The sequence below is a fragment of the Elephas maximus genome, chromosome 10 (assembly GCF_024166365.1).
Source record: "Elephas maximus indicus isolate mEleMax1 chromosome 10, mEleMax1 primary haplotype, whole genome shotgun sequence".
In the NCBI taxonomy this organism is placed as follows: domain Eukaryota; kingdom Metazoa; phylum Chordata; class Mammalia; order Proboscidea; family Elephantidae; genus Elephas; species Elephas maximus.
The window spans coordinates 25,471,135-25,543,223 of record NC_064828.1 but is presented as its reverse complement, the minus strand read 5'-3'; the positions used below and the strand labels follow the sequence as shown (position 1 = coordinate 25,543,223).

General features: G+C 36.6%; 3 protein-coding genes and 1 pseudogene across 3 annotated transcripts in view; all 4 read left to right on the top strand.

Moving 5' to 3' along the window:
* Window positions 1-33,382: 33,382 nt before the first annotated feature.
* LOC126084446 (olfactory receptor 4K5-like) lies at window positions 33,383-34,354 on the top strand. The gene has a single exon (XM_049899034.1). The coding sequence runs from the start codon at window positions 33,383-33,385 to the stop codon at window positions 34,352-34,354; it is 972 nt and encodes a 323-aa protein (XP_049754991.1).
* A 9,884-nt stretch (window positions 34,355-44,238) lies between these two features.
* Window positions 44,239-45,173, top strand: LOC126084128 (olfactory receptor 4K1-like; annotated as a pseudogene).
* Window positions 45,174-53,491: 8,318 nt separating this feature from the next.
* On the top strand, window positions 53,492-60,535 carry LOC126084019 (olfactory receptor 4K1-like). Its single transcript, XM_049898161.1, has 2 exons — window positions 53,492-53,518; window positions 59,615-60,535. Exons 1-2 carry the CDS (start codon window positions 53,492-53,494, stop codon window positions 60,533-60,535), a joined length of 948 nt encoding a protein of 315 aa, XP_049754118.1.
* Window positions 60,536-68,817: 8,282 nt separating this feature from the next.
* LOC126084445 (olfactory receptor 4K1-like) overlaps window positions 68,818-72,089 on the top strand; it is a 3,635-nt gene continuing 363 nt past the window's right edge. Inside the window, exons 1-2 of the mRNA XM_049899033.1 lie at window positions 68,818-68,887; window positions 71,488-72,089. The exon at window positions 71,488-72,089 is cut by the window's right edge and continues 363 nt beyond it. Of these exons, the coding sequence (XP_049754990.1) occupies window positions 68,818-68,887; window positions 71,488-72,089 (672 nt within the window). The remainder of the gene's footprint in view (window positions 68,888-71,487) is intronic.

The following is a 72,089-nucleotide window of genomic DNA, read 5'->3' as shown; positions in this document are numbered from 1 at the left end:
TGTAAATTTTTTGTATGAGAAACTGACCTGATTTGTAAACTTTCATTTAAAGCTCAATAAAAATTAAAAAAAGAAAAAAAAGCCTACTGGTTTCACTCATTTGGGAGCAAGGTAGAATGAAAAAAACTAAAGACGGGAAAGATTACACCAAAGGACTAAATAGACCACAACTACCGTGGCCTCCACCAGTCTGAGTCCAGTATAACTAGACACATGCTCTGCTAAACCACTGACTGCTCTAACAGGATCACAATAGATGATCCCAGAAAGAGCTGGAGAAAAATGTAAAACAAAATTCTAACTCAGAAAAAGAAAAAAAAAAAAGACCAGACTTACTGGCCTCATACAGACTGGAGAAACCCTGAGAGTATGGCCCCGGACACCCTTTTAGCTCACTAAAAAAGTCACTCCTGAGGTTTACCCTTCAGCTAAAGATTAGATAGGCCCATAAAACAAAACGAGACTCAAGGTGCGCACCAGCCCAGGGACAATGACTAGAAGGCAGGAAGGGATAGGAAAGATGGTAATAGGGAAGTCAAGAAGAGAGAGTGTTGACATGTCATGGCATTGTTAACCAATGTCACAAAACAATATGTGTACTGTTTAATTAGAAGCTAGTTTGTTCTGTTAAACTTCATCTAAAGAAAAAATATATCTATGTATTAAATATAATGTCCTGGTATCTAAAAGAGTAGAAGTTTTGGGAGGAGAATGGTGATGGGAAGTGATTTCAGGTAATCAAAACGATGCAAGATCGTAAGGGAGAAATTCTGTCCCTGAAAGAGTGTGAAGTAGAATTGATCCCTTCCATCTGAGACCCTCAGAGCCTATTCCTTCAGTGAAGGTATAGTTTAAAAGAGTGTTCTGAGCAGCACAAGGAAAAGGGTAAAAATGTGTTCTAACTGGCCTGGCCTGTTGTTGTTGTTGTTAGGTGCCGTCAAGTCGGTTCCGACTCATAGCGACCCTATGCACAACAGAACCAAACACTGCCCGGTCCTGCGCCATCCTTACAATCGTTGTTATGTTTGAGCTCATTGTTGTAGCCACTATGTCAATCCACCTGGTTGAGGGTCATCCTCTTTTCCACTGACCCTGTACTCTGCAAAGTATGAACTCCTTCTCCAGGGAGTGATTGCTTCTGACAACACATCCAAAGTATGTAAGTCGCAGTCTCACCATCCTTGCCTCTAAGGAACATTCTGGCCACACTTCTTCCAAGACGGATTTGTTCATTCTTTTGGCAGGCCATAGTATATTCAATATTCTTCGTCAACACCACAATTCAAAGGCGTCAACTCTTCTTTGGTCTTCCTTATTCATTGTCCAGCTTTCACATGCATATAATGTGATTGAAAATACAATGGCTTGGGTCAGGCGCACCTTAGTCTTCAGGGTGACATCTTTGCTCTTCAAAACTTTGAAGAGGTCCTTTGCAGCAGATTTGCCCAAAGCAATGCATCTTTTGATTTCTTGACTGCTGCTTCCATGGCTGTTGATTGTGGATCCAAATAAAATGAAATCCTTGACAACTTTAATCTTTTCTCCGTTTATCATGATGTTGCTCATTGGTCCAGTTGTGAGGATTTTTATTTTCTTTATGTTAAGGTGTAATCCATACTGAAAGCTGTGGTCTTTGATCTTAATTAGTAAGTGCTTCAAGTCCTCTTCACTTTCAGCAAGCAAGGTTGTGTCATCTGCATAACGCAGGTTGTTAATGAGTCTTCCTCCAATCCTGACGTCCCATTCTTCTTCATATAGTCCAGCTTCTCGTATTATTTGCTCACCATACGGATTCAATAGGTATGGTGAAAGAATACAACCCTGATGCACACCTTTCCTGACTTTAAACCAATCGGTATCCCCTTGTTCTGTCCTAACAACTGCCTCTTGATCTATGTAAAGGTTCTTCATGAGCACAATTAAGTGTTCTGGAATTCCCACTCTTCGCAGTGTTATCCATAGTTTGTTACGATCCACACAGTCGAATGCCTTTGCATAGTCAATAAAACACAGGTAAATATCCTTCTGGTATTCTCTGCTTTCAGCCAGGATCCATCTGACATCAGCAATGATATCCCTGGTTCCACGTCCTCTTCTGAAACCAGCCTGAATTTCTGGCAGGTTCCTGTGATATAATGCTGCAGCCGTTTTTGAATGATCTTCAGCAAAATTTTGCTTGCATGTGGTATTAATGATATTGTTCTATAATTTCCACATTTGGTTGGATCACCTTTCTTGGGAATAGGCATAAATATGGATCTCTTCCAGTCAGTTGGCCAGGAAGCTGTCTTCCATATTTCTTGGCATGGAAGAGTGAGCACCTCCAGCACTGCATCTGCTTGTTGAAACATCTCGATCAATATTCCATCAATTCCTGGAGCCTTGTTTTTCACCAATGCCCTCAGAGCAGCTTGGACTTCTTCCTTCAGTACCATTGGTTCCTGATGGTATACCACCTCTTGAAATAGTTGAATATTTACTAATTCTTTTTGGTATAATGACTCTGTGTATTCCTCCCATCTTCTTTTGATGCTTCCTGCGTCGTTTAATATTTTCGCCATGGAATCCTTTGCTATTGCAAATCGAGGCTTGAATTTTTTCTTCATTTCTTTCAGCTTGATAAACCCTGAGCTTGTTCTTCCCTTTTGGTTTTCCATCTCCAGCTCTTTGCACATTTCATTATATTACTTTACTTTGTCTTCTCAAGCTGCCTTTTGAAATCTTCTGCTCAGTTCTTTTACTCCATCAATTCTTCCTTTTGCTTTAGCTGCTCAACGCTCAAGAGCAAGTTTCAGAGTCTCCTCTGACATCCATGTGGGTGTTTTCTTTCTTTCCTGTCTTTTCAGTGATCTCTCGCTTTCTTCACGGATGATGTCCTTGATGTCATTCCACAACTCGTCTGGTCTTCGGTCATTAGTGTTCAATGAGTCAAATCTGTTCTTGAGATGGTCTCTAAACTCAGGTGGGATACACTCAAGGTTGTGTTTTGGCTCTCATGGACTTGGTATGATTTTCTTCAGTTTCGTCTTGAACTTGCATATGAGCAATTGATGGTCTGTTCCACAGTTGGCCCCTGGCCTTGTTCTGACTGATGGTATTGAGCTTTTCCATCATCTCTTTCCACAGATGTAGTCAATTTGATTTCTGTGTGTTCCATCTGGCGAGGTCCATGTGTGTAGTTGCCGTTTACGTTGGTGAAAGAAGCTATTTACAATAAAGAAGTCGTTGGTCTTGCAAAATTCTATCATTCGGTCCCCGACATTGTTTCTATCACCAAGGCCATAGTTTCCAACTACTGATCCTTCTTCTTTGTTTCCAACTTTCACATTCCAATTGCCAGTAATTATGGGCCTTGCCTATGGATAGAAAAATTGTTTACTCTTGGAAACGATAACCATGAAATTATCCACACATGAATTCAGAGTTTGAATTTATACTCTCTGCATAGTCAGAAGAGCTTTAATCTGAAAAATCAATATAAAATATAGTTCATTCCAGAAGTCAATGAAATTCTTGGGGCATTTGGAAAAATAAAGGCAAATACCTCTTTGTTGGCTACACCCTTAACACTAGTCACACAGGATTTTGACACAAAAAGACCTGCTAAATTAGAGTTCACAGTCAAGCTCACAAGACACATGGGGAGGATATCTTCTATGAACAAGAGTTAGAAGACAGAATAAACAGTAGACTAACCATGCATTCTCAACTTAAGTAAGTAAGAAACCTATTGGAAAAGTACATGAAGTTAACATGTTTAAAATGGTTAAATATTCAAAGTGAATAAGAAAGAGACAATATTACTATAAAAAAAAGTGATTTATGCTCTTGGGAAGGTTATTTTTCTTTTGTATTTCCTATGAAACAAACATAATAATACTCTAAGAGTTGGAGAGAAGAAGACAGACAGGCTAGTGACATAAGGAATAACTTGGCGGTAAGTTCCCTGGGTTTTTCTTTTGATCATGTATACTGGACTTGGAGGTGAAGAAGCCAGGAATTCAGAAATGTCAATAAGAGTAAGAGAAAGAAAGAAGTGTGTGGTAGGGGAGAAGGGAAAGGAAAGGAAGGGAAGGGAAGGGAAGGGAAGGGAAGGGAAGGGAAGGGAAGGGAAGGGAAGGGAAGGGAAGGGAAGGGAAGGGAAGGGAAGGGAAGGGAAGGGAAGGGAAGGGAAGGGAAGGGAAGGGAAGGGAAGGGAAGGGAAGGGAAGGGAAGGGAACGGAAGGGAAGGGAAGGGAAGGGAAGGGAAGGGAAGGGAAGGGAAGGGAAGGGAAGGGAAGGGAAGGGAAGGGAAGGGAGGGGAAGGGAAGGGAAGGGAAGGGAAAGGAAAAAAGGGAAAGGAAGGCAAAGTAATGAGAGGAAAGGAAAGGGAAAGAGAAGAAAGGAAAGAAGAAAGAAAGGAAAGAAAAAAGGAAGGAAGACTGTATCCAAAAGACCAGGAAAGAGGTAGCCTACCAATACAGAAAACTTTTAGATGGTAGCCACTCTAGCCAAAAACAAGAAAAAAAAAAAAAAAAAACTTTGGCACAGTCGTACTCATGCAGCAAAGGCCAGGTAGGAATCCTAGACTTCTACTTCCCCTTCATACCAAGCCCAGCTTCCCCTCCAACTGCCTGTGTTGGAGGTCAAAGAAGTTCAACCAAGGAGACAGTACTTCACTCCCAATTGGTCAGTCAAAGCCATAGAGCAGTAACAAGACATTCCTAGTACTCCCAGTCTAAGAGGTATCAGTGGAGATCCAGTAGAGAGTCAGAACTCCCACCACCATCAAACAGTACCAAGGAGCCTCCCCTCTTTGGGATTCGGTGAAGACAGAGTGGGAAACCTCGCTTCTACCTCCACTTTGTAGTAACAAGGCAATATCAACCCCTCATTCACCTGCCAGAGTGGTGTAAGAAAAAGCCACCTAAACCAGGGTTTAAATGAATTCTATTTCTATAATACTCAAAATGTCTAGGTTCCAAAAAAAAAAAATCACTAGTCTTATGAATCACTAGGAAATCTCACCACTAATGAAGGACAGTAGATGCCACACCAAGGTGATAAAGATGTTAGAAGTTTCTGACAAATATTATAAAGCAGTCATCATAAAATGCTTCAATAAGCAATTATGAGCACTCTTGAAACAAATGAAAAAATAAAACTATTCAGCAAAGAATAGAAAGTCTCAGCAAAAAAAAAATATAGGAGAGAGATGTAAAGCAAAATAAAATGGAAATTTTAGCAATAACCAAAAAAAAAAAAAAAAAAAAATCAATGGATGACCTTAACAGCAGAGTGGAGGAACTGGAGTAAAGAAGAATAGTGAGCAGAACATAGAACAATAGAGTTTACATATTCTGAGAGAAAATAGACCAAAAAGAAATGAATAGAACACCCTACCCTCAAGGAGGTGGCACATAACTCTTCATTCCTTAATTGTGAGCTGCCCATTCTGACTTTCTTCCAAAGAGTGAAGTATGGAAATGAGGACAAAAAAACTAACTTTACAATGGAGAAAACTGACAAACAGTATCTCAGCCAGATAATGGAGGTCAACATCAACAGTGATAAGTTATGCTGATAACATATACCCTTCATACGATGTGATGAAAATGATACCTTTTCCTATGTTCTTCATCCAAAAATTCATATTCTAGGTAAAATTATGAGAAAAACTTAAAAAAAATTGTTTCTTAAAATAAGCAGACCTCAGAGAACTGTGGCACAATAACAAAAGATGTAATATTTTGGTCTTCAGCAATCCAGAAGGAGAAAAGAACGAATGTGGAGTTGAAACCACTTGAAATAATGGCTGACAACTTCCCAAATTTAGCAAAAGCCATACATGTACAGATTCAAGAATCTGAGCAACTCACAAACAGGATAAATAAATAAAAAAAAATTCATACCAAGACACATGATGGCCAAAATTTTGATAACCAAAGACAAAAAACATAAAAATAGTAAAAGAGAAACAACACTTTAAGTACAAGGAAAAACACAATTCAAATGACAGTGGCTTTGATATCAGAAGCCATGGTGGCCAGAAGAAAGTGCCATAACATATTTCAAGTGCTGAAAGAAAAAGACTGTCAGCTCAGAATCCTATACCCAATTAACAATATCATTCATGAATGAAGAAGAAATAATGACATGAATAGATGAAGAAAAATTAAGATAATTTGTCACCAGCCTACCAGTCCTAAAAGAATGGATAAAGGAATGAACAGAAAGGATCCAATAAAAGAAGTCTGGATCTTGGAACATCTGGATGGAAGGAAGAACATGGAAATCAAAAATATAGGCACATACAGTAGATTTTCTCTCATCTCCTGAGTTGTCCAGATCATGTTTAATGGTTGCAGAAAAATTATAACGCTATCTGATGTGATTTGAAATGTATGTAGAGGAAATATTTAAGACAATTATATTATTGATAGTGGAGGGTAAAGGGACATAAAGGGGCATAAGCTTTGTATGCTTCAACTGAACTGGAAAAATGACAACACAAGTGAACTGAAACAAATTATGTAGATATAATGTAACATCTAGAACAACCACTGCAAATGCTGTCCAAATAAATACATTCAAAATGCTACAGTTAAATCAAAAGAACATTTTAATAAATATCCAAGTAACTTACAGAAAGGCAAGAAAAAGGAAACAGATATACACCAGAGGAACAAACAGAAAACAAAAAATAAAATGGCAGATGTAAGCTGGGGCATATCAATAATTTCATTAACCACAAAGGGTTGAAATACACCCTGTGAAAGACAGAGATTGGTAGCAGATTTAAAATTGACCCAACTATGTTGTTGCAGTTTTTAGGTGCCAACTAGTTGATTCCAGCTATTAGTGGCCCTATGTACAACAGAATGAAATATGGCCCGCTCCTCTCCCATCCTCACAATCATTGCTATGCTTGAGGCCATTGTGGTAGCCATTGTGTCAATCCATCGTGTTGAAGGTCTTCCTTTTTTCACTGACCCTCTACTTTACCAAGCATGATGTCCTTCTCCAGGAACTTACCCCACCTGATAACATGTCCAAAGTATGTGAGACAGTCTCACCATCCTTGCTTCTAAGGAGCATTCCAGCTGCACTTCTTCCAAGACAGGTTTGTTCATTCTTTTGTCAGTTCATGTAATATTCAATATTCTTCACCAACACCACAATTCAAAGGCATCAATTCTTCTGTCTTCTTTATTCATTGTCCAGCTTTCACATGCATATGAGGCAATTGAAAACACCATGGCTTGAGTCACAGACGCTTCTGACATCTTTGCTTTTTAACCCTTTAAAGAGGTCTTTTGCAGCATATTTCCCAATGCAATACTTTGTTTAATTTCTTGACTGCTGCTTTGCTGGGTGTTTTTTGTGAATCCAAGTAAAATGAAGTCCTTGACAATGTCAGTCTTTTCTCCATTTATTATGATGTTGTTTTGGTCCAGCTGTGAGGATTTTTATTTTGTTTATGTTGTGGTGTAATTCATACTAAAAGCTGTGTTCTTAGATCTTCATCAGTAAGTGCTTCAAGTCCCCTGCACTTTCGGCAAGCAAAATTTTGTCATCTGTATAACACAGGTTGTTAATGAGTCTTCCTCCAATTCTGATTCCATGTTCTTCATATAGTGCAGTTTCTCACATTATATGCTCAGCATATAGATCAAATAAGTATGGTGAAAGGATACAACCCTGACACACACCTTTCCTGATTTTCAACCATGCAGTATCCCCTTGTTCTGTTCAAATAACTGTCTCTTGATCTACATTCAGGTTCCTCATGAGAAAAATGACGTGTTCTGGAATTCCCATTCTTTGCAATGTTATCCATAGTTTGCTACATTTCACAAAGTCAAATGCCTTTGCATAGTCAATAAAACACAGATGTACATCTTCTGGTATTCTCTGCTTTCAGCCAGGATCCATCAACATCAGCAATGATATCCTGTGTTCCACTTCCTCTTCTGAATGTAGCTTGAATTTCTGGCAGTTCTCTGTTGATGTACTGCTGCAACCACTTCTGAATGATCTTCAGCAAAATTTTACTTGCATGTGATATTCATGATATTGATCGATAATTTCCACTTTCTGTTGGATCACCTCTCTTTGGAATAGGCAAAATATGGATCTCTTCCTGTTGGTTGATCAGGTAGCTGCCTTCCAAATTTCTTGGCTTAAATGAATGAGTACTTCCAGGGCAGTGTCTGTTTGTTGAAACATCCTAATTGGTATTCTGTCAATTCCTGGAGTCTTGTATTTCTCCAATGCCTTCAGTGTAGCTTGGACCTCTTCCTTTAGTACTATCAGTTCTTGATAATACGTTACCTCAGGAAATGTTTGAAAGTCGACCAATTCTTTTTGGTGTAATGACTCTTTGTATTCCTTCCATCTTCTTTTAATGCTTCCTGCATCATTTAATATATTCCCCATAGAATCCTTTGATATTAACCCTGTGTGTTTAAGATCCTTCAAAATATGACCCAGTAAAACTCTCTGACATGTGCTATGCTCTAGCCGAGCTACAGCAGTGATTCTTGGGTCACTTCCGCTTTTCTTCACTCACACCTTTGTTTATTTTGGCCTACATACAGTGTGTAACCTTTCTTCACTCACTATCCCTGCATTTCAAACATTTTGCCTCATTAAGGCCCTTTACATATAGTACATTTTTGTCTTTTTCCTTCTTCTTTGTATTTATCTCCTTCTCTTGCCTTCTCCTTCTTCATACTTGTTCCTTTCCAGAAAAATATAATCTCTCTCAATGCTGAATACCTATGTAATTTTGTTTGACCTTGCCTTGTAATATGGATACTTTTCTCTTGTATTATTTTTATTGTTTATTTTCTTTAATTGGACACTCTAAATTGCAAACAACTTGTAGATAGGTGCTTTGTCTTACTCATTCTTGAATTGTTCTTCTGTGGTTTTAGATTTAGTGGATACTCAATTCTTAAAATTATTGAACTAAAATTAGAGGGATGCAGAAAAATGGGACACTCTGGTCATTTGTAGTTGTGCTATATTTACAGCATTTGCTATATTTCAACATTTTGCTTTATCTATTATTACAGCAGTAGTCCCTGGTTGGTGCAAATTTTTTACCTAATGTCACTCAGCTGCTGACTGAAAGGTTGGAGGTTCAAGTCCACCCAGCTGGGCCTCAGAAGAAAGGCTGGTGATCTACTTCTGAAAAAATTGGTCATTGAAAACCATATGAAGCACGGTTCTACTCTGGCACACAAGGTTTCCATGATTCGGAGTCAATTTGATGACAAATTGAACTGGATTATTACAGCAAAAAGAATGTGTCTTGAAACAATACTTATTTCACAGAGCCCACAGCTACTTTATGAGGACATAATGATAACTCTAAGAAATGCTCAGAAATCTAGCCTGTGAATAGATATTCTGAAGAAATTAATGCCATACTAGCAACAAGAGGCTGAAGAAAGGTTGGTGGCATGATTCTTAGGAGTGCGAGTCCCTAGGTAGAACTAATATAGAACCAATGCTTGCTGGACTACAATATAAAAAACTTGTTAGTAATGGTCCCAGTGGGACATAATTACCCTTCACTGACAAAATACCTTTTCACCTCCACATCCTCTTAAATAAAGTGTGTAAAGTACAAGGGTGGCAGATTGCAAGCTATATGAGATCACGTTTCTAATGTTATGATAAAAAAAATTTTTTTTTTTTGATAGCTCAGGTTATTCCACTGGAACAGCTGAAATAAAAAGTTGACAAATTCCAACTGTCTTAGTAAAGTCTATATGGCGACCCAGCAGTGACTCATGTAAGTTTTAATACTTGTGTTGCTTCAAAAAGCTCTTTGTAGACAATTTATTTTAATATGGTTTCCTATTTCTTTTAATTCTGTCAGCAATATTGAATTTGTCTCAACATATTTGAACTTGCCTTCACTGTCCTGAGATGAGCTAACTCTTTAAATTGCACTCAACCTCATGTCTGCAAAAGTGCCTCTTCCTCTTCTGCAGACTCAGCCACTGTGATCTCTGAGTTTACTCTCCAGTTATATGACACGTAATGCGGTTCTTCTGTCAATGGCCAGTGTGTTCACTGAAATTGCTCCTTTACATGGGTATGCATACATTTCTTTGGTTGGTGCATTGATATCTGTGCTTGTAGTTAGGGAAACATGGAATTTATGAGCGCTTAGAATACAATTTATATAATGAAAATTCCAGCTTTGTCACTATTTTGTTCTTTGATTAGGTTAATAGTTTAACTTCACTGAGATTCTGTAATATATATATATACACACACACACACACACACACATATATAATCTACGATGCTCATAATAACCCTTCAAGTATAGTTTCATTCTCATATTCTTATATATAAGAATTTTTGTATGGCATATATATACGCTTACATATATTATCTATAAGTATAATTTTGTACATATGTATGTATACTTCTGTATATATTTATTTCTGGTATATTTCTATATACTTCTGTATACATGTATGTATATTGATATATGTATCTCAAGAGTCTTATAAAAGGCTTTGTAGAATTCCTAGCATATAATGAGTATATAAGAAATGCTGGCTATTAATATCTCATCCAAAACTCTAGAAATAAATATAACAATCCAATTATAATCTGTATTTTATATTTATATAATACATATTTAGTAGCTTCTAGATTTTTATAGATATTGTTTTGGGTGCCATTCTTGGAGCTCTGGTGGCTCATTGGTTAAGCACTCAGCTGCTACCTAAAAGGTAACCAGTTCCAATCCACCAGCCACTGCTTGGAAACCCTACGAGGCAGTTCTATTTTGTCCTATAGGGTCACAATAGTTCAGAATTGACTCAATGGCAATGAGTTTCCATTTGGTGCCATTCTTAGTTTATAGTTAATTACAGAGATTATTTCAGGCTCCATAATTTCAAAGGTCTCGTGTTATTTGTGCACGGGCTTCAGTGCCTCAGCTAGTTGGTGAAGTATCCACAATTCAGTACTCAGAAAGAACCAAGGCATACAAATTCAACTTAGCACTTTTACCTATATCTAGACAAGTTTGAGAGTCTGTCTTCTCTTTTGCACATGCCTTTCTGCTTGCCTCTTGTGAAGATTTATTTTCCCTTTAAGGGTTTATTTATTTTTTGATCCTTTTTCTTCTTTAATGATTTTTGGCCAGAAGGACACACCCGTATGATTTTCCATAGATTCCTATTAAGTTTAAGAGATACAGAGTCTATGGAGTTATTCAAAATTAAATAGTCAATGATAGAGATTTGGATTAAGATTTGATTTCTGGTTCCTAGTTCGGTACCCTCAGCATGTGTGTCTACCTTATGACCTACACTACTGAGTGATCCAGAAATTCTGTTTATGTTAAAATATTCTCTTGTTTCTTGTTGTTTATGGAATTCCATCCAAATTCATGCCATGAAATTGATTTCTTTTTGTATTCAAAGCTATGCATTTAAAATTGATTCATAAGCAAATAGCTCTAAGTAATATTGCCTTCTGATTTTTAATATTTTTTTCTATTTTTACCTAATGTCAGCTATAAAAATAGGAAGAATACTCTGATGAATGTTAAGAAAAATGATTCAAATGGAGAGTTTAGAGGACTTAACCGAAGCTAGTAAATTAGTATAATTATGATGGAGAAACATAGTCAATCTGAAGGTGTCTTTCCTTCCCTCCTCCCTCCCTCTGTCCCTCTGTCCCTTCCTTCCTGCCTTCCTTCTTTTCTTTTTAAAAATCAGTTGTCCATTAGCATTGTCATGATTCAAGATGATAGAGTATGAGTTGGCTTTTTTGAAATTTTTCATGTTTTGAGGTTTGAAAAATCCAGGTAATTACCTGTGACTCACTCTGTGGATTGGCTTCTTTTGTCTGTAAACAAGGAAGAAGCCCTAGTGGCACAGTTGGTAAGCCCTCGGTTGTTAGCCAAAAGTTCATTGGTTTGAATACAACAGCAGCTCCACAGGAGAAAGACGTAGCGGTCTGCTTTCTCAAAGCTAATTTTTTAATGGGGGCAGCTCTACTCTGTCCTACAGGGTTGCTCTGTATCAGAATGGACTCAATGCAGATGAGTTTTTGTCAACAAAGACAATGTTAATGTAATAATTTGTATTTCATCAATCATTATTCTGCCTACTAAAACTCTGTTGTATCTATTCATGCATACATGTAATCATTCATATTATTATTTACCAATCTGTTCATTAATTTGGCAACTATTTTTTGAGCTTTTTTAAGCAGATTTTTTGTGAGGCACAGGCTTAACTGTGGTGAGAATAAAAGCTTGGTTCCTTTGCTTGAAGATTTTAGTATAAAAATTTAATCACCTTAGAGGTTATAATTTCAGCTTCCTTATTTTAAAATAAATAGCAACTAAATGAGTAATAAAACAAGTTTTTATACATTTGTGCTTTGAGTTAATTGGTTTTTGGTCTTCTGTTGGGTAACAAACAAGAATATCTTAAACTTCCCTCTGATTGATGAAACCTCTGGTATTACATCTTTCTCTGGTAACACCCTGTAGTAAGGTTTGGTTTATTTTAGGAGATTAAAGTTATAGATAATGTATGACCAATTACAAGGACACACAAGAGAGATTAGCTTATTTATAAGGCCCCTTAGCCTGGTACTAGGTGAAAGTACCATCTAAATGAAATAGTTGGAAATTTTGTGCAGTGATTTCAGAGGCATGCTGAAAACATTGTTCTTTACCCTCCTTCAACACTTTGCAGGTACTTGTAATTTCTAAGAGGGAATTTTATCTCCTTGAGCATAAGTCTTTGATTGCCATAGCAGTAGCATCCTTTATAACCAACCTCACCCAACAGTGGCATTTCCATCTGGCCAGTAAATGTGGCATTTCAAGATGTGACCTCTCAAACGAAGATCAAAGACCACAGCCTTCAGTATGGTTTACACCTCAACACAAAGAAAACAAAAATCCTCACAACTGGACCAATGTGCAACATCATGATAAATGGAGAAAAGATTGAAGTTGTCAAGGATTTCATTTTCCTTGTATCCACAATCAACAGCCATGGAAGCAGCAGTCAAGAAATCAAAAGACTCATTGCATTGGGTAAATCTGCTGCAAAGGACCTCTTTAAAGTGTTGAAAAGCAAAGATGTCACCTTGAAGACTAAGATGCGCCTGACCCAAGCGATGGTATTTTCAATCACATCAGATGCATGTGAAAGCTGGACAATGAATAAGGAAGACCGAAGAAGAATTGATGCCTTTTAATTGAGGTGTTGGTGAAGAATTTTGAACATACCATGGAGTGCAAAAAGAATGAACAAATCTGTCTTAGAAGAAGTGCAACCAGAATGCTCCTTAGAAGCAAGGATGGCGATACTGCCTCTCACATACTTTGGACATATTGTCAGGAGGGATCAGTACCTGGAGAAGGACATCATGCTTGGCAAAGTACATGGTCAGTGGAAAAGAGGATGACCATCAACGAGGTGGATTGACATAGTGGATGCAACAATGAGCTCAAGCGTAACAATTGTAAGGATGGTGCAGGACCAGGCAGTGGTTTGTTGTGTTGTGCATAAGGTTGCTATGAGTCAATGGTACCTAACAACCACCACAACAGTGATATACCTTAAACAAACAGTTATCTGTGCCCATAAAGCTTTGCCAAAAATATGGTTATTATATAATAATAATAGGGAAAATTGAAAATATCTGTATAATAAAATATCAAACATACATTTTTTAAAAAGCTGACATAAAAGCACTCTATTAACATGGAAAAATATTTATGATAATTGTTGAGTTGTAGGTTATAAAATAATATATTCCATGTTAGAGTGATATGTATATACTTTAATTAGAAGACAGATAACAAACATTTATATAGGTATATAAATGTATATTTTATGTGCATGTGTTTTAATTAAAGATAATTATTAATTTTATCATATTATATTTTTCTAAATTAAAAAACTAAAAATAGAAACATATCAATTCAAAAGGCCCTTACTGTTTTGTTTTTCTTTTTAAATCTAATGAAAAAGATGTTGTTGTGTGCCTCGAGTCAATTCCGAATCATAGCCACCCTGTAGGACAGAGTAAAACTACCCCACAGGGTTTCTGTAATCTTACAGAAGCAGATCACCAGGTCTTTCCACCTTTGGAAGAGCTGGTGGGTTTGAACTGCCAATGTTTCTGCTAGCAGCTGAGTGCTTAACCGCTGCGCCAACAGAGCTCCTTAATTAAAAAGGTAGTACATGCTCATTGCAGAAAAACAAATATATCAGGAAATACAGAAATTGTGGAGAATAAAATGATTCTCACCCAGGGAATCATTAACTGCTGTTAACACTGGCCTAGGCCTGTGAAAGGTTCCCAATGTATATATGCGCTATTCCAACAGTAAAAAGAGATCTCTATGGAGGTTATTTTGGAAACCCTGGTGGTGTAGTGGTTAAGTGCTATGGCAGCTATCAAAAGGTCAACAGTTTGAATCCACCAGGTGCTCCTTGGAAATTCTATGGAGGCGGTTCTACTCTCTCCTATAGGGTTTTGCTATGAGTCTGAACTGATCTGATGGCAATGGGTTTGTTTTTTTTTTGGTTACAGAGGAGACTTTAGCAAATAAGTTTCAGAACCCTGTAGTAGTTCTCTTTCATTCCATGTAAAGAAACAGAGTTTTGAGCAGTTAAGAACATTTACTTTGTCTGACTTCAGGTTTCACTAGCTGTTTGGAGAAAGGGGCCTGATGACCTTGGAATCCTAAAATGAAACAGATAAAAGCAGAGCAATTAACTGACTTTTGGTGAACAAAGGAGAGACAGAAGGAACTAAAGACGAACTTTACCGTCTTAACAATTTTGACGAATGTGGGCAAGCACGTTTGTTGATGGCATCTGTTGAGTCAGTTCCCACTCACGGTGATCCCGTGTGTGCAGAGTAGCGCTGATCCATGGGATTTTCAAGGTGGTGACCCTTGGTAGCAGATTGCTAGGTCTGTCTTCTGAGAAGCCTCTGGGTGGTTCAAACTGCCAACCTTTAAAGTAGTAATCAAGTGCTTAACTGTTTGTACCACCCAGGGAACCTAGGGAAAGCATCTTACTGCTCTGCAATGACTTCTTGTCTTCTCATCTAGAAACAGAGTGCTGCATACGATGACCTAGCTCTTTCCCATTCAGGCTTTTTTGAAATTCCTCTCCAGAAAATGAGTCACTTTCATTTCTTGGTCAATAGAATGCAAAGTAGGGTGCACATACATATCCCAGCAGGTGAGCTTCTTGAATGTGAGAAAAATATTAGTAGTTCTCTTGATATTTATGAAGAATTCTTTTTAAAATTTTAATTATGTGTTGTATATAATATTTTAGTGTATATGTATGCAACTTACAGGTAAGTGAATACACCTGGTCATAGGTTTGTGTTGTTAGAGAAGTACAGTGAAAAAAAAATTTGGAGACCACATTTCTTGACGTTAGGTCCCTATGTTCCTGCATCTAGGTATTCTTTTTTCTTGCATCCTGTTTAGCTTCTTCTAATTATCTTAGTAAATTAATTTTAATAGTGAAGAAAAAGTTGAAATTTTACCAAAACAGAGCTATTTTTATTTCTCAGATTAAGAAAAAAAAGGAGGCTCTTAAGAAAGAGTTTTTCAAGGGTTTTCTCCAAACTACACAGAGATAATAAGTTTGTAAAAAAAAAAAAAAAAAAAAACTTCTCTCTTAACTAATATGACACTAAAACTGCATTTGGATCTACAAATATTATTGAACACAATCTATGACCAATGTATTCTGAAAAACAGACAAAAAGGACAAAATATGAACCCTTTCCTTCAGAATCATAAAATGTGTTTATGTTAATTATAAGCAAGACAGGTTGATCATATCAGCAAATATGACTTATTCTGTACATAAATTCAGAGTCACTGAGGGAATAAGAGCCATCATGACTGTACAAATAGTCTAAATTTAGAAAGTCTAATCAAAAGATGAAAATATGATATTAATTATGATATTAACTCAAATATTAACATACTTGAACGTAAATAGATGCCACAAAAGCACATCAAATATCTTGTTCTTTTAAGTAAGATGAGAAAACGCTTTGCTATTTTGTCTGCCATGTTAATTTGCACATAGAAACATTTTATCATTGATGGAAAAAAGGCATAATACCATGTATTTATGGGCCTGGAACTATTCTAAATATTTCACCTTTTGTAACTGTTAATTCTTACAATTCTACGATGTATATATCATTATACCCCCAATTTACAGAAGCAAAAACCGAGGCACAGAAAGCTTAATGAACTTGCCCAAGGTCACACATCTAGGAAATATAAGAGATAGAATTTGAAACCTTTCAGTTTGACTCTAGAGCTTCATTGACTTATTTATTAGGAATTTTAACATGGTAGAGGTGAGGCGTAAAAATTGTATTTTTAAAGTATAGCTGTCATGCTGGGATGCAGAGATGAAAGCCAAGCACACACAGTCACTACAAAAGAAATGGTTGTAGATAGTGTGTATTTGCATGCTAATGAGTATCTAAAGGAGCCCTGGTGGTACAATGGTTCAGCTCTCAGCTGCTAACTAAAAGGTTGGCGATTCATACCCACCAGTGGTTCCATGGCAGAAAAGACCTGGTGATCTAATCCCATAAAGATTATGACCTAGGAAATGTTATGAGGGCAGCTCTACTCTGTCCTACAGTGTCCTTTGAGTCTGTATCTACCTAATGGCACAAAACAACATGAGAATCCATAGCACATAAGTATATAGAGTGAGATTTGATTCCAGGCTTGGATTTTCTGGTTTACTCCCACAATCCTATAATGTTATTTCCATTTCACTTTACAGGAAATTTTCTGCTATGATCTCAGAAACTTGAAATCATGGACCAAGGAAATAACTCAAGAGGGACTGAATTTGTGTTGCAGAGTCTTTCAGGTCCTCAAGAACTACAACTTTTCTATTTTGCATTTTTCACACTTTTCTATTCATTCATTGTGCTGGGAAACCTCCTCATTGTGCTCACAGTCCTCTCTGAACCTGCTCTACACACACCCATGTACTTCCTGCTCAGCAACCTCTCCTTCATCGATGTGTGTTTATCCACCTTTGCCACTCCCAAAATGATTGTTGACTTCCCCAAGGAGCACAAGACCATCTACTTTGAGGGCTGCATAGCTCAGATATTCTTTCAGCATGTCTGTGCTGGTGGTGAAATGATGCTCCTTGTGGCCATGGCATATGACAGATATGTAGCCATATGTTGACCCCTGCACTATACAGCCATCATGGGTGTAAGCAAGTGTGCAGGCCTTGTCCCGGGCTCCTGGGTCACTGGAGTCCTGCACTCAGTAAGCCAGTTGGTCTTCATAGTAAATCTTCCATTCTGTGGTCCAAATAAAGTCAACAACTTTTTCTGTGACATTCCCTTGGTTATCAAACTTGCCTGCACTGATACCTATATCCTTGAGAAACTTATGCTTTCAGACAGTGGTCTAATGGCTATGAGCTCTTTTGTGCTCTTGCTTATCTCCTACACTGTCATTCTGGTCACTGTGCGACGTCGATCCTCAGCAGGCATGGCCAAGGCCCGGGCCACCCTGACTGCCCATGTCACTGTGGTGACCCTCTTCTTTGGGCCCTACCTCTTCATCTATGCCTGGTCTTACACCAACTCCGCAGTGGATAAGGTTCTCGCAATATTCTATACTGTTCTCACCCCGATCTTAAACCCCTTGATCTATACTTTAAGAAATAAGGAGATAATATCAGCAATGCAGAAGCTGAGGAGACAACAAGTTAGTTCCTAACAGTTTCTTGGCTTTCCCTCATGATACTGACAACCATACTAAAGACACACACTTATATCCTTTGCTATTAAAACTATATTTGAACTATGAAGTGAAACAGATGGAGATAATTTCTTGTCTCTAGGAATGGTGTTTACTGGAATAGTGAATAGCTTTGGTGAACTCATTAACCAAATTCAGACACCAAAATATTCATGTACTTAACCATGTAAATGCAGCATTTTTCACCATGTTACAAATACCAAAATCTGGGCCCACAGTAAGTGTTTCATTGTCTCAGCATAGTGAATTGAAGTTCAGAATTGTCACTCAATGTTAGTGGTTCAGTGACCACACTCAAAAATGAATATCTCTGTCTGTGTAATAGAGTTTTTTTCCAACAACACTGCTAAATATATTCCTTTGCTCTATGTATTTGTTTACCAATCTCCAGGTCCTGCAGTCTAATCTACACCACCTGTCTTAGTTATCTACTGCTGCTATAACAGAAATACTACAAGCAGATGGCTTTAACAAACAGAAATTTATTCTCTCACAGTTGAGGAGGCTAGAAGTCTAAATTCAGAGTGCTGGCTCCAGGGTAAGGTAAGTTTTGGCTCTGAGGGTAGGTACTTGCAAAAATCTGCCCCTGGGACTAGGAGTTTCTCAGCACTGGCCCCAGGACCAAAGAACTCACTGCATTCCTGGTGCTTCTTTCTTGGTGGTATGAGTTTCTCCTTGTCTCTGCTCCCTTGACTTATTTTATGTCTCAAAAGAGATTGACTCAAGATACAATCTAATCCTGTAGATGTGTCCTGCCTCATTAACATAACTGCCAATAATCCTGTCTCATTAACATCATAGAGGTTAGGATTTACAACATATAGGATAATTACAACAGATCAAAAAATGGAGGACAACCACATAACACTGGGAATCATGGCCTAACCAAGTTGACACACATTTTTAGATGACACAATTCTATCTATAACATCACCCAATAAAACATAAGTGAGAATGCATATTTTTCAAAGCTCTCAAAATGTCTAAGGTCATTGTTTTGACTTTTTATAAGAAGAAGTCTGTATTTTTCACTGTCCTTTTTGAATTATCATTATGCCTGAAATATTATAGGACATATTTTCTTTATTTTTGTAGCATTTGTTTTAAAAACAAAACAAATCACTTTAGAAAACAGGAAAATGGGACCCCCATCTTTTACCTATTAAATAATTATTATTTGATTTAGACTAAACTTATGCTTAATGATAAAAAATTTTTCTTTTCCTATAAAAAGAGTATTTATTTCAAGTTCATATTTCTTCTATTCAACTTTATAAGTATGAAAATTTACAAAATACATAAGTAATTTAACATATTTAAATAACATTTTTAAAAGTTTCAGAATCGTATTTAGTTTAAAATATTTTTTACCAGTCATCATTTTAACTGACACCACATTCTAATTTGAGGCAATCATCCTGATCTTCTGATGCTTAGTGTTTGAAAGAGATAGCCAAACCCAAAAGTGAAGTTATGCTTTTAAAATTGTGTGGGATAAATGGTAGTGTAGAATAGGATTTAATAACAAATATGCTCTAAACAATGTTTATCTCACTTTGCTCCGTTACAACTACACTATTCTCCAAGGCCCTGTCTATTCTTTTCAGAAACAATTAAAAAAAAAAAAAAGGACTGTATCATATGATGATTATGATAACAATGACAATAATTTAAAATTTATTTTTAATAATCACTATATAGTTTACAAATTGCGTCTTTATATATTATCTTTCTTGATCCTCACAAGGTATCTGTAGGTTGTTATTGTTGAGCTCCATCTGTCAAGTCTTACATGTAGCAACCCTACATACAACAGAACAAAATCCGACCTGGTCCACTACCATCCCTATAATTCTTGTTGTGCTTGATCCCACAGTTACTGCCACTGTGTCAATCCATGACCTTGAGGGCCTTCCTCTTTATCACTGGTCCTGTACTTTACTAAGCATAATGTCTTCTCCAGGGACTGATCCCTCCTGATAACATGTCTAAAGTATGTGAGAGGAAATCTTGCCATCTTCACTTCTAAGGACTATCCTGGCTGTACTTCTCCCAAGAAAGATTTGTTCATTCTTCTGGCAGTCCCTGGTATAGTCATGGAATATTGACTATATTCTTTGCTAACACCATAATTCAAGGCATAAATTCTTCTTCGGTCTTTTTCGCTCATTGTCCACGTTTCGTATGAATAGGAGGCGATTGCAAACACCATGACTTTGTTCAGGTGCACCTTAGTCCTCAAAGTGACATCTTTGCTTTTTAATACTTTAAAGAAGTCTTCTGCAGCAGATTTGTCCAATACGATGTGATGTTTGATTTCTTGACTGCTGCTTCCGTGGGCGTGGATTGCAGATCCAAGTAAAAGGTTAGAAGAAGATTTACTTTATTACTGACAATATTATATAATCAGAGATTCTTCTAGTAAAATATCTATGAATTCTGGAAGCATTCTTTAATGCAAACAGATCACCTCATGGCAGCTGAAAGAGTAGAAGCTTTGGGAGAGGAAGGGTGATAGGAAATGATTTCAGGCAATCAGAATGATACAAGGCCATTAGGAAGAAATTTGTTCGTGCAAGAGTGTGAAGTAGAGTTAGATCCCTTGGACATGAGACCCTCAGAGTCTATTCATTCAGTGAAAGTATTGTTTAGAATCATGTTCTGATCAGTACAAGGAAAAGACCAAAAATATGTTCTAATTGGCCTGGTCTATGGATGATAGACCATGACAATTAGAATGTATTTTTGTTCTTTTCCTTGTGCTTGTTTACTCTTGGAAGTTATAATCATGGAATTGTCCATATATGAAATGAATTCAGTTTTTGAATTTATACTCTGCATGGTCAGAAGAACTTTAATCTGAAAAAAATCAACATAAAATAGTTCGCTCCAGGGGTCAATGAAATTCTTGGGGCATTTGGAAAAATAAGGACAAAAAACTCTCTGGTGGGCCACACTCTTAACACTGGCCACACGAGATTTTGGCATGAGAAGTCCTGTTAAATTTGAGTTCACGATTAAAGTCACAGAACACATGGGGCGGCTATCTACAATGAACGGGTGTTAGCAAACAGAATAAACAGTTGACTAACCTACGCTTCCCCATCTGAGTAAGTAATAATTCTGTAGTATAAAGGATTGAAGTGAAAATGTTTAAAATGGTTAAGTATACAAAGTGAATAAAAAAGAGATTACTATCAAAAAAAAAAAGCATATGATTTATACTTCTGGGAAGATTATTTTTTCTTCTTCTGTATTCATTCCCTTAATTACCACTGAAGACATGGGCATTTACTATAAAACAAACATAATAATACTCTAAAATTGGAGAAAAAGAATACAGACTGGCTAGGGACTCACACAAAGAACTAGAAAATCTCACCATGAATGAAAAAGGATAATAGACCTATTTCAGGTGACAGAGAAGTTGGAATTGTCTGGGAAGTATTTTAAATCAGTCATCATAAAAATGTTGTAATGAGCAACTATGAGCACACTTGAAACAGATGGAAAAAAAATCCTCAGCAAAGAATATAAAGTGTGAGCAAAGAAATAGGAGATATAAAGAAAAACAAAATGGAAATTTTAGCAATAACCAAGAAAAAAAAATCAATGGTTGGGCTTAACAGTAGAGTTGAGAAACTGGAGTAAGGAGAAAAGTGAACTGAACATAGACCAACAGAAATTACATAATATGAGAGAAAATAGGCTAAAATAAATGAACAAGGAGGTAGAGCATAACTCCTCACTCCTTAAATGTGAACTCCCCATAGTGACTTTCTTCCAAAGAGTAAAGTATGGAAAGGAGGAAAAAAGACTAGCCTCACAATGGAGAAAACTGACAAACACTATCTCAGCCAGATAATCAAAGTCAACATCAAGAGTGATAAATTATGCCAATAATATGTACCCTTTGTATGATGTGAAGAGAATGACATCTTTTTATGGCAGTCTTCCTCCAAAAATCCATAACATGGATCTAATCATGAAAAAACTTTAGACAAATGTCAATGAGGGAAATATAACAAAATACCTAACCAGCATGACTCAAAAATGGTAAAATTATCAAAAGCAAAGAAAGCCTGAGAACTGTCACAGCCAAAAGAAGACTAAAGAAACATGGTTGCTAAATGCAACATGGTATTCTGGATGGGTCCCTGGAATAGAAAAAGTATACTACCTAAAAAAGGAAAGGGATTTGAAACAAGTACAGATATTATTAAAAAATAATGCATCAATATTGGTTTATTAGTTGTGAAAAGCGTACCATACTAAAGTAAAATTTTAATAATAGAGAAAGCTAGTGGGTATGGGAACTTCTTACTATATTCAAATTTATTTTTCTGTCAGCCTAAAACTATTCTAAAATTAAAAAAAAATGTATATTTCAAAAAATGGACAGAACTGTGGGACTATAACAAAAGATCTACCGTCTCTGTCATCAAAGTTCCAGAAGGAGAAAAGAACAAAGGTGGAATTGAAACCTTCTGAAATAATGGCTGAAAACACCCACAAGTTTAGCAAATGCCGTACGTCTACAGATTCTAGAAGCCAAGCAAATCCAAAATGGGATAAACCCAAAGAAATCCGTACCAAGACACATGATGGTCAAACTTCTGATAACTAAAGACAAAGAAAAATATTGAAAATAGTAAAAGAGAAACGACTTACCTACAGGAAAACAAAAACAAAAAAGCAATTCTAATGACAGTGGTTTTATTGTCAGAGGCCAGGTTGGCCAGACAGAAGTGCTTCAGCTTATTTCAAGTGGTGAAAGAAAAGAACCGTCAACTCAGAATTCTATACTGAACTAAAATATATTTCATGAATGAAGAAGAAATAATGACATTATCGGATGAAAAAAAAAACTAAATATAATTTGTTACCTGCAGACTGATCCTAAAAGAATAAGCAAAAGGAAACAATGAAAGAAGGGATCTTGGAACATTTGGAAGAAGAACATGGAAAGGAAAATATAGGCACTATACAATAGCCTTTCTCTTATCGCTTGAGTTGTCTAGATCATGTTTAGTAACTGAAGAAAAAAGGTAACATTGTCTAATATGATTTGAAATGTATGTAGAGGATGCATTTAAGGCTATTGTATTATTAATGGTAGAGGGTAAAGGCACAGAAGTGAGGTAAACTTTGAACGCTTCACTTAACAGTGGAAAAATGACAAGTAGACTATAATAAATTATGTAGAAATAATGTAACATCTAGAGTAACCACTACAAGTGCTGTTCAAAGAAATACATTCAAACCCTATAGTTAAATCAAACAAGCATTTTAGTAAATATCCAAATAACCTACAGGAAGACAAGAAAAAGGAAACAAAACAATGTCAGAAGGAACAAACAGAAAATGAAAAATAAAATGACAGATGTAAGCCCCAACATATCAACAATTTCCTAAAGTATATATGGTCAAAATCCACCAAGTAAAAGACAGACGTTGCTAGAGTGAATTAAAAAAAAAAAAAAAGTGACCCAACTATATGTTGTCAAAAAAAAAAAAAAATCTCATTTGAATATGAGAGTGTGTAAGAGTGTAGAAAGCTTGAAAGAAAAAGAATGGAAAACTATATCACACAAATATTAATTGAAAGAAAGCAAAAGTGGCTTTCAGATACCAGATAAAGTAGACATTAAAATAAATAAAGATTACCAGAGACAGAGAGAGACATTGTATAATGGTAAAAGATTCAATCCACAAAGGCTTCTAACTGAAAGGTTGGAGGTTCCAGTCCAACCAGTGGTGCCTCAAAAGAAAGAGCTGATAATCAACTTCTGAAAATTCAGCCACTGACAATCCTGTGGAGTACAGTTCTACTCCGACACACATGAGGTCACAACTAGTCATAATCTACTTGCATGCAAACTTTTTTTTTTTTTGGTGAGCATGCATAAGAACAGGAGTTTCCAAGCACAGCTGGTAGAAGTGTGCAGCAGTCTGGTTCTAATGAGAAGCTACAAACCACACCGATTAAAAATAGAAAGTTAAATATGCAATCATTAACTACGATAGTGTAATTATAAGATATATGGAAACTCTAATGTTATACTGACGGAGGCTTGGTGGCTCAGTGGTTAAGCACTTGGCTGCTAATTAAACAGCTGGCCATTCAAACCCACCAGCTACTCTTCAGGAGAAAGCCGAGGCAGCCTGCACCCATAAATATTATAGCCTTGGAAACCTGTACGTTTCCATTCTGTCCTACAGAACTGCTGTGAGTTAGAATCGACTTTAAGGCAATGGGTTAATGTTATCCTAGGATGGAGAGTACCCAAGGAAACACAAACTTGGAGAGGTTCAAGCCTCATTGGAGGTGTGGCTCATTCCAACAGGTAGTAGTTTGCTGATTTGCTAGGGTTAGAGGTGTGGCTTATTCTACCAGGTAGTAAAAAGGTGTGTTGATTTGGCTAGGTTGGAGCTGGCCTAGGGCTCCTGGGCAAACAATAAGCCACCATCTGGAGTACAGGTGGTGTAGGGGTGGGGGATTAGGATGGTGATCAACAACCAGTGATGCGGGAGAGCAGATGGAGCCTGGGTGTGGCAGTGACAGGAACTCTTCAGAATGGGAACTTTGATTTCTGTGTCCGGAGGACCGCAGAAAGGTTATTACCAGGTGTTGGCTGCAATTTGCAGAGACAACATTCTGGACTCACAGCTAGGGCAGAGCCCATTAGATGTCTTCGAACCCACACTGCTGACTTCAGAACATTGAGAAATGCAGTAAGAATGTCTCTTCCCCTGCCATGTGCCTCTAATGCCTTTTTCTGAGAAAGCTTAAGATTGTGCTCACTTTGAAGGAGAAATACTTAAAGGAATCCCATTATTCATCATAGAGTATATATTCAAGGATGCAGTTGGATCTAAGAGGCAATACATTGATAACTGAAACAAAGTGCAATCTTGTAAAACCATGTTGCGGGCAATCCTGGAAATATTTAGTAGTGTTGAAGATTAATATACTTTACAACCTAAGAATTTGTCTCCTAAGAATATGCTCTGGAAAACCTGAAGCACACAATCCTTAGGACACATTCACACACACGGTCATTACGCTGTTGTTCGTAACCGCAAGGATGAAAAACCACCTAAATGGCCATTCATCAAAAAATGGACAAATGAACAAAGCATTTGAGAAAAATCCACAGTAATAAAATGAATGAACTAAAATTCTGTGTTGTCATTGTTGTTGTTAGGTGCTTTTGAGTCGGTTCTGACTCATAGCATTCTGCACAACAGAACAAAACACTGCCCGGTCCTGCGCCATCCTTACAATTGTTCTTATGCTTGACCCCATTGTTGCAGCCACTGTGTCAATCCACCTCCTTGAGGGTCTTCCTCTTATCCATTGACCCTGTACTTTGCCAAGCATGATGTCCTTCTCCAGGGACTGATCCCTCAACAACATGTCCAAAGTATGTAAGACACAGTCTCGCTATTCTTGCTTCTAAGGAGCATTCTCATTGTACTTCTTCGAAGAAAGATTTATTCATTATTCTGGCAGTCCACAGTATATTCTTTGCCAACACCACAATTCAAAGGCAACAATTCTTCTTTGGTCTTCCTTATTCATTGTCCAGCTTTCACATGCACAGGACGCGATTGAAAATACCATGGCTTGGGTAAGGCACACCTTAGTCTTCAGAGTGACATCTTTGCTCTTCAACACTTTGAAGAGGTCCTTTGCAGCAGATTTACCCAATGCGATGCGTCTTGATTTCTTGACAGCTGCTTCCATGGCTGTTGATTGTGGATCCAAGTAAAATGAAATCCTTGACAACTTCAATCTTTTCTCCGTTTATCATGATGTTGCTTTTTGCTCCAGTTGTAAGGGTTTTTGTTTTCTTTATGTTGAGGTGCAATCCATACTGAAAGCTGTGGTCTTTGATCTTCATTAGTAAGAGCTTCAAGTCCTCTTCACTTTCAGCAAGCAAGGTTGTGTCAGCTGCATAATGCAGGTTGTTTATAACTCTTCTTCCAGTCCTGATGCCCCGTTCTTCATACAGTCCAGCTTCTCAGATTATTTGTTCAGCATACAGATTGAATAGGTATGGTGAAAGGATACAACCCTGACGCACACCTTTCCTGACTTTAAACCAATCAGTATCCCCTTGTTCTGTCCGAACAACTGCTCTTGATATATGTAAAGGTTCCTCATGAGCATAATTAAGTGTTCCAGAATTCCTATTCTTTGCAATGTTATCCATAATTTGTTATGATCCACAGTGTCAAAAGCCTTTGCATAGTCAATAGAACAAAGGTAAACGTCCTTCTGGTATTCTCTGCTTTCAGCCAGGATCCATCTGACATCGCAATGATATCCCTGGTTCCACGTCCTCTTCTGAAACCAGCCTGAATTTCTGGCAGTTCCCTGTCGACATACTGCTGTAACTGTTTTTGAATGATCTTCAGCAAAATTTTGCTTGCCTGTGATATTAATGATATTGTTCTGTAATTTCCACATTTGGTTGGATCACCTTTCTTGGGAATAGGCACAAATATGGATCTCTTCCACTCTGTGGGCCAGGGAGCTGTCTTCCATATTTCTTGGCATACACATGAGCATGAGCAGCTCCAGCACTGCATCCATTTGTTGAAACATCTCAAATGATATTCTGTCAATTCCTGGAGCTTTGTTTTTCACCAATGCCTTCAGAGCAGCTTGGACTTTTTCCTTCAGCAGCATGGGTTCCTGATCGTATGCTGCCTCTTGAAATGGTTAAACATTGACTAATTCTTTTTGGTATAATGACTCTGTGTATTCCTTCCATCTTCTTTTGATGCTTCCTGCGTCATTTAATATTTTCCCCATAGAATCCTTCACTATTACAACTCGAGGCTTGAATTTTTTCTTCAGCTTTTTCAGCTTGAGAAACGCTGAGTATGTTCTTCCCTTTTGGTTTTCCATTTCCAGCTCTTTGCACATGTCATTATGATACTTTGTCTTCTTGAGCCGCCCTTTGAAATCTTCTGTTCAGTTCTTGTACTTCATCAATTCTTCCTTTTGCTTTAGCTGCTTGACGTTCGAGAGCAAGTTTCAGAGTCTCCTCTGACATCCTTCTTGGCCTTTTCTTTCTTTCCTGTCTTTTCAGTGACCTCTTGCTTTCTTCAAGTATGATGTCCTTGATGTCATTCCACAACTCGTGTGGTCTTCAGTCACCAGTGTTCAATGCATCAAACCTATTCTTCAGATGATCTCTAAATTCAGGTGGGATATACTCAAGGTCATATTTTGGTTCTCATGGACTTGCTCTGATTTTCTTCAGTTTCAGCTTGAACTTGCATATGAGCAATTGATGGTTTGTTCCACAGTCGGCCCCTGGTCTTGTTCTGACTGATGATATTGAGCTTTTCCATAGTCTCTTTGCACATGTGTAGTCAATTTGATTTCTATCAAATTTTGAAAAGTATTCAAAACAAATTATTGTGTGGGAATAGAAAGTTGTGAAATAATGCATAGAAGTTGATACTACTTCTTTGAATGTACACAGATATGAAACTCAAGACTAAACATATTTTTGTGGATATGTGGATATATTTTTATGTTGTAAGACTCTAAAAGTCACAGGAATGTTAAATACCAATTTTAGGTTATGGGTTAATTCTGGAAAAATGATTTATGGTGGTGCATAAGATGGAAATAGAGGAAACATGGTGAGGTATTAAGATTTGTCAAATTTAAACCTTAATACAAGAATATTCATTTCATAGTTCTTTTTACTTTTTGTGTGCTTGACATATTAAAAATCATTTTACATAAGAACAAACTGAGCCTCAGAAAAATTAAAGTGATCTCTCCAATAATCTGTTCTTACTTATTGACAGACTTGGAAATAAGAGCTTATGTCCTTTCAGTTTTAAGAAATTACCTTTCCCCCATATCACAACATGCTCATGTGTCAAGGAAACAGTACGCACTTCCATTCCCATATCAAAACATTTCTCATTTGGGCAAAAGACTGTACTTTTCCACACATTTCCTCTAGAGTAGCAGGTTTAGTTGTACAGAATTCACAGAAGATACATGACTCCACATATTGTCCAAGGGCTAAATGACCCATCATTTTTTTTCCTATAGTCGTGCAGTCTTCATTTTAATTGTTGACAATGTGATATATTACTTTCTTTTTCCAATGAGAATATCTGGTGGAAGGTATTAATAATCCCCATTGGAAGATAAACCTTGGCTATCAATTGCTAACTCTCAAGAGCTGCAAGCAGTCACTTAAATGAAATCATGGTATGCTTTCAATTTGACTACAGAAGAAGGCAGCTATAAATACCACTACTCTGAAGAGATTAATTCCACAACAGGTAAAGTGAAGATTTCAGTTTCCTTCTTTAATATGCATCATATCAGGTAGGATATACCTGGCTGAGATAGATCTTAAAAATAGACTGTGTACTGTTACTTATTCTATTCAGTTGTTACATTGTGCCTTAGAGAAGATCCACAAATGATAGGAAGAAAAGAAATCTATGGGAGGTAAAAGAAAGGAAGTCAAGAGAAGGCTATCCGTATGTTTTAGCATGCTTGAGAGAACTACAAGAAATTATATAAGAATGTGAAGTGTTCTTGAGGAAATCATGACAAATTCTGCTTAGACAAATCCATTATGAAACTCTTACCTATCACCTCAGAAGCTTTTGTGTTGTAGCACCTTTGCATTGATGATTTATTTGAATAACTCTGCACTTCAAAATGTTTCAAAAACAATTTAACCATATAAAAGTAGAGTACAAATTTCTTCTTCTTTAAATATCACATTCATAGTTTCATCACTTTTTAAATGCTTGGTACCAAAATATTTGTCAGAAAGAAAGAAATACTCTATTTTCTCTTTGCTTCAATCTAAAGGGATTATTTCATTCCCTTTGAATTTGCTGGTTTGATTAATTTGCACTGGTTTTAATGACTCATGCGTGAGCTTGTATTACTCTGAGATCAATGAGATGAAATATTTTTGTCCCATGTGGAGATGGACTTTCTGTGGATGACTTTATGGTTTGTGGAGTTCAAGGTCTTTCACTGAGCAAGTCTCTGTGTATAAGAATATTGGAAGGTAGAAATGTTGAATGAATGATGAATCTGAGGTGAAATATATTTCAGTTAATACTAACACACCTCTATTAAGAATATACACCATTTACCAAAATATATACCAAATCCTGTGAATGATACGTACAGAAGCATGAGAGTTCAAGGAGATCTCAGTGTTGTAGGGGAATGATATCTACACAAAAATTCTTACCTTGGGACAGAATGTATGTGTAAGAAAAGTGTTACAGAAACATTACAAAAAAAGAGACATTTTAACTTGAACCTGGGAAGGATTTTTAGAGGAAATGGCCTTTGAGTTGGAATACCTCGTCTGTGAAGAACATGAGAAAAGCAATGGGAAATGTTTACAAGCTTAATAAATACCGAGTAGTCTGGTTTTATCTAGAGAGTAGGATATGACACAGGTGAAGCCAAATCATATATGCTTGGCTGTCATGCTAAGGACTTCTAATTTTTAATCTTTTGTTTTAAAGAGAGATGTTATAAGTGGAAGAATGAGATACAGGAAAAAGGAAGGGTTGAGATGACTTTGAGATTTACAATCTGGAAGAATGACTAAAAAAAGTTTAAAAGAAAAAAGGCTGACTTAAGGAGAAAAATTGTGAGCTGAGGTCTGAGATGCCTATGTGGTTTTCATATCTGTAAAACTGTCAGAAACATGTTTGGAAAACTAGTGTATGGTGAGGAATGGTGCTGAAAAGTTAGAGGTCATTATACAGTAGCAATTATTGATGCCAGAGAAGTGAATGAAAGGGCCAAGGAAGAAAGAAGAAGAGAGATAAATAAGGGTATAACATAAGAGAAAAGGGGAGAAAAATCACAGACAAGGGGCAGATGTAAACCTAGAAGCTGCGACCTTAGTGGAAATCTACTTGTAAGGGGCAATACCATGGATGATGTCATACCATTTCCTTTCCTTTTGAGTTCATTCCTACTCATAGAGACCCTATAAGGACAGACTAGAACAGCCCCATCGGCTGGTAGATTCAAACTGTTGACCTTTTGGTTAACAGCCTTAGCTTTCCTTAGCTCTTAACCACAGCACCACTGTGGCTCCAATGCAACCTAAAGATGGCTTAACTCAGTGGTTCACAAATGGGGGTGATTTTGCCTCTCAGTGGACATTTGGCAATGTCTAGAGACATTTTTGATTGTCACAGTTGGATGTTCAGCCAGAGATGCTGTAGAACATCCTGCAATGCACAGGAAAGCTCCTCACAACGAAGAATTATCCCATCAAAAATGTCAACATTGCAGCGATTGAGAAACCCTGGATTACCTGAAGGACCATATTCTCTTAATAGGGGGCAAGTTTAGAATCAAGAGCATATAATGACTGGCTTGCTTATTGTTAAACCCATTGTCACGTTGAGTTGATTCTCACTCATAGTGACCTTATAGGACAGAGTAGAACTGCCACATAGGGTTTCCAAGGAGAACCTGGTGGATTCAAACTGCCGACCTTTTAATTAGCAGCAGAACTCTTAACCACTATACCACCAGGCTCTCCTTGCTTATTGTAGCATAGTGTAAATGTATGAATTTTGTGTTATTTTGATTTGAAGCAATATATTATAGTGTTGAAGAGACTAGTTCTGGTGTCCAAGGCTGGGCTCAAGTTCTAGTTCAATGATCTTCCAGCTCTGTAACTCTCAGCAAGTTACTTATCATCTTTGGAGCTCTGATTTCTTTTTGTAAAATGGGAGTAATGATTGTATTTACCATGTAGTGTTACGAAGGGCTGAATTAATATATGTAAAGTGCTAACAAGTGTTTACACTTTGCTAATGTTTAATAAACTTAAATATATTTTTATTATCTGATTTCATATACCCACTAAGATTTTGCAACACTTACTAGATGTCTGAGTGTCTTGTGATTATTAAATCTTTCTGATCTTAGGTTTTCTCCTCTGCAGGTCAGGAAAAATAATGTTCCCCTTGTGGTTGTGTTCTGAGGGTGGCTTAATACAACATATATGCAAACATCTAACCCAATAACTGCTACCTAGCAGCCTCTCAAAAACTCAAAGTTTCTTTTGTCTCTTTCTCTCTCTTTTGTTTTGTTGCAGCTATAACAATGTTATCCATCATCCACTAGACACCTACTTCATTCTTTTAGTTTACATACATTATATTCATATAATAAATTTTTCATTAGGTGAACTGGATCATTTAACATAATAAATCCATGAACATGAGAGCAAGAACAACTTTCATTTAGAAATCGAGTAAAACCAAAAATTCAAACCTGTTGCAGTTGAGTCTGACTCATATCAACCCTATAGACCGGAGTAGAATTGCTCTATAGGGTTTCCAAGGCTGTAATCTTAATGGAAATAGACTGCCATGTCTTTCTCCTGCAGTTCCGCTACTGGATTCAAACTGCCAACCCTTTGGTTAGCAGCCATGCACTTAACTACTGTGCCACCAGGGCTCCATTAGATTTGGAAAGAAAGAAAATAACTTATACTTAGGATAAAATGATAAAAGGATTGTGTTATATTTCAGGATCCCCTCATTTATTGTTCTCTTTTAAAGAGTAATTTCATTTTTATCATGGATGCTAATGCAGTATGTACAATTATTATGAGTCAACTTAATTTATTTTTTGCTCTGTTCCAGAGTCCACAACAGTGTACCATGCAAAGTATGGGCAAGTGAAATGCTTCTCAGGAAGTTCTTGCAAATAAGAGTGCATGAAACGATTCCCTACTTGAGGGCTTTCCTAAGTGGATTGCAATCTCACCAATCTATCTGAGAGGCTATTGACATAGGAAAATTTTTGGCTTCTTCTATGAAATAAGTAGGCCATGGAAGAGGTTTGTGCTCTTAAATGGGTCTAGAATCACAGCCTTATGCTTGGGTCAACAGTTAGCTGTCAGAATAATACAGTTTCCTAAAATAAGATCTCCTGAGAATTTTATCAGTTCAACCAACCTAGATTTACATAGCACAGAAAAAGAAAAAAAATGAGGTGAGAAATTGAAGTCATTAGAATTAATGAGATTCCAAATAAATAGATATTTTTAGGAGTGAGAGGTTTATAATGTAATCATTCTATCTATGCAAAAAGATCCTAAAACAACTCCTCTATTCTTTTGTTAGTTTAAAAGATGTGTTATTTAGGAGAACACTGGGCAAGGGGAACATACGTAAGCCCAAATCTAATTTTGGCAGGCAAAGAAATTGAAACATTTAGGCACTGATCTTGGATAATCAGGTGAAATGAGTTTTAGGTAATTAAGTTAAAGGTATAACAGGCATTTTAAGAAATTATACAGATGAATCAATGACAAATGAGGTTGTTATTTTGTTGTTGTTAGGTGCCATCGAGTTGGTTCTGACTCACGGTGACCCTAGGTACAACAGAGTGAAACATTGTCCAGTATATATCCAACAGCATCTCTTTAGAAAGTGAGTTGTCTAAACTGTATTTAATTTATGCAACAGCAGTAAGATAAATTTTTGTTGATATGAAGTTATTTAACATATTAAGAAGATATCTAGGTTGGGCAAAGAGTTTGTGCTTGACTGTTAATCTAAAAGTTGGCAGTTCAAACTCACCCAGCAGTACCTGAAAGAAAAGCCCTGGCAATCTATTCCATTAAGATTACATATAAGAAAATCCTATGGAGCAGTTGGCTCAATGGCAACTAACAACAACAACATATTAAGAACATCTACTGTATTATACTTACTTTGATAAGAAACCCATTATCATGTTTAAATTTGACTGCTTTTGGTAAAGTAGCTTTTTTTTCCCCATTACGGATCCCTGGTGGTGCAGTGGTTAAGAGCTACAGCTGCTAACAAAAAGTTTGCCCATTTTAATCACCAGTCACTTCTTGGAAACCCTATGGAGCAGTTCTACTCTGTCCTATTGGGTTGTTATGAGTTGGAATTGACTCTACAGCACACACCAACAACAACCTTATTATACGATGTAGAAATTTAAGCTTAGAAAAATTAAGTAGCCTGAAGTCACGTAACCAGTAAGCATGAAAACCTGAATATCTCTTGAAGAGATAAAGAAAATGTTGTACATAAAAATTTATTAAAACTGATGGTGGAAAATGACCACAAGCCCAACACATCTAAATTGTCTTTGTCCGTCTTCAAAGCCTATGGAACTAGGCTTTTAGTTAGTCTTCTAGTCTTATGACCACAACTACTCAGCTCATGACTGAGCTAGTTTATTATTGTGTAACATGTTATTAAGAATATCCAAAAACTCTAGGGTCTGTAATGAGACAAAGGAATTTTAAGTTTTATTTAGACATTTTCATAGACTTCCTTCTACTCTGCATATATATTATTTTGGTCTCTTCAAAATTTTTGTGTTCAGCAAATACACACTACATTTGTGATGCCAGCATTCTTCATGTTGAAACTGTTTTTAGTTCATAATCTGATCCCTTCCTATTTTCCTTCTCTTAGGGCTGTTTCCGAGCAAGCATGCGGCCTGGATCCATGGATAAGGTCAATTCTACGGCGGTATCTGAGTTTGTGTTGCTGGGGCTCTCCAGTTCACAGGAACTCCAGCTTTTCTTTTGCATTTTCTTCTCCGCATTGTATGTGGTCATTGTCCTGGGCAACCTCCTCATTATCCTCACTGTGACTTCTGATGCCAGCCTGCACTCTCCCATCTACTTCCTCCTGGGAAACCTTTCCTTTGTTGACATCTGTCAGGCTTCCTTTGCTACTCCTAAAATGATTGCAGATTTTCTGAGTGAACACAAGACCATCTCCTTCAGGGGCTGCATAGCCCAGATTTTCTTCATCCACCTTTTCACTGGAGGGAAGATGGTGATACTTGTCTCCATGGCCTATGACAGGTATGTAGCCATTTGCAAACCTCTGTACTATGTGGTCATCATGAGCCGGCAGACATGCACTGTCTTGGTAATGCTCTCCTGGGCTGTGGGCTTGGTGCACACATTAAGCCAACTATCATTTACTGTGAACCTACCTTTTTGTGGACCCAATGTTGTAGACAGCTTTTTTTGTGACCTTCCTCGAGTGACCAGGCTTGCCTGCTTGGACTCTTACATTATTGAAATATTAATTGTGGCCAACAGTGGAATTCTCTCCCTCAGCGCTTTTTCTCTCCTGATCAGCTCTTACATCATTATTCTTATCACCGTCTGGTTTAAGTCTTCTGCTGCAATGGCCAAGGCTTTTTCCACACTGGCTGCCCATATCATGGTGGTAATATTATTCTTTGGCCCTTGCATCTTCATCTATGTGTGGCCCTTCACCACCTACTCTGTGGATAAAGTCCTTGCTATATTTTACACCATTTTTACCCCCATCCTGAACCCCGTTATTTACACACTGAGGAACAGGGATATGAAAGTTGCCATGAGGAAAATTGTGGCCCATTACCTGAAGCCCAAGAAAATTTCTGAAATGCCACTAGTAGTAAGGAATTCCCTGATTTAAGACAAAATTCATTCAAATTCATCAAATCAATACTCTGCATATAAAGATGTTCATTGTATTTTTGTGATACAACTCAACTCTGGAAAAAGTAATGAAGAAAATGATGTAGGGAGTAGTTAATGACTACTAGAAAGTCTTTTCCCATATCACCTAAGCAAAAGTTACGTGTTAAAAACAAACAAAAAAACTATGAAAAAATTCATATTATTGTGTATATGATTACCTGTTCTAGAAATGAAATATAGAATTGCTATACACAGATAGTATTCATGCATTCACTGCTCTTGTTACAAATAAATATGAATATGGTGGGGAAAAAGGAAAAATACCCTGATTCTTTGGTGGGGCATAAATTTAAGTTTTTTTTTTTCTGATTCTATGTGTTTTCTAATTATCATGCCTGAAAAACATCCTACCTAAATGAACAATGTTTAAGAATATGAAGCCAAGTTTTCTCAATTTTAGGGGATAACCAAACTCCCTGTTTAAGATAAGTGCATAGGCTTTAGTGGAAATTCTTAGGTTATGAGATTCTCCTGTGCGCTTCAATTATGCCTACCCCATGTATTTTTCCAGTAAATAACAATCCTTTAAAATATGGAGTTATAGGTAACCAGAAACTCCCATCTTGAAACTTACATTTAATGGACTTTTTGATAGGATAATCCAGTTTCATTTGAAATTATGAGTTGTAGAAGGGAAAGGAAAACCTAGAAAACTGAATCATTTTAACATCAACTTTTTAGTCTGTGCTATGGATAGATGTGCAATACTCTGCATTTGGACCAAAATATGAAGTGCTTAGTGATAAAGAATCAATGTTGAAACATATATTCCAAATTGGCTAAATGGACTCCAGAACTGGATGAATTGTAGAGACTATCAGGGTTTGTATTGGTGTTAATTACAGTTTTTAAGTTTATTTTTCCAAAATGCTCAAATCATAAAAACAAAAAACTAATAGACTAATGTAAGGATTAGTCTGTTTTTTATTCCAAGTATGAGAACAGTTGTTTTACACTTTGTTGTGCCTCTGGTTCTAGTGACACCCACCATTCAACAAGTTTTGTTGACAGTCTCTGCTTACTAGCTTTGATGCACCATCTGGACCAGCTATGGCTTTGGGCAACCCAATGTACTTCCTCCTATCCAGTGGGCCACAGTCACACCCTCTACAAAGAGGTCTGAAAGTCATCTGTGGTAATGTACTCCTTTCTGCCAGATGTATTCCTTCCCTGGGTACTCTTCTTCAGCCCTAGAGTTTTCTTTAGAGTTCTTTTCTATACTGTTTTATTAGCTAATCTTCTATTATCAGTTACTGATTCTCTATACCAAATGTTCCTAGTTCAAACTACTGGTGTTATTTCTATCTCCTTACTGGGGAGTGACTGATATAGAAACTTGAAAACATTTTGAAGATTTTGAAAAAATGGAAGTATCCAAAATGACTCGTAAGATATGATACACATAATAAGGAAAACTAGGAGCTGGCTGAACCAAAAAATGTCAGTAGTTTCATGTAGTTATATGATGATGTAAATTCATCCATGACATGCTTTAAAATAAAAGAAATCATAGCCTTTAAGGAGTGGATGACATAATTTGGTAGAGCCAATGCTTAAAATTTCTTTCTCTGCTTCAAGCCAGCTTAACTATTTTTATAGCTTCATCAAAGTTTGTTTTTTTTACTATATGTTCTGTTTTTTTACTATTATTTTATTTACTTTTCCCCCAAATTATGTGTGGCTTAAGGTTTTTTTTTTTTTAAGTGTGATAAAAAAATAAACAAAACATAGAATGCTTCTACAATGGGGACAAATTCAAGTTTGTATCATGTTTTAATCCTTAAAATTTTATATAAAATAATAAAAGTATTAATAATAAAAATTGAGTCCACTTTCATTAAAATTCTGATACTGATGAACTTTCAATTTGAAAAGATACACTGTTTGCTGTATTTAACCTTCCACTGTCAAGACACCTACCAAGCCAAAGCTCCACCACTTTGTGTTATTACATTTGTGAGCCACACATTTAATAATAAAAATAAAGCCAACAGTAAAAACAAAACAAAACACAACACATCCATTGTTGTCAAGTCAATTTTGACTCATAGTGACCCAATGGGAGAGACTAGAACCGCCCCATAAGATTTCCAAGGCTGTAATCTTTATGTTAGTAGACTGCCACATCTTTTCCAGTGCAGCAACTTGTGGGTTTGAACCACTGAAATTTCAGTTAGCAGCTGAGCCTTTAACCGCTCTGTCATGAGCGCTCAGTACATAGACTTCAATGTTTGTTCCTTGTAATATTTTAACTTACTTTAGTCCCAAGGAAAACGAAGGGAGATGCTGACAATGATGTTGTTTTTATAATTTAATGTCTAGCTAAGGGAAACTACTCAAGGCAAATAGCATTGTAACTTTAATTATATGTGAGACATTAAGTACAGTACAGACACATTTCGTGTTTTTATTTTAGAAAAAAGTCACTATTTTTATTTCTGTAATAAACTTATTTCCATACACATTTCAAAGTAATATAATGATGTCAAATTTTTTTTTTCTGTTCATTTTGTATCTCTTTGCAGACCATCCATCTCTTTAAAGTCTTTTCATTTCTGTTCATTACTCCTAGGATAAAGAAAAGAGAAAAAATTTTTTTTAAGACTCTGCATGATAAGGCCACCTACTTATATCTGTACCCTAATCTCATATATTTCTCCCTGACTAAACTGTACACTGCATGAGAACAGGGACTTTGTCTATGGAAGATGAGCATATTCCTAAAGTGTTTTTGATAACTTGAATATTCTAAAAAGTAAGAAGAGATGGTACCAAAAGCCAGGGCAGACTTGTTTTCTCAGCTGTCAGGCTCTGAGTTAACTCTGCAATGTTTATGAGCTAAGTGAATGAGCAGCACCTTCAGACAAGGAACAGAAACTTAATGCATATCTAAGAGGTTATTTAAAGAAGTTGATGTGGGATGAAAGCAAAAGCCAAGAAGTTTCCTGAACACATCCAAACAGTTTGAGGGACAGAGTAGCTGGGGTTGGGGCCTAGGGATCATAGTTTCAGGGGACATCTGGGTCAAATGGCATAACACATTTTATTAAGAAAATGTTTTGCATCCCACTCTGATGAGTGACATCTGGGGTCTTAAAAAAAAAGAAGAAGTTGATGTGATGTATCAGAATCAAGACAAAGAGAGCGACATGACTAGTGAAGACTGTACCTCAAAATGCTGGATTAGGACAAAAGATGAAGGAGCTTTAGATCTACTGAATAAGTTTAAAGAACTAGCAATAACATGATTCAAGTGAGCCAGATGGCAAAGAGAGAAGTATTAGGGACATAATTTCCCAGAATGCCAAGTAACAGCATACTCCAAAGAAATGAGATGGGTGATTGCAAAGGTACTTCAGAATGATCTTTAGAAACAGAAAGGAAAAAAAAAAAAAATTGACAGCAAAGGGAAGGTCCAATAATCCACTATGGTGTTCTACTTTTTTGAAATGTATGGACCCAATGGTGGTATATGAATTATGAAGCTGAACGGCTTTTTTAACTGCAGTAGAAGTTCAGAAAAAAAGAGAAGGACAAGCTCATAGTAACCAACTCTCAGTTCTGCACGTAGTATGAAAACCAGAAGACTACCATAGTGTTTTTGAAGAAATTCTCGTCTTCTGTAGCTGGATGGCTGACTGCGAAGGCAGTAAAGCCTATATATTATTACTAAGAGTGGCCAAGAGGCAACAGGGAAAAAAAATGCTCCAACCTGGCAGTTGTCCCTTGCCAAGTCAGGAATCTAATAGAGAAGAGTGGGGCCTTGAGATTTAAGATGGAGACATTCAGCGGACACATCGAGGAATCCATATACCAAGGGCTTCTCTGAACTCTCGAAACTAGCAGAAATTGCTTTTCCTTCTGGCTGGAAGAGAGCAGCTCTTCTTGCTTAAAGATCTTAAAGACCTTACCTGAGGCATATGCCTCACAAAATGATGCTGTACTCCTCCCTTCTGCTCCTCCTTCTCCCTTCATTCCCTTTGACTGATAACTAAATTGAGAACTCTGCCTTGCCCAGACTGCAGAATAACATTCCTGCTCTTGAAGAAATAGCTTACTCATTGAAAGAGTTAGAAAACTAACTTAAATGTCTTGTCAGGAACTGGGGGATGAAAAATAGTACAATTTACAATTTTGTCTATTTTTATGTTTATTGTGCTCTCTGTCACAATACAGTCCTTCATTGTCTTGACAGTCTATAGAATTTTTCAGGGATCTGCCAAATCATCCAGGTTTTAAGGGGTTGAATACTCTGGGACATGCTAGGTTATCCCCTATAACTAAAATACAACTTATTTTACCCTGTATCCCTTACATTAAGAAAGAGACACAGTGCTTACAGCCTCCTTGAATTTTGGAGGCTGTATAAATCTGTCCTGTGAATACCACTTTGACCTAATTTTAAGGTGACTCAGATAGTAGCTGTTTTGAGTGGGTTCTTGGACTAAGTCCAGTCTTGAGTGCAAACTGCCTTGCCACTCAGGCTATATGAACCAGGAAATCCAACGAAAAGTAGCTATCCATTATAAGAAAGGGCATTGCGTTGATTCTTTGGCAAGAGCAATTAGAGTGACAATGCTAGGTCTTAAGATTCTGGAGGAAAGCCCTGAATTCTGCATCATAGAACTACCCTTTGTCTGAAAAGCAAAACCTAGCATGCTACTGGGCCTCAGTAGGAACTCAGCTCCTGGCCATGTGTTATTACCAAATGACTTTGTCTCAGTCACAAGCCATCGTAAGTTAGAAGTGGTACACCTGGGATCAAGCTCAAGCAGTCCAAAGGCACAAGTAATGAACTTGAACAAGTAATACAGGCCTCTGTGTCACCTACTTGTTTTGTATCCTAACCTTCACTCTCCTCAATTTTATGGTATCATGGGAAGGTTGCTATGGATGACGTAAGTCTACAGACTGGTATGAGCCAAAAAAATGGACTACTGCTGCATTACATCCCACTCTGATGACCTTAATGGTCTCTGGTGAGAGAAAATTATCTCACTGGGCAGAAACACAAACACTCACTCAGCTATCAAATTTGGATGGAGAAATGGTTAGAATTCCTCAACAGTGAAAAATTGATTTTGGTTGTTTGTTAGGGACCTTGGAGGAACAAAATTGGAAAATCAGAGAAATGTGATCTGGGGAAGAATGAGAACGATCACTTAAATCTTGCATCAGAATCTCTAGGGACAGTAAGATGTGTGGCACTGAGAAAAGTTATTACATAAAGTATAGGAGATGAAGCTGTTGATGTGTCTTTGAGGAGAAGCAGAAGATTTCCAATGGAAAAGAATAAGAACACCTTCAAATATTTAAAGAATCATTGTGTTTATAAGAGAATAGATTTGTTCCATGAAATTACAGTTGGTAGAACAACTTGAAAAAGCTAACAATTGATTAAATTGTCCTATGAAGTGGTGGGCTCTTGTGATTGGGGGAAACTACCCTTGAGTCTAGAAATTCACTTGTAAGATTGTGTGATTGTTATATTAACAGTTACAAAGTTGCAGAATCAACTTTGCTAACCAGGAGTCTATACATATCAAATAATTTTTTACTTTCAGACATATCAAAGAGTTGGTAAAAGTTTTTCTTTTTTTCCCCTCCCTTTTCTGTCTTTAGAAAAATATTTCATAAACCATAATTACTCCCACCGCAGGATGTCTTCAGCTGATCTCTAAAGGATGATTTCTCACTTCTCCAATGAGATCAGTTCCTTGGCATCAGGATAGAAGGCTTTATATTGTCTCACCTTAGGATATTGCAATTGTGTGGTTGAGGACAAGAGCAGAGCCTTCGCTACCTTAGGGCAGGACCTGGGGATACTACTTTAGCACAGTTTAGTGCCTGGGACCAGGTTAAAGTGCATCAAGTCAGGAGTACATGGCAAATATCGTCAGTATGAAGACTTATAACTGAACGGAGTTAAGAAACAATCTGAAGGACCCCAAATTTAGCAAAAATAAGGAGAGTGGAAGGACTAGGCTAAGTTATTAAAAGTACAAGTAATACATGCACTTTTAACATATACATTTTTGGGACTAGACAAGTAAATTGTCTTCTATACACAAAATTAGCAACAAGAATTTAGCAAAGGGGGGTGATTGTCGTCTCAATAAAATTGGAAATGCTGCCTAGAAGTTGTGCAATCCTGTTCTCTTCCCTGTCTACATGACTCCCTGATGCCCACATTTACGGGCTGCCTTGCTAAGAATAAAATCATAGTCCGAAGAGCACAGGTAAGGTATGTTACGACTAATATATGTCACTTCTCTGTCTCTTTTGTGCTTTCTATTTACAGATTATTTAGCCTGTCTTTAAATAAATATTTATTCCCTATCAAAATTTCCCTGGGATGAGGAAAGGCGTTGCTACCTGAAGCAGAGTGACGATCTGTGTTGTCTTGTTGTTAGTTGCCACTGAGTCGGCTCCTACTCATGGCTCCCTTACGTGTAACAGACCAAATTGTTGCCAAGTCCTGCACCGTCTTCGTGATGGCTGGTATGTCTGAGTCCACTGAGGAATAATAGAAACCCACGATGATCAATAGGGTGTCCTTTCCTACTTTTTGTTTCTAGTCTTGTAGCAAAGTCTTATATATTTTTAAATGATAAACTAAGGACAAGAAAAATTAAGCTTATGGTTTCAGAGTTTTATTGGTACATTTCAGAGGTGGATATTAATGTAAGATTAATTTCCTATGTATCAAACATGGTCTTAAATCAGGAGGGAGAAATTCTCTTACGGTGTACTTTGAGGTCTGAAAACACTTTGATCTCTGAAGTACACTGGCAATAAGGGGATGAATGTTTTGTTAATGAAGGCATTGGATGCTCTGAGCATAGTTTAAGGAATCCTGAGTGATTTTTCCAAACTCCTCATGTTCCCATTACACATCTGCCTATAAAAAAAAAAAAAAAAAAACTAGAATTTTAGGGACAGTGTTGGGGATAATCTAGTTCTGTCTTCTAAGGCTGGTCACACAGCTAGTTAGTGGAAATATAGCATTGAGTCTGATCTGTTTTACTTGCAGTAAGAAATTGTGAAAAGTTAGTGTGAAGGGATGGTCTAGTTATTTTATTTTTAGAAGTGAGGACTGACAAACCTTACTAGCTGTTAGATATAGGAATGATGGAATCTGTAGAAAGTTTGGGTATCTTCAGAAAAATCTTTTTTTTCAAAGATAGTCTGACCACGCCCAGTCCACTGTGGAAGACATTACTAGAAGTATACAACTTACTAGTTGTGTAAACTCTAGCAATTTACTTTGTCTTAGCTCTGGAGGCGTGGTGGTTAAGAGTTATGCTGCTAACCAAAAGGTCAGCAGTTCAAATCCGCCAGCTGCTCCTGGGGAACATATTGGGGCAGTTCTACACTGTTCTCTAGGCTGGCTGGGAGTCAGAATCGACTCGATGGCAATGAAGTTTCTCCGCTTTATCTCTACAAAGGACATGTGAATGGCAGCTACCTTGCAGGCTCATTGTGAGGATTAAATGAGTTAATTTATGTAATGTTCTTAGGAGAGTGCTTGTAACATGGTGGTATAACAGTTATTATTGCTACTATTATTATTATGTAAAGCATATTTTTTTTTATACAAGATGCATGATTCATTTAAGTGGCAAATCCTATTACAAAATAATGGTAAAACTTCTGTTTTGGAGTCTTTCTTACTGTGATTATAATCAATTAATATTAAAGCAAAAAAAATACCAAACCCATTGCCATCGAGTCGATTCTGACTCATAGTGACCCTATAGGACAGAGCAGAACTGCCCCATAGAGTTTCCAAGGAGCGCCTGGTGGATTTGAGCTGCCAACCTCTTGGTTAGCAGCCATAGCACTTAACCACTACACCAGCAGGGTTTTCTGGATTAATATTAGCGTAGTTGTATTCCAAAAGTATGTATATACTCTGTATTAAGAATATTTTGCTCACTAGCCCCAGATGCTGTGAGTTTTCATCCTCAAAATATCAATTCATGAAATTGCCATAATATTTAGCAGACTTTACACAATGGATTGGATTCTAGAGGTTCCTTGTGATGTCAGCTTTTAATGTTTTTAAATTCATAACTGTAGCTCTTCAGGACCTTTTTCTTAGTCTTATAGGTGGGAATCTACTTCTTTCCTAAAGTTTGTTTGCCTCCTTATCTCTCAGGCCCATGTAAACACATGATCAGACGTGCCAGCATTTCCTCAGTACTTCCACATTGAGATGAAAATTCCACGGTGGTATCTTGTACTTAGGTCAGTTCTGGCTTCACTGACCTGATCATATACTTGAATAAGTTCCTGAATTTTTTCTTAAAATTAGATATTATAACTCAAATGTAAAGATGCAAGCACTTAAACGTTAGAATTTACACTTCAACAATCAAGGTAAAATTATATAACGAAATTAAGGTTACCTAATTTTTTTTTTATACCAGTTGCTCCTTAGAAACCCCTATGAAGCAGTTCTACTCTGTGCTATAGGGTCGCTTAACAGTCGGAATTGACTTGATGGCAACAGGTCAAGGTCAAGATCAGTTTTTACTTTTAAAAGTTTTAATGTTTATTGTTTTGGTTATATATAGATAACTTGGTCTTAACAAACCACTGAAGAATATGAGGTACAGAACTTCAATATAAGGACAAACATCTATTGTATTGGTGGGTACATGGCTAAAGCCAAACATGTTTCTTTAAAAACTGGAGATGGTGCATAATTTTCTTTTTGCACTAAGTGCTCACATTGTGCCCAGTGTGTTAAGCAAAATGTCAAAAAAAAAAAAAAAAATCCAATGGCAATTTACACACTACTTAAATATTTCCTTTTGAGAATCTATTGTGTGTTCAAAATTTACCACATATATTTAAGTTACATGCGGCATTTCCAAAAGGACCATTCCTGAAAGAAGTTTTAGATTTTGATAAACCCAAGTGTGCCAAGGAGTGTCTACGAAGAGATAAAAGGCAAGGTAAGAACTAAGAGACTGAAAAAGCATAGATGGTTCACTCATAATTGATTGATCTTTATGTGACAGAAGGTGAATTTGATTAAAATTGGGTAAAAAGAAACATTCTTGACCTTCACAGAAACTTTCAGAGTATCACCATTGTCTCTAGAATTTTTCTCTTTTTTTCAATAAGACGGTAAATTGCTTCTTTAAACTTCTTAAAACACTTCAAATATAGTATTCTCAATTTCAAGGCTATTAATCAAAACTACTTAGCCTTGCTTTCAAGATAAATTACAACTACGAATTACATCCTGATCTACCATTCCCAACTTACTGTTTCTTAGCACGCACAATGCCCTCCAGGTAGGACTCTCCATTCATGCGTCTTTGAAAATGTCTTCTGCGTTTTTACTTTTGTATCTTTCTTCCTATTATTTCCTCTGCCTAAAATAGCTTTCTCTTTCATTTTTGTCTATTAAATTCCAAACTTTTAAAAAGTTTTAACTCAAATAATTCCTACCCCATAATACCTTATCTTCTACTTTGGAGTAATCTCTTTCATCTTGCTAATATGTATGGTATTAATGTATCACTCATATTCACCTAGTCCTGATTTCATATTATTTATTTCTAGATATGTATCTTACTTTTTAATTATGATAGGAGCCTTACCTGTTCCTTTTTTCCCACTTCTCCCATTTTCCATCATCTTCATAGGTGTTTAAATAGCAATCAATTGATAATCCATATTTCATTAAGTTGATTGACTTAATTGAAAGCCTATATTTATTTTATATATAAACTAATTATATTCTATTGTGAATCATTGTGATATGCTGATTTTCTTTCACTTAGGTGACTGTTCATTGGATATATGGCTCACACAAATGAATCAGTGGTCTCTGAGTTTGTGTTGCTGGGACTCTCTGGTTCTTGGGAACTTCAGCTTTTCTTTTTTGCAATATTCTCAATTGTGTATGTGGCATCTGTGCTAGGCAACATCATGATTATTGTTATCATTTCTTCTGACTCCCATCTGAACTCTCCTATGTACTTCCTGCTTAGTAATCTTTCTTTCATTGATATCTGCCAGTCTAATTTTCCACCCCCAAGATGCTTGCAGACTTTCTTGCTGAGCACAAGACTATCTCTTTTGAGGGTTGCATGGCCCAGATATTCCTTCTTCACAGTTTTGTTGGGAGTGAGATGATGTTGCTTGTAGCTATGGCATATGATCTATTTATAGCCATATGTAAGCCCCTGCACTATGCTACAATCATGAATCGGAGATTATGTATAATTTTTGTATCAATTTCCTGGGCTGTGGGTATTCTTCATTCTGTAAGCCACTTGGCTTTTACAGTGGATTTGCCATTCTGTGGCCCGAATGAGGTAGATAGCTTCTTTTGTGACCTTCCCCTGGTGATAGAGTTGGCTTGCATGGATACTTATAAAATGGAAATTATGACCCTAACTAACAGTGGCCTTATATCACTGAGCTGTTTTTTGGCTTTAATTATTTCCTACACCATCATTTTGATCACTGTCCAACGCTGATCCTCCAGTGGGTCTTCCAAGGCTCTTTCCACATTAACTGCCCACATCACTGTGGTGATTCTTTTCTTCGGACCTTGCATTTATTTCTACATATGGCCCTTTAGCAGACTTTCTGTGGATAAGTTCCTTTCTGTGTTCTATACTGTTTGTACACCCCTGTTGAATCCCATCATCTACTCTCTGAGGAATGAAGACGTTAAATCTGCCATGCGGAAATTGAGAAACCGTCATGTGAACTCCTGGAAAAACTAGAGAACTACCAAGAGGGAGGATAATCTTGAATGTGAATGAAAAAACTCCAGTGGATCACAGCATTGTGTAGCCATCTCTGCTAATGATACGGTTTATTTAGCTATGGAGTTGTTATTTTGCCCTAAGTGCAAGGGAATTGCATAACATTCTAAATTGTCCTGAAAATATTTAGTAATACTTTAAAATATTTTATGGAGACAATAGATTCGAATGGAAAAAAAAAAGCTATTCATGTTTCTAAACTTGTAATAGGAGCCTTGGTAGTGCAATGGTTAAGTGCTTGGCTGCTAATTGAAAGGTCAACAGTTTTAACCCACATAATGGCTCTGCAGGGAAAAGACCTAGTGACCTGCTTCCATAAAGATTACAGCCTACTAAACGCTATAGAGCAGCTTTACCTTCTCATATAAGGTCACTGTGAGTCAGAATTCACTTGACGGCACACAACAACAAACTTATAATTCTCCTTAATTGAACATATGATATTTTCATACACTGCAGTCAATATGTAGGAGCCAATTTTGTTTCTGATATCAAAAAAAACTACACTCAAATTATTCATAGCATTACTCCACATGTTGACATAGTGGAAAAATTATTGTATTTTACGACATGAATTTCACTTCATTGATATACATAAGTTAGCTTATCTTTTTCTTCTGTGTTGACTATGGTTTCTTTTGGTTACTTAAATTTTTTTTTCTACTTATTACTAGTAACATACAAATACTACTATAAATTTTTTGTTTTCTTTTAGATTATATATGGTATGTATTTCTACTCAAAAACCTAGATTTTTTCTAAATATTTAGTGGTATCAGCAACATATATAAGTACATCTGTTTTCCAAGGCTACTTCTTTTGAAATATGGGTAAAGTGATTACAATGATTTAGACATTATTCACAGAAAATTGCAAGTATCTTTGAAATTGCTTGCAAATATGTAAGGTGTTCAATATAAGATGCAAAGCAAACGTTAAGTCCATCTGTTTTTGAAACTAACAAATGCACAAAGTGACAAAAACTGGTCTGACTTAGAACTGAGTCTGGAATCTATTCTTTCACATTTCTTGAAAGTGCAAAAGGACAGGTACAATTCACATATAGACCTAATATTAAAGATCAAAAGCATCTATTAAATGTTGTTTCATTTGCTATTCAAAATTTTTCCTATATACTTCCCACCTGAGCTTTGCAGTATGGAAAAGGCCTTATAACAGAAAAACTAAGTGTATTCTAACAATGAAAAAATAATTGCTTAACATAAAATTGAAAGTCTTCAATTGTTATCACTCTGAATTCAGTATTTTAATTGCACAATAAGACATAAATTAGTTGTTATGTGCAAATATAATAACTCCGCGTGCTAAACCCTGTGCAAGCTAAATTTTAGTAATAAACATACATGCTATGTAGCTAAAGTTTCTAGGAACTTCAAATAGACAGTCAATCTCAGTTGTACAACATTGAACACGGGTAATAATTTTTCAAACTTGACTATGTGTTGTATATTTTATACAGTGCCAAAACAATTTTAGACATACAATAAACATTAAATCAATTGTGATTTTTTGGTGGTATTTTCTTTCTTTTTTTTATTTAACTCTGTTCTCCTAGTTGGAATACACAGAGTTGCTGTACCAAAAAGAATTGGCTGACATTCAGCCATTTCAGGAGGTAGCATATGATCAAGAACCAGTGGAATTAAAGGAAAAAGTTCCAGAGCCACTGAAGACATTGGCAAAAAACAAGGATCCAGGAATTGATGGAATAAAAATAGAGACAAATATGTGCAAATTTGGAAGAGTTCACTCATCTATGACAAGAAATTTGAAAGACAGCTACCTAGTCAACTAACTGGAAAAGATCCATATTTGTGCCCATGTCAAAGGAAGGTGATCCAACAGAGTGTGGAAATTATCAAATCATATGCAAGTAAAATTTGCTGAGGGCTGAAGATAATTCAAAAAACAGTTGCAACAGTTCATTCACAGGGAACTGCCAGAAATTCAAGCCTGATTCAGAAGAGGACGTGGAATGAGGGATATCATTTCTGATATAAGATAAAAGTTGGCTGAAAGCAGAGAATACTAGAAAGATGTTTACCTGTGTTTCATCGACTATGCAAAAGCATTTGGCTGTGTAGATCATAACAAATTATAGATAACATTGCGAAGAATAAGAATGCCAGAACACTTAATTGTGTTCATGTCAAAACTCAACATAGACCAAGAGGCAGTTGTTCATACAGAACAAGGGGATACTGCATGGTTTAAAATCAGGAAAGGTGTGCATCAGGGTTATATTCTTTCATCATACTTATTGAATCGGTATGCTGACCAAATAATCCGAGAAGCTGGACTATATGAAGAAGAATGTGACATAAGGATTGGAGGAAAACGCATTAAGAACCTGTGATATTCAGATGACAACTTTGCTTGCTGAAAGTGAAGAGGACTGATGAAGATCAAAGACTATAGCCTTCAGTATGGATTACACCTCAATATAAAGAAAACAAAAATCCTCACGACTGGACCAATAGGAACATCATGCTAAACTGATAAAATATTGGAATTGTGAAGGATTTCATTTCATTTGGATTCACAATCAAGGCCCATGGAAGCAACAGTCAAGAAATCAAATGATGTATTGCAGAGGCCAAAACCTGTTGCAAAAGATATCTTTAAAGTGTTAAAAAGCAAAGTTGTCACCTTGAGGACTCAGGTGTGCCTGACTGAACTCATGGTAATTTCAGTCACATCATATGCATGAGAAAGCTGGGCAATAAATAAGAGAGAAGAAGAATTGATGCATTTGAATTATGGTGTTGGTGAAGACTATTGAATATATCATGGACTGCCAGAAAAATAAACAAATCCGGTCCCTCTTGAAGGAATCATGCTTGGTAAAGTAGAGGGTTAGTGAAAACTAAGAAGATCCTTAAAGAGATGGACCGACACAGTGGCTAAAATAATAGACTCAAGCATGACAATGGTTGTGAGGGTGGCACAGGACTAGGCAGTATTTTCTTCTGTTGTACGTTGAGTCTCTATGAGTTGGAACCAACTCAACAGCACCTAACAACAACAACTGGTGAAAATTTACAGGTTTTGATCATATCCTTGAAAAACCAAGTCATTGGACTACTCTGATTCTCAGTATTCTCATATGTAAAATGAGGTTGTTAATAATAACTATGTCACAGGAATCCTGTGAGACAAGATGATGTAATGGAAACAAAAGCACTATGAATAGTAAAACATTGTATAAGCAAATAGTTTTTATGGAACAGGTAATTCTGTCAACATATGGATAGGTATGGACCCTGTGAAGGTAGGCTTTTTCTACTCCTGCCTCTGCAAGTAGGCTAAATTGATGATGCACATGCACACACTCACTCTTCCCTTTCTCCTTTTTTGTCTTAGTAAAATGCACATCTCTAAATTTGGAACTAGGCAGTGCTCATTTATTAGCAAAACTTAGAAGTCAAATAAAATTTATCCAATATCAAGTAAGACTATAACACGAACAACGTACTCTCTCCAAGTTATACAAAGATAAATCAATCTTTTTGTCAAAGATGTAGAATCATGTATGGCAGAAATAACATAAACACAAAGAATTAAAATACAAGATGGACTTTGATGAAGGTCATAATGGAGCAACATACTACAGAGATAAGAAAGAAAACTGTACCTCTCCGTTAGTCAAAAAAAAAATTTTTTTTTTTGGATTCTGGATTTTGATATTTCCATGGATTCAGATGGTGGAAAGAACACATTGGAAGAGATAACAGCCCATTTTATTTTTTCAAACAAAACCACATTGCTAGTTCTTATCCTGTTTGTTCTCACATCTATTCCTTATCCCTCCTCTACTCTGCACCATATTAGGCTGACCCTGAAATCTGCATTCTCCAGGCTGCAATTTTAGCTTGCTTTCCAGCTGCATTTGGTCATTTAGAGACACAATGAATATTGGACGGCAAGAGGAAAATGGAAGCCAAGGAATTTACTCTTTGCTCTGTTCATTGGATACTTCTCTGTTCATTGGATGCTTCATTATAGTGATTATGATTTCTGGGGGTGTTTTAGCTCCTGGAAGATAGGCCATCATATTTTCTGCTTCTGCTAGGTGACCCCAGGTATCCAAAAACACTTTCTCTATTTTTCCATCTTGAGTTGGGGAAGAAGTGTGGCTGGCATCTCCTAGTTGGCTTATTAGTTCATCAATCACATGTGTAAATGATTAACTGTACTGTACTGGCTCTGTAATGTAGAAGGATTTCTGTTTCCCAGTTTGTGCCTTGACTAACACAGGCACAGATTTGGGAGAGTAGAGTTCAGGAATGACTAATAATGATTTTATCTCATAAATTGCACTCATGGAAATTAGTAGCAGAGCACAAAGCTCAAGAAGATGAGGGCAAAAAAGATTATTAGTGGCTTTTAAGGAAGACAAACACAAAATAAAATCTATTTGACACCTACTCTGTGCTAGTGATTGTACTATTCATTTTTACCAACTACCTAGCAACCCTTCAAGGTGAATACTATTTTCATTAAATAAAAGAAGAAATTAAAGAGAAAGAGAAGAGGAGATAAAGAAGAATGAGGAAGATGAGGAAAAGGAGGGGGAGGAAAAGATGAGGATGATGAGGAGCAGAAGAATGAGGAGGAAGAAGAGAAGAGGGATTTTAATTTCTGAGTGGCTATTTGATTTGGTCAATTCTCTGTACTGCCAGAGATACATTCTTCCACTTTCCAATTCTTACTTCACCATTGAGTCTATTTGGGTTATCAGTGATCAGTAACGACCATAAACTATTGCATTAAATGTGACAAAAAATCCAAAAGTCATAAAATAAAAAAAAAGATGGATAAAATTCACTATATAATTTTCCATGGAGGTATAAAAAAATCCATCACAAAAAAGCCAAAAGAAAAACTAGATGAAAAACAGCAATAACTAGTAGACAAAGAACTAAGACCTTCAATAGGTAAATAACTCTTACAAATATTAAGTAAAATCCTCATGAGCCAAAGGAAAATTTGACAAAGCATATGAATAAACCAAAAAAAATCCAAACCCATTGCCGTCAAGTCGATTTCGACTCATAGTGACCCTATAGGACAGACTAGAACTGCTCCATAGGGTTTCCAAGGACTACCTGGTGGATTTGAACTGTTGAGCTTTTGGTTAGCATCCATAGCACTTAACTACTATGCCAACATGGTTTCCAAGTATATGAATAGGTTGTTATTAATATAATGAAAATGATTCTTGGACATATCAAAATAAATGTATAAATTATCATGTATACATATTTGTGTATATATATGCAAATTATCTTGGGAAATGTTAAAGAGTCTGGTGACAGATGCTGCCTTTAAGAAAAGGGATAGGGTTCTTTGGATGAGAGGTAAAAGTTGGAAGGATATTTATTTTTAAATTTTATTTAAAAATCACCATTAAAAATCTTAATTGACTCTGCTTTTGGCCACCATGGATTAACAGAGATCAGATTTACACTTCTAACTTAAATAAACTGTAAACTGAACAAAATATGTTAAAGAATGGTTTTTAGACATTGGACAACAGTGAAGGACAGTAATACCCAAGAAGACAAACAATCAAGGTGTACTCTATTAATTCAATACATTATAGTCTGGTGAGAGTTTCCAGGCTACTGTAGAGGGAATGCAAACCTAAATAGAAGCTGCTAGTTTCTCTGAATTAAGAAGACAAAATCTGAAGTCTGAGCAGGTCAATATGACTAGAATTTTCAGGGAAAAATACTGGATAAGGAGCTGAGCAGAGAAATAGTCCTAGATAGTTTCAGGTGGCTCTCCTCAAGAATTTGTTTAAATACTACTCTGTGCATATGTGTGAAAAAGTTATCTGAAACCTGGGAAAGAACCATTGGACAATAGGTGGGCAGAACAATTTTGAAGCTCACACATGGCAGAAATATGTCATATTACTTGCAACCAGATTAGTGTAGATTTCTAGGAAGATATTCCCTCAATGAATCCCTGGGTGGCTAACCTAAAGGTTGGTGGTTCAAATCCACTGAGTGGCAACATGGAAGAAAGGCATGATAATCTCCTTCCATTAATATTATAGCCAAGAAAGCCCTATGGAACAGTTCTATTCTGTAATACATGGAATCACCATAAATTGGAATTGACTCAATGGCAATGACATTGTTTCACTGGTATTGCTTCAGTACTGCTGAAAAATTAGCCCTAAAGGGTGATCTACACTTGCACTAACAAAGCTTAAAAACAAGTCCCAAAAGGGGCAAAATAATTCCAAGAATCTTAATTGTGTCATCAAACCAAATAGAACTATATTTAAAGGAATAAAAAAAAGAAAAAGAAAGAAAATAAATATTTCAAAATTCAAAATGGCTAGATTATAATTAAAAATTGCCAGACATGCAACAAGGTAGGAAAATATGAATTATAAGCAGGAGCAAAAAACAGCCAACAGAAAGAGACTGAGAAATGACACAAATGATAAAATTATCAGGCAAGACTCTTGCAACAGTCATTAAATATATGCTCCATATGCTCAACCAGGTAAAGGAAAACATGAACATGATGTGGAGAGAAATGGACAAGATAAGAAAAAATAAAATAAATCAAATTTCAAGAGATAAAAATTAAAATATCTGAGGTGCAAAATACATAAGATAGGATTAAGAGCATTTTTGGGTTTTATTTTCCTTCCATTGGCTGCTTTTATCATTATTTCAGTTCACTGGTTTTCAGGAATTTGATTGTGATGTGCCTTGGCGAGGTTCTTGTCAACTATCTTCTGAAAAAGTTAGCTGAGTTTCTTAAATCTCTGAGTTCATAATTTCATCGTACCTGGAAAAAAATTTGACCATTATTTCTTCCAGTACTTTTCTTCCTCCTTCTTTCTGTGATTCTAATTCTACATATATTACACCACTTGACAGTCTTCCACAGCTTAATTTTTCAAACTTTTTCTCTAAGTGTTTCATATTGCGAGGCTCACAACATGTATAGAAGTAAATGTATGAAAACAAATGTACAAAAAACAGGAGAGGAAAGTAAACAATACAAACAAATGAAAACTGTGATGTGTTACGAAAAGAACAAATACAGTCTCGAGATTAAAAAAAAAATTACAAATCAGGAGACCCTCTGTATAATAGTCTTTCAGCTAATATCTGAAAGATTAAAAAGATATAGCATATGAAGAACCAGGGGGAAAAAATACTCAGGTAGAGGAAATAGAATGTGAAATTTCCTAAAGTGGAAAGGTAGGGTGCATACCAGGAAATGAAGCAGAGTTTAGCGAGAGAAAAGAGTGACCAGAAATGAGGTTGAAGGGTAATATATAAAATCTAAAATGGAAAGGAATCACTAAGGAGATTGAGTTTTATTCCAACATCAGTGAGAAGATATTTATCATTTTAAAGTTAGGTAACTTACTATGATTTAATTTTTAAAAAGACTACTCTTCGAAGAATTGATTGGAAAGAGTCAATGGTAGAAAATGAGAGATCATTCGAGGGCCTTTGAAATTTTTAAGGAGAAGGATAATGAAGGTTTGGATAGGGCTGATTGAGGCAGAAATGGAAACAAGTTGGTATGTTGGGACTATTTTGAAGGAAGGCACAGCAGGTCTTGTTAATGGGTTGGATATATGGAGGGAAGGAATCAAGTTTCTATCTGAAACCAAGGGGCCTGTGGAAATGCTGGAGCAGACTAAGGAAGGAATAGGTTTGTAAACAGAATTGAAAATGTCCATGAAACTTTAAAAAGAAAATGTCAAGAAAGAACTTGGCGTATCAGTCTGGAGCTCAGAGAAGCCGAGCTCCCAGATTATGTTCACCACATTTTCTTGATGCTTACTCTTTGTCTCAACATTAAACATTTTCTCGTTGTTATCTGCTTTTCTCTGGAGACCGTCTTAGTTCTTCTACAACTCTCATGAGATTTCTTTTCACAACAGCCAAAAGCAAGCTCTATGTATATATGAGCAACTCCACCCATATACCCCCAACTAACCTTTCTTTCTGATTTTATTGTATGGTCAAGTACTGAGCAGACACAATTAAAATATCGAATTTGGTTAACAGAATATTATGTAGTATGGTTTTTGAAGCACTTATCATAAATACTGCCATGAAAAGGAAGACACAAAAGATTAAAAAAAATATTTCTAAATTTCTTAGGCACCTGCCAGATGCACGTTTCTTCTGATCTGATTTTCTTCAGGCTCTGAATATGCAGGTTGGTGCTTACTGGAACGGTCACCTTGGGTAAGGGAAAAGAGGCACATGGAGGGAGACAAATTATTAAGTGAGGTTAAGTGTAACTATTTCAAGCTTCTGGGTCACTACATTTTCCCTGGAGATAAATGTCTTCACTTGCAATTACAGGCCAATAATTTAAAAGTTATCATCATCATGGCTTTGGGAAAGGCATCAAAAATGATGCTAATAACTCCCACAGCAAGATGACTTCACTTCTCAAAGGAAGTTCTTTAACTGGTTATTGTAATGGGATTGGCTATCTGAGATTTTGGGGTGTGTGGTATGGTATTTAAATACTTGTATGCCCTTATGGTTCATTTTTTAAAAAACCAATAGGTTTTGGAGGCTTGTCTTCCTCAAGCTGCTGCTACTCCCTTGGGGTTACTATCAGAACTGGTATGTGGAATTTAATCACATCAAGCAAAAGATTAAACATAGATATTACCACTCAGAGAGTTAAAGGTATTCTAAGCTAAATTTATTGATAGGGTTAAGATGACCTGAGTTCTTAAGAAGGTGAACTTGAAGTTTGCGTGTGAGACTTTAAAATGTGAAACAAAACATCAAAGCATGTCTGATTATTGTCACTGCCAACACTGGTGATTGATGGAGGGATTCAGGTAAATGTGAGCATGTTGATATTTAAACCAGAGAGAACAGAAATGATGTTAGAGTATAGAACGGGACATAAAACTGTCATTTTAATGACCAGGAAGACTTCTTCAGATATAGGCTCCCAGTGATCAGGTCCTTCTTAATTAGGAAAAATATATGATTAAGTATGTATTCTTGGACTATGCAAATCTTTGTTTACTAGCAGTGTGCCCTTGTGACACTGACTTTACTGCTAAGCTAAGCTTCTTCTACAGTAATGTTAGGATTGTGATAGTACATACATCACAGCTCTGTTGTAAGAATTAACGAGATAATGCATGAAGTGTTTAGCACAATGCTTTGTAAAAGTTGACTTGAAAACAGGCTAACACTATTGTAATTATGAGTGGCAGAGCCATTTTCTTCCCAGCTTTACAGAGTGTTGTAATTTGATATTTTGCTGTTTTCTCTTATTGAGGAACTTTTTTTTTTATTGTACTTTAGATGAAAGTTTACAGAACAAACTAACTTTTCATTAAACAGTTAGTAGACATATTGTTTTGTGACATTGGTTAACAACCCCATCATATGTCAACATTCTCCCCTTCTACACCTTGGGTTCCCTATTACCAACTTTTCTGTCCCTTTCTGCCTTCTTGTCCTTGCCCCTGGGCTGGTGCACCCCTTTAGTCTCATTTTATGAGACTGTCTATCTTTGGCTGAAGGGTGACCCTCAGGAGTGACTTCATTACTGAGCTAAATGGGTGTCCGGGGGTCATATTCTTGGAGTTTCTCCAGCCTTTGTCAGGCCAGTAAATCTGGTTGTTTTGTGAGTTAAAATTTTGCTCTACATTTTTCTATAGCTTTGCCCGGGATGCTTTGTTGTGATCCTTGTCAGAGCAGTCAGTGGTGATAGCCGGGCACTATCTAGTTGTGCTGGACTGAATCTGGTGATGTCTGTGGTAGATGTGGCCCATTAGTCCTTTGGACTAATCTTTCCCTAGTGTCTTTGATTTTCTTCATTCTCCTTTGCTCCAGATCAGGTGAGACCAGTGGAGCATCTTAGATGGTCACTCACAAGATTTTAAGGCTGCAGAGGATAATGTTGAAGGAATTTTCTAAGTTCTACTATTTTGCACTTTCTTCCATCAGAATTATATATCTCTTTATGCGGTGATTAGTCATATCTCAATGAAAGGCAACTAAAGCAAGTCCTTTGTAACAAAATCCTTTACTTAATTTGATTATCTACACAAAGAAGCCGATTTCCTCATGTAAAGATGGTTATCTTCATTGCCAAACTATTTTTCTTCTCTTTGATGTCTTTGATTGACTCTTTTGTCTCACATTGCTATCATTAACACCAAATGGTTTTGTTTGTTAATCTGAGCTGAGAAACCTAGAGTTTAACCCAAAGAAGAAGCTGTTACAATTTGCCTTACGAATTTTGCTTCTCTCTTTATGCTTGACTAGAATGCTTTTAGTTGAACTTTTTGGCTAAATCAAATCAATTCCCAAGTCCAGGAAGTACCACCTACGAATTTCACATTTCTTCTTTAAGTGAAAGATTAGTTTCACATTCACTTTTTTAGCTTAGACAGAGGCCTGTAGTAGCTTTCCAAAGTCATCGTATTACCCTTAGGATGCTCTCATGTCCAAGTCAGGGATGTATTTAACTCTGTATTTGAATTCTAAAGTAGATTTCCTAATAAAACATCAGACAAGGCTTCCCTTTCTTTCACAACGATAACTATTTGGAACATAACTGTACCTCTGATTTATCCCACTCTTTCTTTTAGGCTTTGAGAACTCTGAAGATTGGAAGTGACTACAGGTGAATACAGGGAGCACTCTGAGGAACCCTACCTGGCTCCTCTTTGCAGATTTTCATCTTATTGTTTCAACAATTGTATGCTTATTACAGAAAAATGTTTTCATTCTAATATTGGTTCATAAATCTTATTTTTTGCTTTTAAAAAAACCTCATAGCTTGTGAATCTGCTCAGAAGCAGATATTTTTCCATTCTGATTGTATGGTGCTAAAACTTAATGTGATTTTCAATTATAATAGCATGCTAACACAACTAATATTTATATGTCACTTTATAGTCTTCAAACTTCTTTCAAATGTATGCTATCACAGTTAAGGGATCAAAACTTCAGAGAGTTGTGGTCAGTTGCATGAGGACATGAATCTTATATATTTTGTTTACTGTTATATTCCCATGCCTACAGACTGCTTGGCATATAATCATAGAAGGTGTTTAATAAGTTGAATAAATGAATGAGTGAACAATATCACAAAATAAGTAGTAAAGCCAGGAATTAAACCCACATCTGATCTCAAATTGTATGCTATTTATATAATGGTTTCCTATGGAAATTTCAGTCTTTTCCTTTCCCTGAAGGCTGGCTTACCCACAACGTTGTAAATAAGGATTCTGATTGGTCCTTAATACAGAAAAAAATGCTTTTAGAATTTTAGAGAAATTCTGCCTACACTTGTAAAACTAAACTAAGTCAATTCAATTAAAATTGGATACAAAATAAAACGGTTTTAGGTAAGAAAACTTTTGGTTTAATGCATTTACCACTATTTGAATCCTTTATCAGACCTTGTATACACAGAGCTATAGTTCAGGAAGACACATCAAAAGGATCAAGATTCTGTAAGGCGTTACCATAAAAAGCAATGACCAATTTTTATGTTTTTGTTGATGGCCTCGATATTTGAAAGTCATGCCATGAATAAATAATATATCTGAACTCACTGTCATTGAGTGTCACTACAGACACAGAGGAAGTGCCTCCCAGCTTGTGAGATTTGGCCCTGAGTTTTTCATTTCAAAGGGCCCTTCCTGGAAGCCTTAGATAGTTCTCACTTTATTTTGAATGATTAAACTTACACCATGTATTTACATGGAAATACAGAATTTGCAAAGCAATTTTATAAGCTTATTTTATTGCGGAAAATGCAAAGGCAGGTTGCTTACGTGTCTTCATTCTTAAGGCTGAATTTATAGTTTCCTAAGTTTTTTTTTTTAAGTTGGAAATATTTTTAAACTCATGAGGCAGAATTTTTTCAGAAAAGCCAGTTATACACCTGTCAAGTACATAATAATGTTAAAAGCTAAATCTCCATTCATTTTATCTCCAATAAACCTGCCAAAATTATACAGATGTTTCCAAAAAGAGCACTCATTTCACATCAATCAGTTATTGCACTTGCTAGCTACCTCCTTTGTCTGGAATGGATTTCCTCATGGCCCTTATTCTCCTGTCTTTGTTGAAATGAAACCTGCCTAGGGAGGCTTTCTCTGACCACCCATTTACAATCTGTATTTCTGTGTTCTACTTTATTTTCTCCATGTTGTTAGGTGCCATGGAGTCTGTTTCAATTTGTAGCGACCCTATCTATGTACAACAGAAAAGAACACAGCCAGGTCTTGTATCATCCTCACAATTGTTGCTATGTTTGAGCCCATTGATGCAGCCACTGTGTCTATCCATCTTGTTAAGAGTCATCTTCTTTTTCATTTCCCTCTATTTTAACAAACATGATGATAACACGTCCAAAATATGTGAGACAAAGTCTTACCATCCTTGCTTCTAATGAGCGTTCTCATTATCTTTCTTCCAAGACAGATTTGTTCGTTTTTCCGGCTAGTCCATGGTATATTCAATATTCTCCAACACCGTAATTCAAAGGCATTAATTCTTCTTCAGTCTTCCTTATTCATAGTCCAGCTTTCACACACATATGAGGCAATTGAAAACACCATGACTTGGGTCAGGCGCACCTTAGTCCTTAAAGTGGCATTTTTGCCTTTAAACACTTTAAAGAGATCTTTGCAGCAGATCTGCCCAGTGCAATGCATAGTTTGATACCTTGACTGCTGCTTGCATGGCCATTGACTGCGGATCTAAGTAAAATGAAATCCTTGACAACTTCAATCTTTTCTCTGTTTATCATGATGTTGCTTATTGATTCAGGTGTGAGGATTTTTGTTTTCTTTACGCTGAGGTGTACTCCAACGCTGTAGGCTGTGGTTTTGGTCTTCCTTAGTAAGTACTTCAAATCCTCTTCACTTTGAGCAAGCAATGTTGTCATTTGTGTATCACAGGTTATTAATGAGTCTTCCTCCAATCCTGATGCCCGTTCTTCTTCACATTGTCTAGCTTCTTGGATTATTTGCTCAGTATACACATCGCATGTGTCTGCCAGTTTGTCGTACTGTGGTGGCTTGCCTGCTGCAGTGATACTGGAATCTTTGCCACTGGTATTTAAAAACCTAGTGAAAACCTTACGAACAGCAAAGGAACATTGTCTCCATAGCACTTATCATTACTTAATACAATATAGATTTTATTTATTTTTTAATCTCCAGCTCCTTATCCCCTTAGGATGTAAGCTATTTGGGGGTGGAGGATTTTTTACATTTACATTAGTTTCTTTTTCTCTAGAGCCTATAATAATAATGTTTGATGCATAGCAGATACTTTATTTGTTGAATAATTTACAATAGAGACTTTGATCAATAGGCTTTGGAAAAGACTTTTGTTATTGTAATATTAACTATACTAAAGAATGAAGTGGTTGAAAAAAGGACAAGCGAGATAAGTAGCTCAAATATAAATTTAATCAGAAATACCTGATGCTAATTAAAATTGCATAGATAGCTGGTCAGCTCAAATAATATTCAATTCAGTTGCTATAAAAGGCAAATAATATTGAGGAAGATAGTACAACTGTGATACTAAAAGAATCATTTTCTTATTTAAAAGAATGTGTGTTTCCAAGGTCCTGGGAAGATATCTTCTTTTTTTTTTTTTTGCTTTTTTATAATTCACTGCTATAAAATTTAAATTATTTTACTATAAGAAAGCAAATGCAATTTCTGGCTCATGCTAGTTTAGGTAGAAATAAATCTCTCTCTATTCTTATTATTGCAGATATCTCACATACATGGCCACGTCTCACTCCTTTGATGTAATTTATCAGAGTAATTGGGCCGATTTCCATCTCTTTACACTGCTCTAAATTTCCTCTCCCTCCAAGATTTTGTCAAGGGTGCTAGAATCATTTTGCACTATATCTAAATGTGTAAGTACAGACTTTGCCTTTCAAAGAGCTATGGAGAACTTGGACACTTCTTCTGCATTACTGTGTTAGAATACAATGGCAAATACTGCTTTCTCTCAACTTATTCTCTCCATCTTTATTGACATTATTAATTGGATGCATTTATATACCTGTCTTCCTTCCATCCGTCCGTCCATCCACCCAATCTATCATCTATCTTACATGCCAAAAGTAAAGAATAATTCATGTAATTATTTAAGGAACCACAGAGAAAAGTATCTATTTCCTAAGAATAATGTGAATAATCACTGTCTTACACCCTCATCATTTTTTATAGTTATTAGAATTAAAATATTTGTTAAATTTGCATGAAAGAAGGACTTATCTTTATCCATTTCAATTACTTTTTTTTTTTTTCTCTTCTAGGTAACTTCAGCAGCCCAGATTCAATTGATGGATGGAGCAATAAGTCAGTGGTTACTGAATTTATTTTGTTGGGCTTGTCTAGCTCTCAAGAACTCCAAGTCTTCCTTTTCTTTATGTTCTCTGTGTTTTATGGAGTTGCTGTTTTGGGAAACATCCTTATCATCCTCACAGTAATTACAGACTCTCACTTGCATTCCCCAATGTACTTTCTCCTTAGCAATCTCTCCTTCATTGATGTTTGTCAGGCTACATTTGCTACTCCCAAGATGATTGCAGACTTCCTCAATGAACACAAGACCATCACGTTCCAGGGATGCATGTCACAAATCTTTTTCTTACATGTCTTTGGGGGTAGTGAGATGGTGCTTCTTGTTGCCATGGCCTATGATCGATACATTGCTATATGCAAACCTCTGCATTACACGACCATCATGAGTCGCAAGGTGTGCACTGTTCTTGTGGGAGTCTCTTGGGCCATTGGCACCATACACTCAGCCAGTCACCTGGCATTCACAGTCAACCTGCCCTTCTGTGGACCCAACAAGGTAGACAATTTCTTTTGTGACCTCCCTCTCGTGATCAAGCTTGCCTGCTTAAACACCTATATTTTGGAGATCCTGGTGCTCACCAACAGTGGCCTGCTATCACTTATCTGTTTCCTCCTTTTGCTTATTTCTTACGCTATCATCCTTGCCACTGTCCATCACCAAGCTTCTGGTGGGACATCCAAAGCTCTCTCAACCCTGTCTGCCCACATCACTGTTGTGGTTCTGTTTTTTGGCCCGTTAATCTTCATCTATATTTGGCCCTTTGAAAGCTTCCCAATTGATAAATTTATCTCTGTGCTTTTTACTGTCTTTACTCCCCTCCTTAACCCCATCATTTACACACTGAGGAATAAAGATGTGAAGGAAGCCATAAGGAAGCTAAGGAACCAACATATGGGTTCCAAGCGGGTCTTTTGATAACTGTGAGGACGTAACATGTAACCTTACTTCTTGGCCATTGTAGTGACTGTGTATAATTATTATCCTTGTGTTTATATCATAATTATTCTTTCACTACTAGAGGTCCAGAAACTGGTGATCTAAAAGTTGGTAAATTCAGTGCAGAATCTCATCTTTTTATGATAGTCCCTATATTCTGTGGCTCACATTATCTTCCCTGAAATACATCAATTTCACATATTAAAACTCCTAAGTAATCCTTTTGCCCTTATATAGGAGTTATTAATTTTTAATCTCTTGCAGCATTTTAGGAGTTAAAAATGATTTCCTAACTCTTCTGATTTGACCAGGTTAGCACAGAGGGTAACTTCGCATAATGTGAGCTAAGAACAATCTGCTTTGGGAGGAGAGGCTGTATGAATACCCTAAAGCACGTTCCTCTGCCTTTATCACTTCTAGCTCATAATTTTTCTAGGGGAAATTTGGGTCCTTTAAAATTCCAGACACACAAATAAGACATTGATGTTTGTAAAATCAGATTTCATTTGTCATTTGTGTTAAATCTTAAGGAAACCCTGGTGGCATAGTGGTTAAGTGCTACAGCTGCTAACCAAGGGGTCAGCAGTTCAAATCCACCAGGCATTCCTTGGAAACTCTATGGGGCAGTTCTACTCTGTCCTATAGGGTCGCTATGAGTAAGAATCGACTCGACGGCAGTGGGTTTGGTTAGTGAGTTTGTTAAATCTTAAAGACATAAAATACTATAGAAGCAATCATGGGATTGAGTTTTGCTGCTCTGGCTTTGAAGGAAATAATAAGCCTGTTGCCATGGAGTGGATTCTGACTCATGGTGACCCCATGTGTTACAGAGTAGAACTGCTCCATAGGATTTTCTTGACTGTAATCTTTATGAAGCAGTGAAGCTGAGTGGGTTTGAACCACCAGCCTTTAGGTTTGTAGACAAGTACAAAGTGTTTGTGACGCCTAGGGACCTCTGAAACAAATAATAGCACACCGAAAATATAATCGTCTGTAGTTAAAATTACTGCAATAGTTTGTACCCTCTGGAAGAAATGTAACATGTACATACAAATTCTCTTTATAGCACTGATAATAAGCCTACTGTTAGTTGAGAATCACTGCAGGATTTTGCTTAGTTCATTTCATTTGAGAGGGTCAATTTTAAGATAGTTACAGAAAGCTCATACATGAGTAATTAGGAAATATTTCCACTACTCCCTTTTTTTATCAAACTTTAAGTGAAACTTCAGAAGCATACCAGTAACCATCTTACCATGGAATGGTTAAGAGAAAGGTGAGCATGCAATTGACTCTGCCTTTTTTCAGCCACAGGATCTATTACTGTCATCCCTGGATTATTTAATTCATTTCAGGAGGAGTTTATTCTGTTCGTGCTAGCTTTCAATTCAAATGTGTAGTTTCTGAACTGAAAATGAGATTGTCTTTTGTTTTATTACTTAGAATAGATTATTCTAAGGCAAATATTCTGTCTCGTAGCACACTTGTCAAAGTACCAAAAGCTTAACATGAAAGCATATGCAGTAAGTGCCATAAGGGAGATATCATAAACAAAACATTAATTTTCAGGTAAGTTATATCGTTTCATACATATGAGGTATGTGGGAGTGATTGGGGTAGGAAGCCAATGGAAAACTTGACTGTCCATCCCTAAGTCTCCGAATTTTATGTAGTCATTCCACTTTGTAGGAATCTGATTTTGTTCGAACATTGTGTTCTTCAGACGTGAGGTTACTTAATTGAATCTTACTGTAATAAGCTGACTTTGATTAAAAATTTGCTGTATGCATATCATTGAATTGGACAATGAGAGGCATTAAAGAAAAAAAAAAGCAAAAGTCATAGTCCTCTGTTTAGGAATAGATTCCAAATCAACCAGGATAGCAATAAACATGTTCATAAATAACTAGGAATAGAGGAAAGTAAAGAGTATTAGAGAAATGATAAAACACATATATTAAGTGAATAATCTCAGTGTGGTTATACTAAGTTCCGTTCAATTAAAAGCAAAAAGATACATTTTAGCAAACTTTTTTACTTACTTAATTTATGCCACATACTTTGGACACATAAAAGAGAATGAGGAAAATCTCTGGTCTCATGGAAATGACTGCATATTAAGAAATATGCACTCATAAACAAAGATGTCATAGAAGTTTTGAATGAAAAGTAGTTTACTCTGTAGATAGATAGCTGGATGCTGTCAAGTTGACTCTGACTCATGGCAACCTTATGTACAATAGATCAAAAAGTTACCTGCATCGTCCTCAGAATTGCCAGCATGTTTGAGGCCTTTGTTTTGGCTATTGTTATTGTGCCAATCCATCTAACCAAGGGCCTCCTACAACCTTGTTGGCTCTCTAGTCACCAAACATGATGTCCTCCTCCAGTGATTGATCCCTCCTGATGACATGTTCAAAGCAAGTGGGTCTGTTGTGAGACTTAAGGTTTTCATTGGCTATGACTCTGTATAAGTGTTACAAAATGGTATTGCCTGGAAAGGGCACTTAGTTGGCCAACTACCAGGAAACCTCATAACTGGACACTAACTCAGTGAATTTGGCCCAATTCAAGTTTTGGCGCACAGACTCACAAATTCGGAAATCCCAAGCTGATAATTGTAAGAAACTTAGAAGACAATTTTTTTCAAATTGCATTGAAAAATATAATCATCAAATGAAACAAATAGGGCATTATGATTGAAACAGAAGCCAAATTATTAGCAAGTGGCTTTGGTAACTCTGTGTTAAAATTAAAAGTTTTGGGGACATGATTGACATGTGTAAGGTCATCAGGCTATGACAGCCTGACAGAGAATTACCTATCTGAACAATGTTGGAACAGGCACTAATATTATTTATCCTAGTGACTCTTCTTATTTTTACATGCATTCAGAGCTTGATACAGTCTTTCTTTAGGTGTGCTAATACATCTAATGTGTTAAATTCAAGTCTTACTGGTCTGGGAATCATTCTAACTGAGAGCTGGCATATGTTCTCTTGTCAATTCTACATGCCTGTAGAATTTAAGGAAAGCCTGGTGGTGTAGTGGTTAAGTGCTACAGCTGCTAACCCAAGTGTTGGCAGTTCAGATCCACCAGGTGCTCCCTGGAAGCTCTATGGGGCAGTTCTACTCTGTCCTATAGGGTTGCTATGAGTTGGAATCGACTCGATGGCAATGGGTATACCAGTAGAATTTAACTCTAAAATGACAGCCTTATTTCATCACTTCTAAAGTGTGGGGGTCAAATATCATTCAAAGAAAAAAGTGTACAAGTGGCAAAATAATAGACAAAATAGTCAATCTAACAGGTAATAAAAATGTAAGTTAAAACAAAAGAGTAATGCCATTTTCCCTTATCAGACTGATGAAGTAAAAAACAAAAAGTTAATATTAAATAGTACTAAAAGTGTGGATATATGGAAACTCCATTTTGTCAAAAGTTACTAAACTATTTTTAGAAATGAATTTATTGAGTTTATAGAAATATTTTCAGACCCAAGACCCAGTAATTTTATTTCTAGGATACTGGAATCGCTTCGACGGCACTGGGCTGGGTGGGATCTTGGAGTAATTTATTACCCAATTCTATAGCACAAAATTAAATGGGTATATAATTTGGAGACCATGAATTCTAGAATATATAACTAAAAAACCCGTCACCGTCAAGTCAATTCCAACTCAGAGAGACTGTATAGGACGGAGGACAACTGCCCCATAGGGTTTCCTAGGCTATAATCTTTATGGAAGGAGACTGCCACATCTTTCTCCTGAGTAGAGCAGCTGGTGGGTTCAAATCACCTACCTTTTGGTTAACAGCTGAGTGCTTAACCACTACACCACTGAAGCTTTTCTAGAATATATACTCCTCACAAAATGTTGATGCAAGTAAGTTATTAAGGAAGAAAGAAAACTTATCATACCCTCAGTTTAAGAGTGCCATGTGAAAAGACAGAATGATATTTCTTCCTTTGTCTGGGAGAATATTCCTTCACTCATTTACTGAAGCCAATATAATTTTGATTTCAAATTTTGACAAGCACAGCATAAGGGAAAATTATAAATAATCTCACTCATAAGCAAAGATATAAATTTCTTTCAAAGACTCAGTGATATGAATTCAGAAATGCGTAAAAAAGGATAGTGCTCTTTTCTATAGACTTTCTCAGTTCTTCTACATCTCCGATGGGATTTCTTTCCCCAACAGCCAAAAGCGAGCTCTATGTACGTTTGAGCAGCTTCACCCATATATGCCCAACTAAGCCTTCTTTCTGATTTTGTTTCATGGTCAAGTACCAAGCAGGCAAAATTAAAATATTGAATTTGGTTAATAGAATATTAAGTAGTATGGTGTTTGAAACACTTTATCATAAATACTGCCATGAGAAGGAAGAAGCAAAGGTTAAAGAAAAATATTTCTAAATTTCTTAGGCCTCTGCCAGATTCACATTTCTTCCGATCTGATTTTCTTCAGGCTCTGAACATGCAGGCTGGTGCTTAGTGGAGCGGTCATTTTGGATAAGAGAAAAGAGGCACATGGAGGGAGACAGATTAAGAGGCACATGGAGGGAGACAGATTATTAAGGGAGGTTAAATGTAACTTTTTCAAGAGGCACATGGAGGGAGACAGATTATTAAGGGAGGCTAAATGTAACTTTTTCAAGCTTCTGGGTCACTACATTTTCCCTGGAGATAAATGCCCTCACTTGCAATTATAGGCCAATAATTTAAAAGTTATCATCATCATGGCTTTGGGAAAGGCAACAAAAATGATGCTAATAACTCCCACAGCAAGACGACTTCACTTCACAAAGGAAGTTCCTTAACCGGTTATTGTAACGGGATTGGCTATCTGAGATTTGGGGGTGTGTGGTATGGTATTTAAATATTTGTTTTGTAGGCCCTTATGGTTCACTTTTTTAAAAAACAAATGGGTTTGGAGGCTTGTCTTCCTCAAACTTTGCTACTCCCTTAGGATTTCTATCAGAACTGGTATGTGGAATTTAATCATATCAAGCAAACGATTAAACATAGATATTACCATTCAGAGAGGTAAATTATTGTGACTAAATTTATTACCAGAGTTAAGATGACCTGAGTTCTTAGGAAGGACAACTTGAAGTTTGCTTGTGAGATTCTAAAATATGAAATGAAATGTCAAACCATGACTGATTATTGTCACTGCCAACACTGGTAACTGCCTGGGGAATACAAGTAAATGTGAGCCTGCTGATATTTAGTCCAGAGAGAACAGAGATGATGTTAAGAGTATAAAATGGGACATAAAATTGTCATTTTAATGACCAGGTGAACTTCTTCACTTCTGCATTATCTCATTAATTCTTACAACAAAGCTTTGATGGATGTACTATCACAATCCTAATGTTATAGTAGAAGAAGCTTAGTTTAGCAGTAAAGTCAGTGTCACAAGGGCACGCTGCTAGTAGACAAAGGTTTGCATAATCCAAGAATACATACTTATTGTAACCCTCATTAACTAACAGTGTGCCCTGTGACACTGACTTTATTGCTGAACTAAACTTTTCTACTGTAACATTAGGGTTCTGATCGTACATCCATCAAAGCTTTGTTGTAAGAATTAATGAGATAATGCATGAAGTGTTTAGCACAATGCTTTGCACAAGTGACTTGAAAACAGACTAAGGGTAATATAATTATGAGTGGCAGAGCCATTTTCTTCCAAGCATTTTACAAATAGAGAGTGCTGTAATTTGATATTTTGATGTTTTTTCTCATTGAGGGACTTTTTTTTTGTTGTAGTTGAGATGAAAGTTTACAGAACAAACTAGCTTCTCATTAAACAGTTAGTACACATATTGTTTTGTGACATTGGTTAACAACCCCATCACATGTCAACACTCTCCCCTTCTAGACCTTGGTTTCCCTATTACCAGCTTTTCTGTTCCCTCCTTCCTTCTAGTCCTTGCCCCTGAGCTGGTATGCCCCTTCAGTCTCGTTTTGTATTATGGGCCTGTCTAATCTTTGGCTGAAGGGTGAACATAAGGAGTAATTTCATTACAGAGCTAAAAGGGTGTCCGGGGGCCACACTCTCAGGGCTTCTCCAGTCTCTATCAGGCCAGTAAACCTGGTCTTTTTTTTGTGAGTTAGATTTTTGTTCTATCTTTTTCTTCAGCTCTGTCTGGGACTCTCTTTTGTGATCCCAGTCAGAAAGGTCAGTGGTGGTAGCCAGGGACCATCTAGTTGTGCTGGACTCAGTTCTGCAGAAATTGTGCACCATGAGTTCTTTGGACTAATCTTTCCATTGTGTCTTTGGTTTTCTTCACTGTCCCTTCCTCCAGATGGGGTGAGAGCAGTGGAGTATCTTATATGGATGCTTACAAGATTTTAAGACCTCAGATGCTAATGTTGAGGGACTTTTCTAAGATCTATTATTTTGCACTCTCTTGCATCAGAACTACATATTTATTTATGCTGTGATTAGTCACATATCGACGCAAGGCAAATAAACCAAGTTCTTTGTAAACAAAATCCTTTATTCAGTTTGGTTAATTATCTACACAGAGACAAGAAACCAATTTCCTCATATAACGATGACTTTAAATTTTTAATTTTTTTTTTATCTTCACTGGCAAACGATTTTCCTTCTTTTTGGCATCTTTGATTGACTCTTTTCTCACATCACCATCATTAACACCAAATCATTTTGTTTGTTAATTTGAGCTGAGAAACCTAGAGCTTAACCCAAAGGAGAAGATGCTACAATTTGCCTTGTGATTTTTGCTTCCCTCTTTATGCTTGACTAGCATGGTTTTAGTTGAACTTTTTGGCTAAACCAAACCAATTTCCAAGTCCAGAAAGTACCACATATGGATTTCACATTTCTTCTTTAAATGGAAGGCTAATTTTACATTCACTTTATCTCTAGCTTAGAAGCCTGTAGCAGCTTTCCAAAGTCAGCATATTATCCTTAGGATGCTCTCATGTCCAAGCCACGTATTTGAATTCTAAAGTAGGTTTCCTTATAAAACATCAAAGAAAGTTTCCCTATCTTTCACAATGATAAGTATTTGTACCTCTGGTTTATCCCACCCTTTCTTTTTACAGGTTAGACTTCAAGAATTCTGAAGATTGGAAGTGACTACAGGTGAATACAGAGAGCACTCTAAGGAACACTACCTGGCCCCTTTTTGCAGAATTTCATCTTATCGTTTCAACAAGCTGTACACTTATTCATAGCTCATATGAGTCGGAATCGACTCAACAGCAGTGGGTTCAGTGGATGGGTACACTTATTACAGAAAAATGATTTCATTCTAATATTGGTTCATTGATCTTATTTTTTGCGTTTTTTAAAAAATCTCATAGCTTGTGAATCTGCTCAGAAGCAGATACTTTTCCATTCTGATTGTATGGTGCTAAAACATAATGTGATTTTCAATTATAATAGCATGCTAACACAAGTAATATTTATATGTCACTTTATAGTTTTCATACCTCTTTCAAATGTATGCTATCACAGATAAGGGATCAAAACTTCAGAGAGTTGTGGTCAATTGCTGGCGACATGAATCTTATATATTTTGTTTGCTGTTATATTCCCATGCCTACAGAGTGCTTGGCATATAATCATAGAAGGTGTTCAATACGTTGAATAAATGAATGAACAAACAATACCACAAAATAAATAGTGAAGCCAGGAATTAAATCCACATCTTCTGCTCTCAAATTGTATGCTATTTATATAATGGCTTCCTATGGAAATTTCAATCTTTTCCTTTTCCTGAAGTCTGGCTTATCACAAAGCTGTAAATAAGGATTCTTATTGGCCCTTAATATGGAAAAAAATGCTTTTAGAATTTTAGAGAAATTCTGCCTACACTTGTAAAACTAAACTAATATCTCAATTCAATTAAAATTGGATATAAAATGGTTTTAGATAAGAAAACTTTTGGTTAATGCTTTTACCACTATTCAAACTCTTATCAGACCTTGTATATACAGAACTATAGTTCAGGAAGACTTTTACAAGGCTCAAGACTCTATGAGGTGTTACCATAAGAAGCAATGACCAATTTTTATGTTTTTGTTGATGGCCTCAATATTTGAAAGTCATGCCATGAATAAATAATATATCTAAAAGCACCATCATTGAGTGTCACTACAGACACACAGGGAGCACCTCCTTTCTTATGAGATTTGGCCATGAGCTGCATTTTGAAGGGTACTTCCTGGAAAGCTTAGGCCATTCTGACTTTATTCTGAAAGATAAAAATTATACCATGTATTTCCTGGAAATACAGCATTTGCAAAGTGATTATGTATGCATATTTTATTACAGAAAATACAAAGGTAAGTTACTTGTGTGTCTTCATTCTTGAGACTGAATTTATAGTTTCCTAAGTTAAAAACATATTTAAACTCATGAGGCAGAATTTGTTTAGTAAAGCCAATTATACACCTGGCAAGTGCATAATAAGGTTAAAAGCTAGATCTCCATTCATTTAACTCTAATAAACCTGCCAGAATTATACAGATGTTTCCAAAAAGAGCACTCATTTCACATGAATTAGTTACTGCACTTGCTAGCTACCTCCTTTGTCTGGAATGGATTTCCTCATGGCTTGCTCCTTATTCTCCTGACTTTGTTGAAATGTAACCTGCCTAGGGAGGCTTTCTCTAACCACCCAGTTATCATCTGTATTCTTTTTGCTCTAATTTATTTTCTCCACTTTGTTCCTGTTGTTAGGTGCGGTAGAGTCAATTTTAACGTGGCGACCCTATGTACAACTGAACGAAACCCTGCTCAGTCCTGCATCATCCTCACAATCATTGCTATGTTTGAACCCATTGTTGTAGCCACTGTGTCAGTTCATCTCATTGAGAGTCTTCCTCTTTTTTGCTGACACTCTACTTTACCAAGCATGATGTCCTTCTCCAGGGACTTATCCCTCCTGATGACATGTCCAAACTATGTGAGATGAAGTCTTGCCGTCCTTGCTTCCAATGAGCATTCTGGCTGCATTTCTTCAAGACAGATTTCTTTGTTGTTCTGGCTAGTCCATGGTATAGTCAATATTCTTCTCCAACACCATAATTCAAAGGCATCAATTCTTCTTCGGTCGTCATTATTCATAGTCTGGCTTTCACACGCATATGAGGCAATTGAAAACATCACGGCTTTGGTCAGGCTCACCTTAGTCCTTAAAGTGATATCTTTGCTTTTTAACATTTTAAAGAGACCTTTTGCAGCAAATTTGCCCAATACAATGTGTCTTTAGATTTCTTGACTGCTTCCATGAGAGTTGATTATGTATCCAAGTAAAATGAAATCCTTGACAACTTCAATCTTTTCTCCTTTTATCATGATGTTGCTTATTGGTCCAGTTGTCAGGATTTTTGTTTTCATTGTGTTAAGGTGTAATCCATACTGAAGGCTGTGGTCTTTGATCTTCATCAGTAAGTGCTTCAAATCCTCTTCACTTTGAGTAAGCAAGGTTGTGTCATCTGCATAACGCAGGTTGTTAATGAGTCTTCCTCCAACCCTGGTGTTCAGTTCTTCTTTATATAGCCCTGCTTCTTGGACTATTTGCTCAGATTCAATGTGCCTGTCAGTTTGTCCTGACTTGCCTGCTGCTGTGATACTGGGATTTTTGCCACCAACAGGGTCACCCTTGGTGGACAGGTTTCAGCTGAGCTTCCAGGCTAAGACAAACTAGGAAGAAGGACCTGGGCAGTCTACTTCTGAAAAAATTGACTAGCAGAAGAACATTTTCTCCATGGTGCTTATCGTTAACTAGCACAATATAGATTTTGTTTATTTTTAAATCTGCCAGCTCCCTATCCACTTAGGATGTATGCTACATGGGTGTGGGGATTTTTTACATTCATGTCAGTTGTTTTTTCTCTAGAGTCTTAATAATGTTTGGTGCATAGCAGATGCTTTCTTTGTCAAATAAATTAATTACAACCCAGATGGCAATCAATAGGCTTTGGAAAAGACTTTTTTAATTGTAAAATTAACTATACTAGAGAATGAAGAGGTTGTAAAAGGACCAGCAAGATAAATAGTTCAAATATAAGTTTAATCAGAAATATCTGATGCAAATTAACACTGTGCATAGTCTCCTCTTTAAAGAGTAGGTAGCTGCTCAGCCCAATTGCTGTAAAAGGGAAATCATATTGAGGAAGGAAGAAACTATGACTAGGAAACGAAAAGAATCACTTTTTTATTTAAAAGAATGTATGTTGCCAAGGTCCTGGGAAGATATCTTTTTTTTTCTTTTTTATATCTCACTGCTATAAAATTTAAATTGCTTTACTATAAGAAAGCAAATGCAATCTCTGGCTCATGCTAGTTTAATTTGTTACAAATAAATTTCTCTTTATTCTTATTATTACAGATATCTCACTACATGACCACATATTACTTTGATGTAATATATCAGAGTAATTGGGCTAATTTCCATCTCTTTATGCTGATCTAAATTTCCTCTCCCTCCAAGATTTTGTCAAGGGCAAAAGATTCATTTTGTGCTATATCTGAATGTGTAAGTACAGATTGTATCTTTCAAAGTGCTGTGGAAATCTTGTACACTTCTTCTGCATTAATATGTTAGACTACAACGGGAAATAATGCTTCTCTCAACTTCTTCCCTCCATCTCTATTGACTTATTGTTAATTGGATACATTTATCTATCTTCCTTCCTTCCTTCCGTTCATCCATCTGTCATCTATCTATCTTGCATGCCAAAAGTAAAGAATAATCCTTGTAATTATTTAAGTAACCACAGAGAAAAGTATCTATTTCCTAAAAATAATGTGAATAATTACTGTCTTATACCTCACCATTTTTTATAGTTATTAGAATTAAAACATTTATTTAATTTGCATGAAAGATGAAGGACTTATCTTTATCCATTTCCAATTACTTTTTTTTTTCACCCTCTAGATAACATCAGCAGCCTAGATTCAACTGATGGTTGGAGCAATAAGTCAGTGGTTACTGAATTTATTTTGTTGGGCTTGTCTAGCTCTCAAGAACTCCAAGTCTTCCTTTTCTTTATGTTCTCTGTGTTTTATGGAGCTGCTGTTTTGGGAAACATCCTTATCATCCTCACAGTAATTACAGACTCTCACCTGCATTCCCCAATGTACTTTCTCCTTAGCAATCTCTCCTTCATTGACGTTTGTCAGGCTACATTTGCTACTCCCAAGATGATTGCAGATTTCCTCAATGAACACAAGACCATCACCTTCCAGGGATGCATGTCACAGATTTTTTTCTTACATGTCTTTGGGGGTAGTGAGATGGTGCTTCTTGTTGCCATGGCCTATGATCGATACATTGCTATATGCAAACCTCTGCATTACACGACCATCATGAGTCGCAAGGTGTGCACTGTTCTTGTGGGAGTCTCTTGGGCCATTGGCATCCTACACTCAGCCAGCCACCTGGCATTCACAGTCAACCTGCCCTTCTGTGGACCCAACAAGGTAGACAATTTCTTTTGTGACCTCCCTCTCGTGATCAAGCTTGCCTGCTTAGACACC

Excerpts from the sequence above, each read along its gene's own strand:
- LOC126084446 (XM_049899034.1), top strand. The coding sequence starts at position 33,383 with ATGGATAAGGTCAATTCTACGGCGGTATCTGAGTTTGTGTTGCTGGGG.
- LOC126084019 (XM_049898161.1), top strand. The coding sequence starts at position 53,492 with ATGGAGGGAGACAAATTATTAAGTGAG. Across the intron at positions 53,519-59,614 it reads GAGACAAATTATTAAGTGAG|TCAGTGGTTACTGAATTTAT; the intron begins GTTAAGTGTAAC and ends TGGAGCAATAAG.